This window comes from Lygodium microphyllum, chromosome 16, assembly GCF_053477565.2.
Source record: "Lygodium microphyllum isolate KBCC chromosome 16, Lygodium_microphyllum_v1.1.10, whole genome shotgun sequence".
Taxonomy (NCBI): Eukaryota; Viridiplantae; Streptophyta; class Polypodiopsida; order Schizaeales; family Lygodiaceae; genus Lygodium; species Lygodium microphyllum.
This window is the reverse complement of record NC_141150.1, coordinates 138647711-138714115: the sequence shown is the minus strand read 5'-3', so window position 1 is coordinate 138714115 and position 66405 is coordinate 138647711. Positions and strand designations below refer to the sequence as shown.

The 66405-nt window shown below is 40.4% G+C and overlaps 1 protein-coding gene across 1 annotated transcript; it reads right to left on the bottom strand.

The window, feature by feature from the left end:
- Nucleotides 1–7609: 7609 nt before the first annotated feature.
- Nucleotides 7610–64805, bottom strand: ALDH3H1 (aldehyde dehydrogenase 3H1). Its single transcript, XM_087696482.1, has 10 exons — nucleotides 64405–64805; nucleotides 49791–49859; nucleotides 49483–49579; nucleotides 9527–9733; nucleotides 9260–9375; nucleotides 9070–9174; nucleotides 8680–8852; nucleotides 8369–8459; nucleotides 8127–8276; nucleotides 7610–8028 (listed from the first exon to the last, which is right to left on the bottom strand). The coding sequence occupies exons 1-10, from the start codon at nucleotides 64600–64602 to the stop codon at nucleotides 7792–7794; spliced, it is 1443 nt and encodes a 480-aa protein (XP_087552608.1). The 5' UTR covers nucleotides 64603–64805; the 3' UTR covers nucleotides 7610–7791.
- Between the last annotated feature and the right edge of the window lie 1600 nt (nucleotides 64806–66405).

The following is a 66405-nucleotide window of genomic DNA, read 5'->3' as shown; positions in this document are numbered from 1 at the left end:
AAACAATTGACATTAGAAGAGGTACGAATGAATGGGAGGATTTCATCAGCATGTTATATTGAGTTGCTCGAAATAGAGGCATCCATGATGTTGGGGAGGTTTGTAGCACTACAAAGACATGGTGGAATTGATATCCATATATGATGCATCTATGGCAAACTAGAGTTAGTGCTAAAGGCACATGTAATGCATGATAAAGTATTGAATCCCATAGGCAAAGTGAGGGAAGAGTGTTATAGCTAAAAACCTATAAAAGAATGTAGTTGCCTCATCTCGAATCAATCAAGACTATTTTGTGTCATCATGTTTCTCCACTTGTTCTTCTTTTTTCCCTTGATCTTATGTTCTTTCTCAATCATGTTTTGTAACATGGTATCGCAGCCTCTTTTCGCAAGGCTATTAGGTAGAGAGGCATCCATATCTGCACAAGTTCGAAGAGTTCAAGATTTCGAAGGTTTATTGTTGAAGAGGCTCAAGCTTGGAGATTAAGGGCTTGCAAAGGACTGTGGAGCTTTAAAGAAATTGAAAGGGTTGCCACTCAAGAGAGGTATCAATATATATCTTCTTCATTTGTCGATGATCTAAATTGGTTTGAATTGGGTGGCTACCACTTGCCCAAAGCAAGGGGTCTGCTTTCTTTGTCTCGAAAACAGAGAAAGAGATAAATAATTCTTTCTTTGTTAAATTTGTGAAGTCTTAGACGAAGGCTATAATCAGTAGAGAAGATCATTAGCGCAACATATCTTGGCCTACTCAAAATTAGTTCATGCCATTCCAACAAGTCAGGACTTAGCACACTCCCAAGGAAGATGGTTACACTACTTATCTTGATGATAGATCCACGTCAACAGAAGTCGGGTCCCACATTATAGCAAGAATCAAGCAATTAGATGAAGCTCCATCAAAGATGAAGTGGGTCCGTCCTTAAAGAGACCATGGATGGAGTGATAGAGTCCCATATTATTGCAATACTTGCAATTCTTATGATGCGACAAAAAGGTATTGGCATAAATTGATAACCATTTTCATTATGTAGTCGTTTTTGAAGAGTTCTTGGTTGTGGGTATCCAAAACTTCCCTTATCATTGTTTGGTTTGTCATCACATAGCATATTGAATTGCTATATTAAAACTTTCCCATGATTCTCTTCTTTTTTGTAACTTTAAATGCTTCATTGGTTTATTAAATTTAGATTTTCTTAATGCTTACTTTCTTTTTGGCTCTATAAAAAAACTTTCTATCCTTCACCATGACTTACATGGTTAAAATAATTGACAAAACCTTGACAATGGGTTTTCTCCATTCTTTGAGTTAACGAGATTTGACAATTTGCCATATTTCTTTGCAAACCAAAGGGTATGATTATATATAATGTACTTTCAAAGCATTAAGAATGATTATTTTAAAAAGCACTTGTCACCTCACAATTGATGTTTTTCAAACTTTAGAAAGACAATGTACCACATGTAGTAGTTAATGTGTTGATTTGTCTAGGCACTAACCATTGACCTTTTTAGCTTGCGTGTTGTTGTTTCTATGGCTTGATATTCATGCATATTCCACACTTTTAAGTCACGGTGCTTAGAAATTGCAACCAAATACTTCCACACATTAGCCTTAACATGAGTGTGCTTCCCCATTGTCTATGGTCTATAATCACATTATGAATGCAATGCCATTTGTTGTATTTCATACTGGGAGTGGATTGTATCCTTCATTGATTTATTATATGATGTTAATGTAGATAAAAATCTTTGTGTTCTCACACCTTCAATGAAAGGTCCTATGAAAGTCTTGACTATCCTTGGACTCTATCTGATCTCTTTTAGCCTTGACATTTCCAACTATACAAACCAATGTTTCTCAAGGGCTATCCTTGGCCCATGCAAAACATTACAAGAACAATAGTTTCTCAATTATTTTTCACAAGTTGTGCGTATATAGATATGGTCACTCAACAATGAAGATCAAGAATGGGCCTAAAGTTTATCTTTTAAGTGCCTATTCAATGCCTTCTTTCAAATCTTCTGATCAAGAACCTTTCTACTACATGTGTAATATGTGCATGGGCTTTTAGAATTGGCACACTTTCAAACATTATACACATGTTTAGAGTTTTTAAATTCACTTTATACTATGCAAAGCCTTCCACATCTGCTATTCTTATGTTTCTTTGCCGCTACTAATGTTTTGGGGTATATGGATCTATAAGGTATCAAAATTCTCAAATGTACTATACAATGCACACGTATTAGCAGCATATAAAACTCCATGTTTGACATAACTAAACTATTTGCACAAGAAAATCTCTAATAAATAGATATGTAATGTCAAATATCCTAGAGAGAATATGTTGTTTCGAAATTTGATTCCAAACCATTTTGGAACGTCCTTTGTTATAGATGGATCAAATGCCTTATTCATTAAGGTGATGATAACTCATTCTAGCTTTATCTCCTAAATGTCATTCATCAATTTTCGTATAAATATAGGACATAAGCGCATTCTTTTGGAGTCACTTTACAAAATTCAGTATGATAGGAGTGTAAAGTATAGCATTATATATGTTGTTGATCACCTCTCCTATTGGTACATAAATTTGTCTTTGATATTAAAGGGGCCTCATAAGACCTCTAAAACATGTTCCTTCGCTTACTTTCACATTCGTTTAAGTCATATTGTATTTGGCCATATTGATCCATGCGTCTTAGATCTCTTCACCTTTGATTGTAGAGATCTATAGACAATCAAAGGATCTATAGATAGTTGCACACCCTCTACTTGATATAACATATAATTCATTAGTGGATTGAAATGGTTCTATTTCATGAAGGCCTCAATCTCCTCTTTTGTAAGCTTATGATATTTCTAATCCTTCATTACAAGTCTAATAACTTTTCTATTAAAAAGCATTTTGATATGCACAATTGAAGGACCTAGGCTTGAATCTATTTGTTCATTATAAATCTATTTTTGAAATCAAGATGTTTAATTATGATATAACAAACAAAATTATTATAGAAGTTTATTTTTCAAGATAGAGAAACAATGGCTATTAATAGATATTTAGAAAAGATTTTACTTTATTACCTATATCCTCTTTTTTATGCCACCACTTTGCAACTTCATATATTAAATATTCAAAATATTTTTACTACATTTGTCGAACCATGATGTTGTTTGTTTGAGATTTTATTGATCCCTTTGTTCATCAAGCTCCAAGAAAGCCTCCATATTTTGTAATAGCTTTTGTGTACATTGCCTCCATCCTTTGCCTTAAATTGATATTCTTATTCTCAAGTATATTTGTTTCTCACTTATACACATTAATATTTGCATTTAGTCATTTGTGAGTATATTAGGAGACCATTTTGCCCCTCTCCAATGAAGCTAATCAATGATATAACAAAGAGCTTACTTTACTACATATATAATCTTCTTTATGCTACCACTTTGCAACTTCATATCCATATTCCTAAATGGAGGTGGAGCTTTGTACAAGAGGATGTCTCTCATCAATTCATAAATATATACGTCACTTCCTTTGTAATCTACATATTTCTTTGGAAGGAGTATTGAAAAGTTTAAAATTTTTTAAACATAAGGATTCATACTAGTAATCAAGCTTGATGTTGAGGTGATATGCATCTTGTGTATACCTTTGTGATGTTGATCCTTCTTGGTTCTCTCCTCGAGATTTGCATTATTTCCACCCCTTGGTTTTTTTAAAAAGGGTTACTTTCAAAAAATAAGAATATGTCAAAATGTGGCTTGTAACTTTGCACTAGTTTCTTTTCAATGTTTGATAAAAAGGGAATGCATCATTAAGCAATATCAATCTAGATATGAACCACTTAAATATGAGCAATCCAATTTTAAGTATTGGCCATTCTACTCTGAACCATTGATAACTAAAAAGGTTTGTGCTACTTTGTACAATTCTTTAAAAATGAGACAAGCCAAAAAATTGATAGTATTTATTTTTAATCATATTTAAATTACCTCTATTTACGCTCGTGTAAAAATGTCGTGCAAGTTTTGTCTAATGATAGAGCACAACAAATTCATCTAGGAAGACATAGATTTCCTCACTAATATGGTAAAGAATTGATGGTGTTCAAGTCAAGCCCAATCTGCAACTCAATGATAAAGTATTTGATATTAGGGTTCTTGTTGAAATCATAGTCATATGCAAGATCCACATCCAATATCAATGACAACATGGAGCTTAACACGGTTTAGTATTTTAAAACTTTATCTTGAATAAAGCTTGAGTTGCAAGTTCCCTCAAACAATGAATGGTTTTCATTGCTTACATCTAGTACATTGATAAATCACTTAGGAATTTACTTGAATAGAAGAGGAAAGGAAAGTGGATCAAGTCGAGAGGGTGAGGGTCAAAAAAGCAAGAATAGTAAACAAGGAGTTATTCATGATTGAAACAACCTACAAGCATCATAAAAATACCAAGTTCGTAGCCAATAGTTACACTTGCAGTGCAGATATTAGCAAAACATGCACTTTGGTGAATGAAGGACACGCGGCCCATCTTCATAAAATTTGCACACTACACATTCGTAGAAAGGTAATTTATTTTTCCACTAATTTTGCCTATTGATTTACCTAGTCATGTTGTTTGTCAGTAGCAACACCACAACAATCAATAAATTTAGTGTAACAAGTACTAGCTAGTTATGATTAAGAGGATAGAACCGGTAAGAAGAAAGATTATGTTTCTGAGCTATCACATTACTTTTGTGTATGTGTGTAATAAGGCAAAAAAAGTGGGTAAAAGACATCAATACCAATAATTTCATCATGAGATATGACAGAAATTTAACCACAAATATATGGCAATAAAATAGTAATGGTTTTATTGTGAGACCTAGATACTTGGATGTCTACACACTACATAAGATGCAGCTAGCTATTGGCGAGCTTAGGGTTTTATCTCATTTGCTTGAGATTGAGCCACGAAGAGCAACTCGTATTCCCCAAGCCAAGTAGATTTGTGGACTATGTTGCGAGGAGCATTATATATCTGATACAAAGCCTACAATATGGTTAGGATTAGATGCCCCACACACTTCAAGGAGAACACCTCTCAAATCAATCATAAAGTCACCAAATTAATGTCACTTAAATAAGTTCTTAGTTGAGATTCGGGTTCAAGGAGAACACACCTCTTAGATTGGTCATGCAATTACTGAATTACTGTCTCTCAAATCAATTATTGAGGCACCAAATTAGTGCCACTTAGATCAATTCCTAGTTGAGATTCAGAGGCTTCGCACATTGTTAGTACAAGATGGTACTACACAAAGGATGGAATGTAGTTAACTCACTAATTTCTTCCAAAGGCTAACCACACACAATTGCTACACAAAACAGGGGTGAGAGTCTAAAGAGTTGAAGAGATTAGAGTAGGGCGCCGACCATGGAGACAAGGATACTTAACACAAATTACACCAAAGAGATGAGTGAGATTTGTCAACACCACCACTAGTATACGGATTAGAGCCAAGAAATTAGACTAGATATTATCTATATACTATTTCCTTATGGATGTATGACATACTTTACCCCCACCAATTTTGATTGCATGAAGCTATGAATAATTCTACCTTTGTACCTACCTACAAACATAGATATATACAACTTCACATATTTATCCACCCCCCACCCAAACTATATATTATCCCTATACTATATCTTCATGGATGCATGGCATAATTTACCCTCACCAATTTCAATTGCATGGAGCTATCAATCAATGTACCTTCATACTTAGCTAAAAAGCTAGATGTATACAACTCCATATATTTATGCCCCCCCTACACCCCTCTAAGGGTAATGGCTTTGTAGATATACCATGAGGTTGCTTACAAATGCACTTTTATAGGGAGAAGTAGTCACTCAAGCTCTGCTTGGGTTGTGCTTCTACGTGTGATTCCCTAGGCTCAGTGGTGAACCCTTGCATATGTGGTGGTAGTCTTGAGATGTTATGCAATATTCTGTCTTTCTATATCGTGAATACAAGGATTCCTTATTGATATATCTTGCGTACCTTTCCTCTTTTCCATTTATATACCTCGAGACAAGTTACCATTGGAAGTCTTGTGAAGGACCTGTCACACCCCCCCTCAAATCAACTTTAAAAACAAAAAAGCATCTATTACATTCCTAATATTCTCTATTGCATACCTCATGAATCACATGTTTTACCATTGATTGAGTTGAAGTTGTATAACCATAAAAGTAGCATATTTTCTCTTTCAAAAGGTTTCATAAACTTATGCTATAACGTTGTACAACACTTTCACCCAAAACCTATAAGTTGTGTTAGGAGGAGGAGATAATAGCTAGCAAATATACTAGTTTTTCAATTTCAAGCAATATATAAGGAAATATATTTGTGCCACCATTTCTTAAGTTGGTGGTAAAGGATGTGATACAAGCCCTCACTATTAAAAGTGACTAGGACAATGGGAGCCAAGTGTGGAAAGGGTATGGAATTGAGAACTAAATGTCATAGGATAAGTTGATAGTCTTTCCTTCAAATATATTGTTCTTCAATGTTGCCACTTGGAGTATTTTAGTGAAAAGTCATTGTGGATGCCATTATGACAAAGGCAAAGGCTTAAAGTTAGTCTTCAAGATCGAAGGTGTAGCTGTGGTAGGTGTGAGTCTTTGAAGCATCTTTTTGAGGTTGGATGCATTGCAACCAATGCATGGCAAGAAGTGCTTTCTCCACTCGGTATTCAAAGAAATGAGCAAAAAAATTTAGGTTTTGTATCTTTCAGGACTTTGAGAGTGCAAAGAGCTTTGACGCCAAAACTCTCAGAGCTATCACCCATCGAGCAATATGGAAAGCTAGGTTTAAATTAGTTTTTGAGACCGTCAAGCTGTAGTACCATAGAAAGCAAAGTGATTTCATGGAATAAAAGATTTGCAATCTGTTTAGCCCTTGTATCTGAAGATATCTATAATAAGCTCACATTAAACACCACACTAGGTATATGAAATCATCTCTATCAATTTTAAAATCTCCCCTATATCACTTGTCTCTATTGATTTCAAAAACTCCTCTCATAGATTTCAGGAAGGTTTTCACAACCAGATTTTGCAATTTGTTTTTACAAAATTTCAACAATTTCCCTGGCATTAAACCTTTTTCTATATTTAAAAAAACAGACGAGATACTAGAACTAGCGCTATTGGCCAACAGAGTGGCTTTTTTCCCAATATGTGGATGTCCAACCAAACCAGACTAGATTTTGACACACATCTGGAAAATCAAATGAGAGAGAGGGAGAGAGAGCGCTAATCATGCCGAGGCAACAAATAAGTCGAAACTTTCTGTTTAGAATTGGTCTCCATCTAATGGCGACGCAACTTTGAGATAATAACAACAGTGTCTGGGATTTCACGAGTAATCCTAGATTCATTTTTGTGCCCTTTATTCTCTGGTAGCTGCTCTATGGCTGATTGAGCACAGCAATGGCTGGTGTCAGTCAGGAAGCTGGTAAAAATGAATCGCGCTAACATCAAACAGCGGTGACATGTAGGATGACGGTAAAAGCAACCAGACAGTTGTCTGCAATATGGAAAGGGTAAATTACAATCGGTGCATTATCTGTCTAATGGCCATTGGTTATTTACTTACAATGATCCAAGCCTTCTGTTATTTCCTTACATTGATTGAAGCCATCAGATTTTGAGTGTTCAAAATCTTGCCCAAATCATTTCAGTCTTGAAACAAAAATTGATAAAGCCACCTTTGCAACTAATTCATCTCTTCAGACCTAACATAATAAGCAGTACTTTGAAATAATCAAATCGAACTATTGCTCTCAAGACCCTTTGCTTTGACTCGGTGTATGGAGGATATCGAACAGTGGCATCACCCCAAGTGTCCCTAAGGACAACAGGTTTCTTATGACTGAATGCCTCAAAGCTATGTCTTCCATGATAACACCCCATACCACTGGCTCCAACTCCTCCAAAGGGTATGGCGTCAACACCAAACTGAAAGATTTGAGGAATGGAAGAACTCAGAATTGCAGCCTCCCAATATACTACTGATCAGAAAACAGAGCTTAGATACACAGATGTGAAGGACTCACCTGCACCACGGCATCATTTACAACCATCGATCCAGCAGAAGTCTCCAAAGAGACTTTCTTCTTAACCTCTTCCTTGTTTGTAAACAAATACAAGGCTAATGATTTGTCCTTGGAGCTTACAAAGTCTATAGCTTCACTCATTGTTTCGACCTGTTTCAAATAAAAGATAATTCGAGCCAGATTAAGTCTAGCTTAGCAAGCAAAACCCAACAGTTACACTTTGTGGAAAGTCTAAGACATACCGTGATGATTGGGAGGATTGGCCCAAATATCTCTTCTGTCATTACTGGGCTATCCAATGGAGGATTAAGCATAAGGGTTGGCTGAATCAGGCTGAAATGTAGACATTATAAAAGCTTCTAAAAAATTGCACCACCTATAAACCGAGCCACACAAAAAGAAGTCCTAAATGCTCAATAGACAAAACTAAGGATTATGATGTCTAACTTGGACATTCAGCAACTTGCAACCTTCACAAGAACAATGTTTTTCAAAGGTTCTGCTAGCATGTGTAAAGAATTAGGATAACAATAAAGAGAGAAGAAATACATACAGCTTCCCCTCATTGCATTGCCCACCATAGATAATTGTTTTTGCTGTATTTGGTTCATCCAGCATTTCTTTAAGGCGCATGAAATGCCTCTTATTGACTATTCTTGTCAAGCTAGGGGATTCCCCTAATTCGGTGCCAAAACATGCCTCTACTGTTTTTTTCAATACTGTGATCTTCAACAGAACAGAAAGAAAAACTGACATAAACTTTAACATTCTAGAGAGATGCTGTAATACAGATGATAAAAGATAAGCAGTTGCAGTCTTGACATCTGCTATAAAAGTTTGTGTTAATTCACTAATCTGCTGCCTGAATTTGTGTGGTGGGCAAACTTTATGTGAAGGCATGCTCCAACAAGAACATGTTTACGGCTAAATATTACAAGCTTACCAGTGATTGTGCTGTCTTTTCTTCGACAAGGATGTAGTCTGGAGCAAGGCATGCCTGACCACAGTTTATACCCCATTTGCCACTGACAATTCGCCTTGCTGCAACCTACCAGTGTTTAAATTTTTCAGGGGCAGGGATTAATGATGAAAACCTCAAGTATGAGATAAGTTCCCTCAGACAGGCTATCCACCTCAAGATCAGCTGACGAATCTACAATTGTCGGTGATTTCCCACCAAGTTCTAATGTAACTGGAGTGAGATGCTTAGCAGCAGCTGTCATAATTATTCGACCGACATGAGTGCTACCTAGACAGACAGACATACAACTGTTATCTTGACCCAGCTGGTGAGAATTGCACGTGCTGCTCTTGTAACATTATAGAAATGTATGCCTCGTCACACTATGAGTTTGTTACATTCATAGGCCTTATGTAATAACTTTGCAGTTATTGAGTACCTGTATAGAATATTTTATCCCATTTCTGTACCAGCAAGGCTGTGCTCTCTGGTATACCACCTTCCACCACTTTTACTGCACTTGAATCAAGGTACATTGGTATAAGCCTGGCCAATAAAGATGAAACTGCAGGTGCAACTTCAGAAGGCTTCAAAACTGCTGCATTCCCCGCGGCTATTGCTCCAAGCAAAGGGTCCAAAGCCAGAACTACAATCAAACAAGCATATACATCAGTGATTACAAAGAGTTGTGAACAAAAGAAGGGTGTGTAAAGGCAAAGTGAAAGCCATGCCAAATCAGTGCTAAATGATTTGTTGGGTGGGGGGAGGGGGTGGGAAATCTCCCAATACTCTCTTTGCAAGAACACTTGTTTTTATGCCTATAATGCACCCTTTGCGTTCTCCTAAGAAAGACCAATTGACCTAATCATAAGCTTTCTCTAGTCTAGTTGGATCATGACAACTTCCTATCCAAATGCCTGCATGTCTTGTCTTTTTTGCCACAAGGCAAAAGGAAAGAAAATGTGTTGCAATCAACGTATCATTCTCTAGCGTTCTTGTTGCTGCTATTTTATGATTTTTCTGATGCATGATAGGTTCCCAACTGAGATCAAGTATATCACGTAAAATACTACAACCCTTAACAAAGCAATGCTATCATGGATAAATATGCAAGAGTCGTTTTTGCAAAAACCTTAGGAAAGATACTATACAATGACCTCATCACCGAAATTGACCTCCACTACTTTAACTCAATCAATGCCAGCCCTTCAGGCAGCAAATGAAGCCATGCCAACTTCTAATCAAAAGGCATCACGCCAATCCTCCATGAGAAGATATGTTAGGGTTTGCAAACATAGAACATATGAACACAAGTAAAACACAATAACTTAGATAGTAACGCAAAACACAAAAAGACCGACACAAACAGAGAAGAAAGAGCAATCTGAAGTGAATGAATCAACGCTGTAAATCATAGAAAGAGTGCATGAATGCTTAAATGCAGAGAGATGGTTATAGTCCAAGTGTGGCATCCACTAGAGATGGATCTCAAGTGCCGTAACCACTGGTCAGAGAGGGCAAGGTCAAAACACAGCATGTAGGAGTAAGAAGATGATGTCCAAGACCTCTATGAACAGTGCAGGAGCTGTACGACCAGGCTGCAGCAGAAACGCAGTAGTGGCGGCACTGGGCTTATCATGGTGACAGGGGCTGATTTGGGGCAGTAGACTGTTGTAAAGTCTGTCCGGCACGTGGGAAAGAGTGTGCAGCCTATTGTCAGGCTGGAAACACACATTATAACAAAAAGAAGGATTGATGAAATCTCACGATGTGCGATCGCAGTTTTTAGACAACAAACAGCACTCCGACTGGGAGGAGTGATCTGGGAGAATTCTAACTAGGCATCCTGGCACTTTACCTGGATGTCGTGCCGCTACACGGACACAACGTGAAAAAATCTAGAGTGCTTCGTCATTCGGCTTTCTTATTGATCTAAAGAGTCAATGCCATATTAGTCATTAGTGTCAGTGTTTGTACTGTGGATGGTTCAAAAATACTAGATTTTTGAACAAGTTTAACCTATTTTTGATATTATTTCTTGTAAATATCCAAAAGCTGTAGACAACTTCTAGAATAGGATGACATGTAAAAAAAGCAAGTGGCTTTCAGCCATTTTTGGGGGATTTTATACAAAAAGGATTGGCGAAATCACGTAACACGTAATCGTAGTTTACAGGCAGCAAACAGCACTCCGACTAGGAGAAGGAGGAGTAATCTGGGAGAATTCTAACCACGAGTCTTGGTATTTTAACCTCCTTTCGAAGCCAACGGAAGCATCAGATTGGAAGTCTGAGCAACAAAGAGGGAGGTACTGTTTTATGCACGTTTTTATGAGTATTCTTGTACATCTTCTATTTCTTTAAAACCCTTTTCTTTTGTCTATTCCTCTCCCTGAATCTCCCGAACCCTACAAGAGATTCATCTTCTCAAGATACAGAAATAAAAGAACAAGCTTCACCTCTATGAGTATTCTTGTACATCTTCTATTTCTTTAAACCCCTGTTCTTCTGTCTATTCCTCTCCCTGAATCTCCCGAACCCTACTGTCTCTTACCCCATGGTAGACTTTCGACCCTAAATGCTCCACCGTGCCATTAGTCAAGGGTATCATACATTGAAATCAACACCTGAAATTCAAGAAATTGTCATGGATTTCACATGTCAACTCATCCATTGTAAATTGGGGTAACATTTGGCTAGTTGGGGGTTCCATTAGGACAAGTCCTAGGAGAAATCAAGCGGCAATTAGCCCAAATTGCTTAATGATTGCGCGTACACCAAAGGGCTTTTGGATCAACAAAGGAGCTTGTACTCAATCCATTCACAAGTTAAAGAAATATTGTACGGTACACGCCAGTTTTGGGGCCAACAAGGTGTCCAATATCCAAGATTGTTAAGGTAAAGTGTGTGTTTCAGTTTATACTCTTTGATTAATTACTATAATTAAGTGTTTGATCAAGTTTTACCACTCTATCCAAGAAGAAATATCCAAGATTGTTAAGGTAAAGTGTGTGTTTCAGTTTATACTCTTTGATTAATTACTATAATTAAGTGTTTGATCAAGTTTTACCACTCTATCCAAGAAGAAAGGCTGGTTTCATGGTTCCATTGTCCAGATACCATTCAATCCTTTGATTTGGTGGGCCCAAGGCACCTAATTGCAAGCCAAAGCTTTGTGCTAGTGCTGATTTTGTGCTTAGCTTAGAAATTACAACAATATGTCTTCATACAATGAGATGGAATAGAAAGTGATGATGCATCTTAGTATGGATATTCATATGGAAAAGAAGGAAATGCAATGCCTAATCTTGGACAAGGCTCACATGATTGACAACAAGCTGAAAATATTGTTGTTGGGCAAGATACAAGGCCTTCAAGGCAAAATGAGACTAATGACTAGCAAGGGAAAGAGGAATTTGATGATGAGCTCAAGAATCAGATGAAGATAGCAACAAATCTTTTTGCTGAATAGGTAAAGGATCCTTGGTTTATTCAATTTTTGAATGCTCCTAAGAAGGACAGGAAGGGCAAGAAGAATAAGTCATCTTCTTCACCTTTGGGACAGCAAGGTACCCTCAAGGTAATGTCAAATCCTTCACGTGAATCACCCAAAGAAACCAATGAAGAGAAACAGTCGGTACCTACAAGGCAAGGTGTGTAAGTGCAAGGCCATCATAAAAGTGCAAGTCCAATGAATTTTGGACAGCCACACATGTATGTAACGATGGGGCAACCAAGATATTTTGGTGGTAGCACAATTTTTCATGCAATGGTTGGACAAGGACAGCATACAGAAATGTATGGCTCAACTCCCTATGAAAGCAACCAATGCATGGAGTGCAAGGCCCCATGTATTTCGGTATGACTAAAAATGTGCATAATCCTTTGTATGACAACATTGGTTTGATGTTTGGGGCACAAAGTGGCATGTTTGGTAATGCATCTGCATCCCTGAATGTTTATGGGACATAAGAAATGAGTGTCAGTCATGCAAATGCTTTGTTTGGGCTTGCTCATGATATAAATACAAAAAATACACCCTTTTTCCAGTAGCTAGTGTATGACAACTTGACTCCTAGAGGGGCAGGAAAAGACTGAAGAGGATGGAAAAGGAGTGAAGTTTGAGATCACAAGATAGGCTGAAAGCTTTGAATTTCATTCAATAGTTTTATGTAGCCTATTCAGGGGAAAATTTCACCAAATCCTCTAAGATTCGGAAGGCAGCTACTTTCTTAAAGGGAAATGCATTGCAATGGTAGTCCATCCTCTTAATGCAAGATAAAGCACCATCAACATGGATACAATTCAAGCAAATGTTTGCATCGAATTGGTTGACAAAAGTACCTTTGAGATGGACATCGTGACAACTTGGAACAAGCTTGATACAAAGAAATGTAAGAATCTAGAGCAATACAATAAGAAGTTTTGGGATGCACGCCCGTCGTTCTTATTCTCTAGTACCCCTTCATGAGCAAGTGGAAAAATATGTATATGGACTACACAAAGGAATCAGGGATGTTTGCATAAAATCCGCCATGTCCAACATGTCTGAGCTCATAGACACTGCTGCTACAGCAGACGCTTTGCTGCATGGGAAGGATTCGGGTTTCCAAGAGAGTGAAGAGAAGCCGAATAAAAAGTTGCCTAAGGTTTAGAAAAGGGGTAGATCTGAAAATGAGTCTAAAAAGGAACCAAAACAGCAAAGAAAGAGATGGAAATCATTGGCACAACGTACAGAATTAATGGATGCAAATGAATGCTTTATTTGTGAATAGGAGGGTCATATTGCAAAAGGATAGTCCCAATAGGCAACAAGCTAGAGATTCAAAAAATCAAGGAGATCCTAAGGGTAAAAAGCCCAAAGCATCATGGGATTGGTGCACGATGTTGTTAGTAATCAGATTGATGATGATGCCATTGAGTTATGCAGAGCATGGGGCAAAATCAAAGATCAACATGCACATATATTCTTTGATAATGGTGCACGAGCTAACTTCATCTCTACAAACGTAGGAGGGAGAATAGTCCTAGGTGGAAAAATGGTCCTAAGTGGGGGTGTACAAAGAGACCCCAAAATGGATGCAAAGAGTGCAATGGGAGAGGGATTAGTATACCAATTACCTAGTCCTTCACAAGTAATGAAAGATAAGGATTGTTATGGCTGTCCATGTGCCACATCCAATGGCAACTATTCTAGAAGGAGCGGATAGGACAACATTAAGGGATTAGCATACCAATCACCTAGTCCTTCACAAGTATTGAAAGATAAGGATTGTTGTGGCTGTCCATGTTGCACATCCAATGGCAACTATGCTAGAAGGAGCAGATAGGACAACATAAAGAGGCGTAGCCCCACTCGACTATTCACAGAAACCTCTGCAATCATAACCTACTATGATTTCTTAGCTAGGAGACCCTCCGTCTTAGTATGAGTCACGATACTCATCTACATGGCCCAATCTCTGGTAGTGTGTGCAAAACATATTCTTTTTAGGGAGTTACTGCCAGATGGGTTTCATTTTTTTGTTTTTGTCTAATGAAGGAGTATCACCCTTGTTTTACATTGCCTTTGCATCTTGAGAGTTCTTGTCACCTCCAATTTTCCCTTGCGAAGAAGAGGCAACCAAAACCCTCTCTAAATGAGAATGTGGGAAGAACTTCCTTGTGCCATAGTTGTCAGGTATGAAAGGTACAATACGGCACGGTACAATAAAATACGGTACGAAATGGTACCTTATGATTTTATGAGGTACGGTACGATATTAGTACCCAAAAAATTTACCTTTTAAAAAAAAAACATAAATCATTAAATGATAGAACACATGTTTATTTACTTAGTGAAAATAGCCATTTCATTACAAAATAAGATGAATATATGAGGGTGGCCCTCACGGTCATATGCGTTGCACGCAACATGCAATACAACTAGAGTCTAGTACATACATGGATGATGGATCAGAATGGCATGTAGATACAATGATAGTAGATACAAAAAAGCAAGACACCTATGAATCTATGATGAGGCATCATCATCATCATCATCATTAAAACCATTTGAGTGCTCATCAAGGGAATCTGAAGATGACTCCTTGACATCAAATAATGAGACATTCTTATACTCATCCTCACTTATGAGGTTACCATCATCATCAAATGATGGTTCCCTAGGCACCAGCTATGTAGGCAAGGAGGGGGTGTCATCACGAGGCACACGATGGAAGCTACTAGAGCCCCACCTTACATATGTCTCCAAGCCACTCGAACCACCCCTTTTCGATATCGAAGGGCACCGAATGACCATGCCCCTGCTACCACCTACTCAAACTTCTCACCCACCAGCACACTGATTGCGAGTGTCATGAGTATTTATTGCTATAAGCTCTCTATAGAGCTCCGCAAAGATCATCATCTCCTTCTCATCCACCTCTTGATATACACTCAAAAGAGTGTCACCTATCAACTTGAATGTATCAACATTCACCTACACAATGCACATAAGATTGTATATACTAAACTCTAAATTGTAAAGTATAAACTATACAATTTAAAACAACAAATTTTAAAATTTCCGGTTAAGTATTTACATGCTTTGTGCTCATCATAGCCCTCATAATGCGTAAGTTATGATCGCAATACATTACAAGCACCTTTACCTTTACTGAAGGGGATGCAATGGCAGTGGAGAAGGAGAAGAGGAAGATGTGGGAGAGAAGAGCACACACAATGTAGGTGCTGTCCAACTGAACTGACAGCCTTATTGCACTATCATATTATATATGATTAAAGAATGGGCGATCACAGTATACATGAGTAGGCCCAGAGGCCTTTTACCCCAACAACCTCCCACTAAAAGGCCAATGTGGCTAGGGAGTGAAAACAAAGAAAAGAAAAAAAAGACAAGGTGAGGAATCATAACATCTCATCCAACGCCCAATCGGAAAGCGAGTTGTGCAAGAAGTGTCAGGAACCTCTGCAGAAGAAGAGTCAAGCATCCCCGAGTCCATGGCATCCAGGAGATAAGCGATCCCGCAACTCCATACAACAGAGCAATCCAAGAATGCTTCTCATAAAGCAGGCACAACTCATCAATGCACGGCTGTAAAGTATCAGAGTCGCGCATAGTATCAGCGTGGCATATATAAGACAGCGGAGAGCAATCAAACTCTCCAGAGTCAATCACTGAAAGAGGGCCAACGTCTCGGACACTCGTCCAACAGGGTCTCAAGACTACATGTGGCCTCAGTGAAGCAGAAGACTGACATATGGCTGGCTGTCTAGCCTGCAAAACTACAAGAAAACGGCTCTCATGAGCCTGCAAGGGGTCTAGCAACTAACCACCAACATCCTGACCCTGACTGCTATGCATAGCTACGTCATCTGGGTCAATAATTGCCTCATTTTCAGCATAAACAGCTTGCTGTAATGGCACTGTAGCTACTGTAAAATCAGCCATTAAGCGTACCGAACGCTCATCAAGAGGGCTCAGAGGTGTCTGCGTCTCATAAAAGATAGCATGACGGCTACGTATGACCTGCTAGGCATCCAAATCCCATAATCTGTAGGCCTTAAAGTCACCATCTCCATAACCAAGGAGGATACATCTACGTGACATAGGCTCATGTGGCATACGTACAGATGCTTGGCAGCCAAACATCCTCAAGTAATCATAGAAGGGTTACATGCCACTCCATGCCTCATGGGGTGTAATACCATCCAAGGTCAAGCACGGCGTCCTGTTAACCAAATAGACTGTTGTCATAAGGGCCTCAGTCCAAAAGCCATAAGACAATCCAACTGTGGTAAGCATAGAAGCAACCTTTGCCTGTAAGGTCAGACACATGCCATGAGCAATCCCATAATACCGTGGGCACAAGAAATCAATGCCATACTGCTAACAAGAGGTCCGAAAGCTGGGAGAGAGAGCATGACTCTCATAATCCATCTGCAAGCACCTAGGCCTGCTACCAACAGAATCCATAAACCTGTCAAGCATAACTGTAGCATCCTCAATCTGCACCAAGGGAAAAGCCCAAACACAATGGGTAGCATGATCAACAAAGGTCACAAAGTACGAAGCTCCACCAAGTGACTCGGAAGGCATAGGTCCATATACTGCACAATCGACAAGATCTAGAGGAGCATGCCTCATACAATCGCCATAAGCCAAGGGGGCTCTGCAAGGACCAAGAGTACAATCAGAGCAAGCATCAAGATCTGTAAGTGACATAGGAGGCAGCAATAAGTCTGAAGGAGACAAAATCTCCATCTCTATATGGTGTACATGGCTTGACACGATTGTTGTCACGATTGCTGTGCATGAGGCGACTGCTGTGAGACGGACAGAAAAACGTCATGGAACGGACGGAAAAATGTCATACACGGCTGAAGTCAGGAAATTGAATTTCCAGCATGATTGCTTCACTGCTCTAGTCCAGGAAGATAAAATCTGTTCCTTACTTTTCGGGTTTCTTTCCAAACCAGCAACCATACCTGCCATTAAAATCAGGGAAGTACTTTACTTTGTATGCAAATTTCTTATCTTTGCTTTCCAATTCCAGTGTATTAATGGCAGAAAGAGGGAAAGAGAAAGTAATGGAAGGTTCTAGTTCTAGGGACCACCCTATGGTAGATCCCCAGGAACCACAAATGCAAGAAGAACAGTGGGAAGAAGTTTTTGCTACACGAGAGCAATTTGATGATCTTACTGCTCGTGTACAAGCTCAGGGAGTTCAAATGGAATTTTTAACACAAACACTCACTAAAATAAAATCTCAATTAACTTTATTGTTGGAAAGAGATAAAAATAAGATAGAAATCTCGGATGTCCCATCTTCATCGAAAGATTTAGATGTGACTATGCGAGATCCTAAGGAACCCCAACCTTACCATAAATTGAGGGATAATCCAGTTTTAAAGGATATGAAACCACCTCAATTTTACGGGGAGGAAAAAGATAGGAATAAAGACACAATCTTTAATTTCCTCCAAAAATGGGAAGATTTACATAAACTAAAAAATACCCCACCACATCTCCAAGCATTGGAGGCTAGTTTAACTTTGGGACCCAAAGCATATAAGTGGTGGAGAACTTTAAAGGAGGCAAATAAAATACCTGAAACCTGGGCTCAATTTGAATCCGTCTTTTTGAAAGAATTTCTTCCTGAAAATGAAATGGAAAGAAATTGGGAAGATTGGGATTATGTCAAACAAAAGGGACGACCCCTGCTGACATATCTGGAGGAATATCGTGAGATAATCCTCAAATTGGAAGGAATAGATGAATTCCAAAAAACAAGAGGATTCATTAGGGGACTAGATAAAGCCTGTAAAAAGGAAGTAAAACGGAGTTTACCTAAGACGCTGGAAGAGGCAATTAAATTTGCATTAATTCATGAAGATAGTATGCGTCCAGGTACACTCACTAGTCTCACTGATACGGAGCCCAAGTCTAAGGAATTGGAAACCTCAAAATTTGTGGGCAAATTTAAAAGGAAAATTCCATTTTTTAAGGGTAAAAAACAACCTTTTGAAAAGAAACCATATATGAGGACAAAGTTAAGTCCTGACGACTTTAATAAGGCCAAAAAAGAAAAGTTGTGTTTCAATTGCCTATCCCCTAACCATGCTGCTTGGAATTGCCCTCAAAAGAAAAAGGGGGAAGACAAAGGAAAGGATAAAGACAAGGGCAAGGGAAAAGAAAAACAAATCCATGTAGTGCAGACCTTAGAATTAAAGGGCCATGAAAAGTATAAATCTTTAGAGGTCTTGCACATGGATGTACAACGTAAGTGTTGTATGTCAACTTCTATGTGGCAGCCTACTTTTGGGCCACATGATTTACTTAAAGTACATGGATTGATAGCTGGAAAGAGGGTTAGAGTCATGATTGATGACTCTGCCACACATAATTTTATAAATTATACACTTGTCAAAAAATTGAAACTTCCCCAACAAAAGAGTGGGCATCAATATGTTGTTCGTATGATGCAAGGCCAAGACAATAAAATATGGGATACAATGGTATCCAATTTGGAAATTGAAATTCAAGGATATAAAGATAAACTTGATTTCCAAATAATGAACATGGAAAGAGCTGATATTGCTCTACGGAGGGAGTGGCTATGGGGATTGGAACCATCCTTAAAACGTAGTTACCATCATAATACACTGGAATTTGAAAGGGATGGTAAGACTTTTGTCATTCAAGGTGAACATGAAGTATCTGATAATCCTTTGTTGTGTTCTACTGAAGTTCAGAAGCTGATAAAGAAGGAAGTTTGTGAGGTATATATGTTATGGTCTCTTCCTGTACAGAACACTTTTACTTTCTGTAATATAAAGCAATAATTTTCTTATGTTTGTGAGTTGAATGTTAATAATGAATTAAGTAGTTTGTTAGATGATTTTAAAGATGTGTTTCCTTCTGATTTACCAAGTGGCCTTCCACCAGATAGGGGTGATATAAATCACCCAATCGATATAAATAAGGATATATACCCTATTTCAAAACCACCATATAGGTTAAGCGAAACACAGCATCAAGAAGTTGAAAGACAAATTAAGGATTACCTGGATAAAGGGTTTATTCAACCCAGTAATTCACCTTGGGCTTCACCAAATTTATTGGTAAAGAAAAAAGATGGTTCTATGCGACTTTGTGTTGACTATAGAGCACTTAATAAAATAACGGTGAAGAATAAATTTTCTATGCCCAGAATGGAAGATCTTTTTTATCAATTACAAGGGGCAAAATTCTTCACAAAGATAGATTTAAGATCAGGTTATCACCAAGTAAGAATTAAAGCACAAGATGTTCCCAAGACAGCATTTCGTACTAGATACGGGCATTATGATTTTTTGGTGATGCCTTTTGGCCTCACTAATGCACCAGCTACCTTTATGAAGCTGATGAATAGTGTTTTACGGCCCTATCTAGGACATTTTGTAGTAGTCTTCTTGGATGATATCTTGATCTTTAGTAAATCAAGAGAAGAACATTTGGAACACTTACAATTAGTATTCCAATTGTTAAGAACACATTCCCTTTATGCAAAGAAAACTAAATGTGAATTCTTTGCACAAGAGGTCAAATATTTGGGCCATATTATCTCGAAAGAGGGAATCAACATGGATCCAGAAAAAGTAAGGGCAATTATTGAATGGCTACCTCCAAGGAACCTGGAAGAGCTGCAGATCTTCCTAGGTTTATCTGGATTTTATCGTAGATTCATTCGAGATTATGCCAAAATAGCTGTTCCAATGACAGACCAACTTAAAGGGAAAGGAAAAAGTTTTAATTGGGGAACAGACCAAAATGAAAGTTTTCAAAAACTTAAGGTAGCTATTGCTACAGCTCCAGTATTATTAATAGTGGATCCCAATAAACCATTTGTGGTTGAAGCTGATGCCAGTGATAAGGCAATAGGCGCGGTCTTATTACAAGAAGGTCGACCAGTTGCTTTTGAAAGCAAGAAATTAGATCGTGCAAAACAGAATTATTCTGTTTATGAGAGGGAGTTGTATGCAATAGTACATGCAATGAAGAAATGGAGGCACTATTTGTATGGTGCCAAACTTTTGATTTTATCGGATCATGAAAGCATTAAGTGGCTTAATGATCAACCGGATTTACACGGGCGTAAAGCCAGATGGGCCGAACTCCTCCAAGAGTTCGACTATGAGATAAGATATAGAAAAGGAAAGTATAATATAGTAGCTGATGCACTCAGCAGAATGCCCATCATTAATGAATTGAGTTTTACTCAGTTCACTTCCAACTTGCTTGAATCTTTAAAAGGGAAATGCCAGGTTGATCCGGCATATTCCAACATATGGGAAGCAATAAAAAATGGGGATCCAAATGAAAGTGCTTCTACTGAGGAAGAAATATCTGAGGATGTTCAACAAGGAAATGGAGCATCAGGGGTTGCTCAAACTGGATTCAAGTGGAAGAATTTTACCATTGATAATGGTTATTTACTCTACAAGGGTAGGGTATGTGTCCCGAAAGATACAGAAATAAGGCGCCAGATACTCTTTGAGTGTCATGATACCCTTAGTGCGGGACATCCAGGAGTTAATAAGACTTATAGTCTTATTAAAAGCCAGTTCTATTAGCCTGGAATGAATAAGGACATCCTTGACTATGTGGTCAAATGTAATAAATGCCAGGTTAATAAAGCTGAAAGATTAAAAATGGGAGGACTTCTCCATCCATTAGAAATTCCTTAGAGAAAATGGGAGAGTATCTCCATGGACTTTATTGTTGCTTTACCTAGAACACAGAGGGGGCGCGACTCTGTGTGGGTGATTGTGGATAGGTTAACCAAAATGGCTAGGTTCATTCCAACTTCAACTGATGTTAAAACACCAGAATTGGCTAGATTGTTCGTAGAGAACATATACCGATTGTATGGCCTTCCGGCAAATATAGTTTCTGATCGGGATAGAAAATTTGATAGCCATTTTTGGCGTGCGGTATTTAGGAAATTGGATACTAAACTTAGCATGAGTACGGCGGATCATCCCCAAACAGATGGGCAAACTGAAAGGGTTAACCAAATTCTTGAAGATATGCTTAGGGCATATGTAAGTAAAAGGCAAACTAATTGGGAAGAGTATTTACCGATAGCAGAGTTTGCATATAACAGTGCCAAGCACTCTTCCACTGGATATAGTCCATTTATGTTAATGTATGGGTTTCAGCCCAGAGCTCCTTTTGCAATAGGACTGCATAAGGAAAAGATTCAGGCAGCTAAAGACTTTTTGGAGGATATGAATAGTATGTTAAAGTTTGCTCAAGAAAATATTAAAAAAGCTCAAAATCGAGCTAGAGCATATGCAGATCCTCACCGAAGAGACATCTCCTTTGAAGAAGAAGAATTGGTCTATCTTAAGGTGCCTGAACAAACTAAAACTATGAAAAAGGGACAATGTCCAAAGCTTTTACCAAGGTATTGTGGTCCTTTCATAATGCTTAAAAAGGTGGGAGAATTGGCTTACAAGCTCCAACTACCTGCTGGTAGTAAAATACATCCAGTTTCTCATGTAAGTAAATTAAGGAAGAAGCTGGGTGATTTGGATAATCTAATCTTAAATGATGATATTGAGCAGTTATTCAATGACCAATCTAATCCACATGAACCAGAAAAAATATTAAATGTTCGTAATAGACGAACAAGGAATACTATTTATCAAGAATGTTTGGTTAAGTGGAAAGATTGTTCAGAAGAAAGTTCAACATGGGAGCGAGTAAGTACTTTAAAGAAAAGGTTTCCCGATTTACAGTTAGACCTTCCAAGTATCGTTTTCGAGGACGAAACCGATTCTTAAGGGGAAGGAAATGTGACATTAATGTGACATTAAAAGTGACATTTAATGTAACGTTGAGGTCACAAATATTGAATGTGACATTAAAGTGACATTTAATGTGATATTAAGGTAAATCTAGGGGAACATGCACGAGAATGACCGTTCGGGCTCTTGGGCGCCCGAACGGGTTTAAGGGGAGCCTAGAGAGTAGGAGAGTCCAAGAATAGTAAGACTCACCAAAAGTGGACAGCTGGCAGAGGAAACGGAGAGAGGGGTACCAGCACTTATCTAGGCGTGGTTGGGAGGAGAAGAATGACTTGTGCTCACCGATTGGGACTGTAAAAATTTTTCTCTTCTGGCTTCATCGTTTTCTGTCTTTGCCGGAGTCATCTTTCACTGCATCATGCAACTGACTGACAGAAATCAGGCTCTTACTAAGCATGGAAACATGTAGAACATCCCTGAGCATAAGAGAAGTCCCATTAGGCAAAGCTAGGTGTATGTTCCCTGTACCAACAATAGCATAAGTCTGCTCAAGGCCCAGATCAATACATCCATCAACCTCCCTGTAAGAAGAGAACCATGCTCTATGAGGCGTAACATGACAAGATGCCATAGAGTCGAAAAGCCAATCAAAGGCATGGGCCTGATCATTGAGCAAGTAAGCTGTAGGGAAACTAGATGGCAGGAGGACATGCTCAACTGCATCATCATGGGTAACTGCATGTACCTCACCACTAGAAAGAGTGGTAATACCTGCTGCATCGCTGACTCTCTGCTCATGTTGAGTCTGTCTCTGTCTCTGCTGCTCTCTAATCTGTCTAAAGCATTTTCTTTGAACATGCCCAAGCTTCCCACAATGGAAGCAAATATCTGAAGTAGAAGAACCTGTAGAAGATGACAAGGAATCCAAGTTATCATGAATAGGGCTATCCATAGCATCCACGGAGCTCAAGCAGTCGAGGGCTGTCCCAACATAGGTAACTTGCTCATAAAGACAAGCATCTGCTAGTACATCAGTGGTAGAACCATACTGCAAATGCTCATGAAACCTCAATGGATGGGAGGACATAAAGGCATCAATCAAGGATGCAAAAGCTCCCACATGAAGAAGAGTCGTAGCCAACTGCATGACATAACCAACCACAGTACAGTAAAGCATAAGATATCTGTCATAAGAGCATATAATATTCAGCCATGAAATCAGCCCATAACCATATGCATACGCATAGCTCTGCAGTACATCATGCCACCAAGAAACATCCAAGTTAAGTAAAGACCGACAAGTGGCAAAGCATCCTGCAAGAGTCAAGCTCCAGGTAAAGCCCAAACATCTATACAACAACATCCAAATAAGTGGCTCTGTAAGGTATACAACAATAGACCATGTGCATAGACGGATAAGCATACATAGCATCTGCTCTCTAACATGGACGGGCAACAGGAGCCCAACTAGCATAGAAGCTAGACAACAGAGAAGCAAGAAAGCCATAATTGTAAATCCCAAGCACTATCCAAGTCCACTGATCAGTAAGTATCCCGCATATCAAATGCAAACGAGCAATCATAGCTCAATAGGCAACTGCCAAAACAAGGGAGCAGTTCACTACTCAATACATGTAAGTGCATCCAAGTAATAGCCAAGATCCATAATCGGAGCATCAAATCCCATATAGCATCCAAGGTCGTAACGGAAAAAGCCAAGTCGTAATGGACAAAGCCAATTCAATGTCCAACTGCTCAAGGGAATACTCAAATGAATGTCGAGACGAGCTCAAACCACTGTCATTCACAACCAAAGCATAAAGCATTCACCAGGACATCATAACCCATACTGGGTAGCCTAGGCATAAACCATGCCATAGATGAAATGCTAGCTCCAAAGAAGTGACAATCAAACCCAAATCGAGCTCTAATCTCAGCTCAAAAGCTCTCCGAAGCATAAACAAGACATGTGGCATAGTCCAAATACATCATGACATCATACCGAGTAGCCGGGAGCACCCCGTAACCAATAGGCATAACCCAACTGTAGCATAAATAGCTTCAGCCCTGAAGTTTTCAGTAGCATATAACCTCTGTAAACTAAGCAAATCAGTGCTCAATCCAAGCTCAAATCCATAGGTAAACCATAGGCATACATTCCCGTATGTATCAGCACCAACCGAGCATAATCGGGCATCAAATGTCAAGACCTGTAAGCATAAAATTGAAGTAACAGGTGGCTGCCCTGTTTTGGACAGATATGGGATTGTTCAAAACAGTCAATGGCTAAGCTAAATCAGCTCCAAATGCGTTTCACATAAGAGGCATAACATCCACAAGTGATCCGGTATCAATAGACATCAGTAGAAGCATCACATAAGCCATAGGCATACAAATACATACTGTCTCAGACCTGAAATCTGTTGCAGAATATTCTGTCATCAGAATTTGGCAAATCCGACATCACCATCGCGTCTGGAGCATGCCAAAACCCCAACTTAGACTCTTACCTTGCTTGAATCAAGTTCCAAATGTCTGAGATATGACAAAAAGAGTGATTTTTGGGCCAGATTTTGAAATAGGTGCAAAAAACACGTGAGCTAGCTGAGGGGGTCTGCTGTCCCACGGGTCAACAATGGAGCCCAAGGGGGGCACAAATGGGGGCTAAAGAAAGCCTACACCAAGCCTCAGCAAGCCTTGATAGGCTGGAAGCAAGATCCAGGTGAAGGAAGCTCCAAGAGGTGTGAGCTATGGCTGCCCACAACCTGTGAAAACCCTGTTGAGCTGAAAACTGAGTGAGAATAAAGATCTTGTATCTCGTGTGGAAGACCGGGATGAGCTCTTAAAGACCCGCTCTGATACCAGTTGAAAGGGATGCAATGGCAGTGGATAAGGAGAAGAGGAAGATGCGGGAGAGAAGAGCACACACAATGTAGGTGCTGTCCAATTGAACTGACAGCCTTATTGCACTATCATATCATATATGAATAAAGAATGGGCAGTCACAGTATACACGGATAGGCCCAAAGGCCTTTTACCCCAACATTTACCATGAAGAAGGTGACAACTAATGTGGCTTTGCCAACCACGCTCTTCACCCACTTGAACTTCCCAATGTTCTCTATGAGTAAGTCCAAATAATGACTTGAAGTTCACACAACCATGGAAAACTCGGCCTCAAGTAAACGGCCCATGCATTGACAATTCAATACATTGTCACTAACAACTTGCACCACATTTGAGGGGCCCACCTACAACCACAATTTACAATACTTAGAGAGAGAAAAAGAGAGTTGAGCCTCGAAAAATTTAACTTTCAAGAATCAAGAGAGATAGAGGCTTGGAAGGAAGAGAAAATCGAGATAGATATTAAAGAGAATACGAATATAGCTAGTTATGATTCTATAACGAAATAAACAAATTTAAAAGACAATGTATATCTCAATGATAGCTTGCCAAATATGGCAATAGATGAAGGCGCCCATCGTTTTCCTCCCCCTCTTGCCAGTGTCTACAACCCGCAAAAAGTGTTGAGTTGACATAAGACTAGTATATTAATGATACCCCTTTTTTTACGATAACTCCATCTATCTGTGAGAATGGACTAACCATATTTTGTCCATGTGGCTCAAATAGGATCAAGGGCTCTATCAATCCTCTCCTTCTCTTCATCAATCTTTTTTGTCTTCATGTCGTATGTGACATCAGTCTATCCTTCACATGGACCCACATTGGCAATGGTTTTCACCATCTTCTTCCATTGCTCTTACTATAGGACATTGCATACAAGATTACACTCAATCACTATGCATGCAATTTCAATATTTGCAAGTCATTGCCTTTCTCTAAAAAGGGCAACCAATCCACATACGACTAGGAGCTTGAGAGAGAGAGAATGACCTCACCAGTGCCAGCTTTCACTCTGTTGAAGCCAAATGCGGATGTGGAGCCCCTACCACCAATGATGGAGACCTCACCTACATTGATTGAAGATACACCCACATTCGATACTTCCTCATTATCAGGCGTAGGTGTTGGTGCTGATTCACTACTTTCTCCTCCTCATGTGGATCCCTCTCTCATCATGGTGAGAAACTCATCCGCGATGTTAGAGACAAAGGGGATCGAAATGAGGATAGGCCTGAATATTGATAGATAGATAACTTATTTGAAGAGAGAGAGGCTTGAGCAATGAGAATGCTTGTTAATTTGGTGTGGAGAGATAGAGTGTGGAAAAGAGCATCCAAGGCTAGAATATGGGATCCAATGGCAATTGGCATCCAATGAGCAATGGGCATTTGCCAGCTAGTGGCAATGGTCTGGCAAGTGTGCCACAAGGGTAGAAAATGGGACAAAAAGATGGGCAGAAAGCGCATAATTGACTTTGACCGAGACACAGAACGGGCCACATACGGTGGCCAAAAAGTGGTAATATTTTCATACAAAATCGTACCATACTATACCATATGGACCATACAAAACGAACATGTCTCTACTATATACGAGAGCAACTATGTCTTGCGGCCTTGATCATATCGCTTTGCGTAACACAATACTTGACAGTCAAAAAACTCATAGAAGGTTGGCAAGTGAAGCAACGAAATGATGTGTTTGATAAAGTGAAAGTATTTTTTAGGCAACTTGTTTCAAAGGAATGTAACATGATCGTCATCTGACTTGGTGAGCTAGTAGTGGAGAACTTAGCAAGTAAGTGCCTATATTCAACAAGCTTGACTTTCAAATCATTCCCTTCCTCAATAGAACACTCTTGAAGCTCAAAGTTGATATTGACATATCGATTCGACCTCTCGCCGCATAGCAAGCAAGGAAATGACTCCAATGCTTAGACGTAAGGGAAAAAAGCTATAACTAAGAATGGAACTCAAGAAGCAATCCCTACAATAACTCAACATTCACTATGGCATTTTAAGCTCTCCATTGACGGATGTGATCAGGGTGAGCCAGTCGAGGGTCTAGCTTAGGACCTTGACCAATGACTAGGTCCCTTATGTCAAAAGTGGAGCAATGATGGAAGCGTAAACATATGCTGTAATGAATTGCTGAAACACAAGACAAACAAAAAAGGGAAAGAAAGGACACTGAGAAACACAATACAAATAAAAACTCAAATGTATGCTCTAGAAATGGAATCCAACACGAGACAGTCGCATACAACAGTAAGTCACTAGCTGCGTGGGTACCAACACTGGCTCCTCTCCCCAACAGATCTATAAGTGATGATGAGTGACTAACTTACTGAGGGAAAAAGCCTGAATAAATAGGACAAAAATATGTCCTCAAAATGATTGCCCAATATGACCATAAAATGACACAAATAAAAATGCCTAAATATCCTAAATAATGTGCCCAGCCTCTGCATACACAAGCTCACACATGAGCTAATATATCCACTAACACCCTCTCTCCGATCATGGGTGGTACAATGATGATGAATCATAGACCATACAACATAGAACCACCAAGTAGAACCATGGATACCCAGGCAGTGGGTGATCAAGCCACCACCAAGGTGCCTCAAAGAGAACCTGATGTTGATGTGGATCGTAAAAGCTCCTGAAAATAGAGAAGATCATAGCATATCTATGTGTCCATCCCAATGTCACTTAGTAGCATACATGATCATCCTATCAAAAATGCCTCTAGAACATACATGACCATGGATTCCCTGCCTTTAGCCACACCGTCAAAGTGTCCTCTCATATGAGCTTAAGACTGGTAGCCAAGCACGCTCTCTGTCAAACAAACAGTCCCTCATGAACCTAGATGTCAATCCTAGCTCCAAGATTTGAAGCTGCCAAACTTCAATCAATGCATCAAGGAATTTCCTTGCTGGATCTTGTGCATCTATATAGATATATAGATGAGGCGTGCCCCATCTCACCACCCTCTCACGCTCCCTCTCTAGCACTGGAGAGTCGTGAGGGATACCGTCATCACCACCACTAGAAAGCAGCTGACGAAGGGGCCATCAATCCCTTCTTATGATCCGTAGAAGCTAATCCTTTCTGTGCCTTGGACTTTTCCTTGGCCAAAGGATCAAAGTCTGAGTCTAAGATAGATGAGGACTCGTCGAAGGAGTCCACATCTCGCATTGTCTTCTTCTCCTTTTTCTTCCCTGAAGCCGCTTACTCTTTGCAGTCCTTTTGTAAATGATATTTCTTCCCACAGTAGTAACATTGGGTCTTCAATGTCTTCTTCTTCAAACCCCTCTCTAAAGTTGCAAGAGCCTCACTAAAACTTGATGAAAGTCTCCCATGTAACCACAATGATACCTCATGCTCAAGCAGCATGGAGGTCATACGTGTAAAACTGACATGAGTCGATGATATATGTATCCTCAAAGCATTCGCCACTCCATCAAACACTGGAGGGAATTTGGAGAGTACAAGTCCAATAAGATGAGCCTCTAAAAGGACAGACTACATTTGTCGAAGCTAATCTTGGATTTAGGTCACATGAAGTAGAAAATATTGGATAGTATCTTTGGCCTTAAACGAAATTTGCTATAGCTGTCCATAAAGAGTAATTGTTCTCATGGTGGAAGGTGCCGCGTACGACAGCTGCAACTTCGTCCATACTCCAGAAGATGTCCTGCAAGAGGTAACCACCAATAGAGCTTCTTTGGAAATACACCGAAGCAAGGCCAACTAAGCACGTACATTCGAATCCCATGTAAGCATTGCTTCCTCTTGGTTGTCTCCATCAAATTCAATGGGAATAGGAGAATGCTGCTAAGGATGTTCAATAGCTCCGCAAACCACATATCATAACCGCCTCTATATAAACCAAGCCTTCATCACAACACTCCATGTAAGATAATCAAATCCATGTAACTTATCATCAGTGGATGTGCACGGAGGAGCCATTTGCAGAGGATTTAGAAGAGAAGTAGAGAAAAGAAGGTATTTGGAGAGGGAACACAGCCTAACCACAAGCACATACTCCAAAAGATGAGAGTTCACATGCAGTATTCACCAAAATCTAAACAAAACAAGAAGGAAACTGCTGCAAAAGTCAAAAAATCAGCTAGAAACTGCCTGAAACAATAAAAATGGCCTGATAACGTAGTCACCCAGCTAGGAGGAGATGCAAAAACACCAAAACACGGGTTGGAACTGCCACGCAAGCAGAAGAGCGGCTGATGCAAGCTGTACAGATGCAAATGTTAGCAAAAACGCAAGTAAAACAGGTCGCTCAGTTGGAGCAACAATCGCCTGATCAGCAATGGTTAAAACAATCTTGGAATTAGCAAAGAAAATACAACAAGAGCATAGAACCTGAAATCTGGTACCATATCAGAAGTGGAGCAGCAATGGAACCGTAAACATATGCTGTAATAAACTGCTGAAACACAAGACAAACGAAAAAGGGAAAGAAAGAACACTAAGGAACACAATACAGATGAAAACTCAAATGTATGCTTGAGAAATGGAATTCATATATCCAACACGAGACAGTCTCATACAATAGTAAGTCACTGGCTGCGAGTGCACCAGCACTGGCACTGGCTCCTCTCCCCAAGAGAAGATCCACAAGTGATGATGAGTGACTAACGAACTAAGGAGAAAGACCCTGAATAAATAAGACAAAAATATGTCCTCAAAATGATCAGGTTGACCAACAATAAATGCTCAATATGACCATAAAATGACACAAATAAAAATGCCTAAATATCCTAAATAATGTGCCCAACCTCTGCATGCACAAACTCACACATGAGCTGACATATCTGCTAACACCTAAGACCCTAAGATTCAAGCACTTGTTGCATAAAGTTAGACCAAGTGGTGAAATTTGACATGTTAAAACAAGTCTTATTTGTAAAGGCATTCTTGGCTGTAGCAACAGGACAAGCAGTGTTGTACGATGGGTAGGATGGATAGATTGGGTGGGGTCGGAAAGCGGAGTAAACTTGGAAAGTAATCCCAAAGTGCCCATCATGCATGCAAGATTTGTGCACAATGGATTCAAAAGTGGATATGTACTGATTGGACATAGGCATGGTAGCCACATGTAGAGCCCAAGGAGGCGGGATGGAGACACGATAGGCAAGGATGAAAGTCCCTACATAGGACTGACCCATGGAGTGAGTGACAGCACACCATACGCAAAGGATGAAAATCCCTATGTTTGAGAGACCAATGGATGGGAAGATGAATGTCCGGGGATAGTGAGGGGGTGTTCATCACAACCGTCCCAAGATAGACAGTCCTTATACATTTGCCCTCTTCATTTCAGCATTCATTAACTACAGATTTCTGTGTTATTTTGTCTCTCCCTCTTGTCTCTTGTTCATTGCTTGTCAGTCTTGTCTATATGCTTCCACATTCGTTGTACCTTGACATGGCATCAAAGTAACATAGAATGGCTCATTGATCATGGACAAACATGATCGAGGGATTCTTCGTGACCAAAGTTTGCATATACAGCCTAAGGTGAATAGGTACAGCATGGAGAATGAGCGAAGTTGCTATTTTTTGCAGGTCCTTGTTGGTGAGGGCAGAAAGGCTATGTTTTCAGCCTTTTAAAGAAGATTTTGAGTTTTCATCACCTCCAGCGGGTGAAACTCTTTGAGGCCAAGTGGAGGAAGCCCCTAAAGCTCCAACATCGTGCATGAAATCATTAGCCTCGATGGATATTCTAGAGACTTCGGCAAAAGGAAAGCAACGAGGGGAGTATCGGCCTTCTCCTCGTTGGGCTCATGACACACTCCGTGATTCAAGGATTTAGGGAGTCCCTAAGGAGAGGAGGAGAAGATTGCTTCCCCACTAGCTTCACCCATTAAGTTAGCCCTGATGGATATTCTAGAGACTTCAGCAAAAGGAAAGCAACGAGGGGAGTATTGGCATTCTCCTCGTTGGGCTCGAGACACACTTTGTGATTTAGGGATTAAGGGAGTCCCTAAGGAATGGTAGCCCACAAGATGGGTCTATAGCATTCTCAAGGGCACTAGGCACATATCACCAAGGATAGGGAACCCATCTCCAATAAGGAGGCTTTGCGGTCAACATTCCAAGGAGGCTATGGGATAGGAGTTGGATTCTATTAAGCACAATGGCACTTGGGATTTTGTCTCTCCCCTAGGAGATGGCCAGTTTATCGCCATGATGTGAACTTTGCCTTTCTAAATGATGATTTGAAAAAGGAGATCTATATTGAGCAACTTCCTCGCTTTTCCTCATCAGATGGATAGGTGTAGAGGTTGAAATAGACTCTTTATGGCGTCTAACAGGCTCCACGTGCTCGTTCCTCTGAGGGAAGTTGGGGTATCAGCATTCCTCTTCCAATCCCCAATTGTATGTCTACACCTCAACTAGAGGGCATGCGTTGTTCATGCTTTATGTGGATGATCCTATTTTGATAGGTGACCATGCCTAGAAGGTCAAGGAGACCAAGAAGGCACTACACAGTTTTCAAGATGACAGACACAAACCTTCTCCATTTCTTTTTAGGCCATGAGATTTACCAAACTCCGAGATTGATTTTCATCTCCCAATAATGGTATGTGCAAAAGCTTTTGGTCATGTTTGAGTTGGAGGGATGTAAGGCCATTTCTACTCCTATGGATCCGAACTGGACGGCCGGCTATGGCCCATGCAAATTCATTGGCAACGAATGCTTTCCATTATAGACAATTGATTGGGTCCTTGATATGGCTTCTTAATACTCAGGTTGATTTGTGCTTTCCTATCTGTTTGCTGGCTGGGTTCATAAGTATACCCAAGACGGTACATTGGAAAGCTGCTATGAGGATTTTGTTGTTCCTTGGAGAGACCCTTGATCTTGATATTTATTATCCAGTAGGTATCTGTTTGCTGGTTGGGTTCATAAGTATACCCAAGATGGTACATTGGAAAGCTGCTATGAGGATTTTGTGGTTCCTTGGAGGGACCCCTGATCTTGATATTTATTATCTAGTAGGTACTAGAGATTCACATTTGGTTATTACTAGCTAGACAGATTCAAATTGGGCCAGAGATGTTGACCAACAAAGGTCAACATCACAATAGGTTGATTGTGTGAGTCAATGTGGCTTCCAAGGTTATAAGGGGAGCTTGGCTACCCTCAAACAAGTCCAACAACCTTTCATTGCAACAATGAGAATTGCATTGCTTTGGCACGGAACCCAATGTTTCATGCTAGGTCGAAGGACATTGAGATACACTACCATTCCATTCGAAAGAGGATCTTGGATGAGACTCTTGATGTGGTTTACTATAAGACAAAGGGTAATATAGCAGCTTTGTTTACGAAGGTGCTTCCTCACATTGTTCTCTTATAGCATTCCAAATCCCTAAGCTTTATGCCATGTCCAAGATTTGGGATGGGGTATTAGAGATTCGTCATCCCCTGGATTAGCATTCTCAAGATACAATTGGTACAATTAGTTCTCTCAGAGGGACTTATACATTTTTCATGTCAATTATTTGGGCATTATCAACAATCACGATGTCTAAGCACCTTATCAAGCAGGTGATTATGCCACATGGCAGCCAGGCTAGTTTTCATTGATTATTTTATTCATTTATGGCCAAGCAACAGCATGTATATCAAGTCGGCTAGTTTTACAAGACACTTGCATTATTATATTGCTTTGTTTCATGCTACCCCCATCACTGGTCTTCCAGGTGTGGTGAGAGAGATCCGGCTCAAGGAGATACATCGACATCCCCTCTACATCTACCCTCTTCATTTTGGCATTCATTGACTACAGATTTTTGCCTTCTTCTATCTTTCTTTATATCCCTCTTCTCCTTCGAAGACATAAGTTCTATTGAACACTTACATCGATTGATAACCCAACCTTCTTCCCTTTAAGTACAAACTCCATCTGATCCACGGCTCCCTTCCACCCACCAATCCTCTCTCATGATCTTTGTTGTCAGTGTCGTCCCTTCCCTTTCCTCCCTCCTTGCTATCACTTCATCTTTCCCTCGCCACGTTCACTTCTTCCTCTTCGCCACCTATCGTCGACAACAAGTGGGGGGGAGGGAGGAAGATTTTTAAAAAAATTAACTAATTATATGTAAAATTGAGAGAGGGGGAGGAGGGATTCCTATATGTTGCGGGACATTACACCTGGAAAGTTTGTTGCAATTGTTGAATTGCAATCACGCTTGGAGTTATGGCACAAGCGTCTTGGACACATGAGCCAAAAGGGTTTACAAGCACTTTTTTCACTTGAAAGAGTTGATGTGAATGCTCAGAACTTGACTTTTGTGATGACTGTGTTTTGGGAAAACATGTAAAGAATTCATACTCTCATGGAGCCTCTAGGAAGGCATGTATCTTGGATTTAGTCCATTCTAATGCATGTACCATGCCAATAAAAACTCATAGTGGTATTTATTATTTTGTGTCTTTTATTGATGACCATTCTAGAAAGCTATGGGTTTACTTGCTTAAGCAAAAAAGCAAGGCATTAGACGACTTTAAAAAGTTTAATGCATTTATTAGTATCCAAAACGGCTTAAAATTAAAATGCACAAAAACAAACAACCGGGGAGAGTATGTATCTAAAGAACTCAATAAGTTTTGTGATGTCAATGGGATTAAACGAGAGCTTACAGCTCCTTGTAATCCGTCATCTAATGGTGGGACTGAGTGAATGAATCGCACTTTATGTGAGAAGATTCGGTGCATACTGTCCACAACTAATCTCCCGCAATCGTTTTGGGAAGAGACACTTAAAACTGCAGTGCATATTTGCAACCGATCTCCACATCGGCACTTGAGAGTGACATCCCTGACTAGGTTTGGTCTGGCAAACCTGCTTCATATAACCCACTTAAGAGTCTTTGGTTGCAAATGCTATGTGCATGTACCTATTGATAGCAAAACCAAACTTGACATGAAATCCCATAGAAGCATCTTCATGGGTTATGGAGATAGGGTGAAATGGGCTATAGATTTTGGGTTCCAAGCATGAATAAGGTGTTACACAACTGAGATGTGGTATTTAATGAGTCAAAGCTGCTGAAAAATGCCACATCTAATGACTTGGACAAAAAGTGAAATTTCAGCATGATCGGCATTGAAAGCCATCAGCCACCACTAAAAATTCAACTCCATTTGATGTTGGTTATGATAGTCAACCCATCATTATTGAGCTAGATGAAAATGGGCAACAAAGGGATGCTCAAAATCAGTTTGGGCAACACAATCAGCATGCTGAAAAAGAATTACAGCAAGCTGAAATTGTGTTACAACAACCTGAACATGCAGTTCAACAGCCAAATAATGAGGTCATTGGCATTCCTTTGCTTGTGGATCCATTGCTTAATAACACAGATCATTGGATAAGAAGGTCTACACGTGTCAAGAGACCTATACAGAGGTTTGATCCCTCTTTGGACTGCATTTTGCTCACAGATGAGGGTGAGCTTCTCACATATAAAGAGACATTATCATGTGAGTTAAAGAAAAAGTGAGAGCTAGCTATGCAGGAAGAAATGAAGTCATTGTATCAGAATGATACTTGGGATTTGGTTCCATTGCCCAAAGATAGGAAAGCTATTCCTAACAAGTGGATCTATAAAATCAAGTGTGTGGATTGCAAACCCAAATACAAAGCTAGGCTTGTGGCTAAGGGCTATACACAAAAAGAGGAAATTGACTTTCAAGAAGTCTTTTCAACTATTGTCAAAATGGCCACTCTTCAAGTATTGTTTACTATCGTAGCATCCATGGATCTTGAACTTGATTAGATGGATGTTAGAACTACATCCCTACATGGTGATTTAAAAGAAGAGTTGTACCTGAAACAACCACAAGACTTTGTTATGCCAAGAAAGGAGCACTTGTTGTGTAGGCTTAAGAGAAGCTTGTATGGTTTGAAACACGCTCCTAGACAATGGTATAAAAAGTTTGATGCCTTCATGCTCTCACATGGGTTTAAAAGAAGCAATGCAAATCACAGCTTATATATAACGAATGCTGATGATGGAAGCCTTATAATACTTGCGCTTTATGTGGATGATATGCTTATTGCTGGTAAGCATAAAAGCCAAGTTAATGCATTGAAAAGACAGCTGAATTTAGCCTTTTCCATGGACTTGGGTGCAATTGAACACATTCTGAGCATGCTGTGACAAGAGATAGAGAGCAGCGGCTCTTATTTCTCTCACAAAAAAGTGCATCAACAAAGTACTTGATTGTTTTTCTATGACAGATGCTGAGCCACTTGGTGTTCCTTTACCACCATACCTTAATCTTAGCAAAGCAAATTGCCCAAAAGATAATAAAGCAGCCAGCTCTATGAAGGGTGTTCCTTATGCTTCAGCTTGTGGTTCACTATGTATACTATGGTTGTCACTAGGCTTGACATTGCTCATGCAGTGCGAGTCGTGAGCAGGTTTATGTCCAATCGTGGCAAAGCACCCTGGGAAGCAGTGAAATGCATCTTCCTCTACCTTAAGGGCACAAAAGAAAATGTATTTGCTATGGAAAGGGTACATTAGATTTGCAAGAGTATTGTGATGCATACATGGCAAGTGACTTGGATACTCGCAAACCTACTAGCGGGTACATATTTACCTTGACTGGTGGGGCAATTTCTTGGTGCTCTAGATTGCAAAAGATAGTGACACTTTCTACCACTAAGGCTGAATATATTTCAGGCACTGAAGCTTTCAAAGAAGTTATTTGGCTTGATCGTTTAGTCAAGGATTTTGGGCTGCCCACCAAAACACTTGTACTTGGATGTGATAGCCATGTATGCTTGGCTAAGAATGCCATGTCTCATGCACATACCGAACATATTGATGTGTGCAGATATTCTCACTAAAAGTCTTGCAAAGGCTCAACATGAGCATTGCATTCGACTAGTGGGAGTTGGTTAAAGGTTCACTTAGGACCTTTAAGTGGGAGGTTGTTGGGTGTAAAGGCCCTTCCACTACTCCCATGTATATATTAATTTACATATGTGAACACACCCTTGCGGGTGTAAGTGTACCCTAAGTATAAATACATTCTTTTATTCTTTCTGTGTACCACACCGGTACATACTCATCCCTCGACTCTTCACTATGTCACTACACCGAACAGATGCACACACCTCAATTGACGCGCACATTTCCAGAGTACTTCCTCTCGCACTCATCCTCCAAAGGATGGACAAGTTCTTACAGACTCGTGGATACCATTCTACCCCCTATAATCCAAATCTCTATGTGTGCACTATATATGTGGGTCTCAACTATATCTTATTGTACGTCCTAGTGGAATAGTATTGCACAGATCAAACACAACATGTGGTGAAACCGATCTATGACTCACATAAAGCAGTAGTCCCTTCAATTAATACTTTGTCTTTTCACATACACACAAACAGAGACCTCACTCCCTTGCTCAACACCAGATTGGCCCCGAAGTCTAGCACTCCTTTCGGTTTTTCTTTATCAATTAAAAGTTGGAAAGTTACCCAAAAAAAAAAAGTTCCAAAGTCCAAAACCTGTGAACATTTGGCTTTCATCTTTTTTGAGTAAATTTCAGCTGCGTAAGGACAGTACGGCATATCCAGAACAACATCCCAAGTAGGAAAACACTTTTTGTGACCATAACTCAATAGTTCAAGTGAAGAATTGCAATCTGCAGAACTCTATATTTGTTGTTTTTCGTCTGTTTCTTGACCTGTTCTCAGCCTTATTCCATTCCAGATCTATTCCATGCCAGTTGAACTACAAACCCTTTGACCCTAGCATCATTCCAACAGTAAAAAAGTCCCACAAACAGCACTAAATCAAAGCTGAAAACCCTCTTCCTATATGGCGTGGTCATCACTTTCTTTAGTTTCTGCATTGGAGAAGCAATCAGCTACTCTTGAACCTCGACAGTGACACTCTTGCCTCAGCAGAAGAGCAAAGAAAACACAGAACTATACATTCGATTGAATCAACCCATCATACAGAACACTTCCTTTGAGAATAGAGAGAGAGACGAAGAAGTACTCTCTGTGGTGGCTGATGTACTTGCAAGAATCTGCCCTCGGCACCTGAAAACTTCACATTCAAATCTGCCCCTCCTGCATATTATGGTTTTTTTATGCTCTCTCTCTCTCTCTTTTGGAAATTTGTGCCCAAATTGTGACACATGGCATACATGTAACAATTTTCCTGTTTAAACCTTTTGATCTAAAATTCTTCATGATCAGTGCAAAATTTGACCTCGGCACAGACCAGAGAATTAATCCTTGTGCAAAAACAAAGATAATGACGCGAACAGATTCTCTAAGGTCCAAAAATAGTAACTCCCTAAATTTTAGGGATGGTGACCCCTGCATTCATCAAGTTGTTCTAAGCAACTTTTATCATTGCAACCACATCAAAAGTGTAATGTGTCACAGTTACGATGACTTTTATTCCATGGGCATTCTCACATGTGCATCTTCTATCTTGGCCAAGCTCATTGTCCTGCACCATCTTCAATGGCTAAGCACACGATCCTAAACCACTAGCATTCTATTCTTCAGTGCCCATTCAATCCGGTCCCAAGGCTCAGACAAACCATTAGTCCAATTTGTCCCAATGGCTGCCTCTTCTGGCCATGCAAAGATCCCAGCTTAATCCAAGAGAACTCTGAGGGTAAAAAGCAATAGCAACTAAAGAAAAGAAAAAAAATAAAATATTTATATAAGTAAATAAGAAAAGCAATTGCAAAAATTATCACCTCCTCGTGACATGTGGCCACACCTCTTGATCTCACTATCCATCTGTCAAAGGATACCCTAGGTCAGTCCTTCGATGCACACATCTATCGATCCATTGTAGAGAAGCTTCTTTGATTAATTCATACTAGGCTAGATAATAGATTTAGCATACTTAGTTTGCGTAGTTAGTATTTTTCAGCACCCAGGATGTCACATTGGATTGCTTGTCTTCATGTGATGAGATATTTACGGTGTACTTTTCATTATGAACTAACTATGAATATGGTTTATGCTTGCAAGGTTACACCGATTCTATTGGACAAGAGATCCTAGACTCTCGGCGTTCCCATGGCCGTTACCTCTTTTCCTTGGACAGGGCTCCCATTTATTGGTCATAAGCAAGAGATAATGGTAGCTTCAACGACGTAGGCCAAGTATAGGGCTCTCTTTGATGGTACCACTAAGACCATCTATCAGAGAAGCTTACTGGTTGCGCTTCAATCCCCTTGTGTTTCTCCTACTGTTGTCTACTGTGACAGCCAAAATGCCATTGCCCTTGTGGGCAACCCAATCATCACACCTCGAATGCGGCATGTGGGAGTCCACTTCCACTTCACTAGAGAGCAGGTTGAGGTAGGCACTATTCGCCTAGAGTTTGTGCCTTCAAGAGACAATTTTGTAGACATTTTGACCAAAGCAATCAATCGGCTGATCCTACAATACATCCTACCTTGGATTGTTGGCTTGGATCCACTCTCCTCTACTTCTTCAGATTGACGAAGAGAGGATGCTTCCCTCTTGCTTTTCCCCCAATTTGAGAGGGGGAGTTTCTTCTCTTGATCAATGATGATGTTCACAATTTCACTTTAGACATTTCAAACATTTATTCTTTGTATTGTACTTAAGGACATTTGTAACTTCATCTGCACTGTCAAGATGACATGATTGTAAAAGGACACTTGGACAAGTGAACAATTCCCTTGCAAGGACAATGTCCAATGGCACCATTGCATCGCATTCTGCATGAGCATAAAATCTTGCATACCCTTGTGCATTACCCCAAGCATTGGTATTCTGTTTATGTAAACATGTATCTGTGCGCATTTATCCCTTTTTGACCTTTCATGAGTAGTCAACTAGATCCACCATATCCATTGTTGATTCCATCCACCTTTGCAAGACTTGGTAAGACCCTAGGCAACCAACGCGCCACCTTTGCGGGACTTGGTAGGACCCTAGGCAACCAACGCGCACCCCTGATCTCTCTAAGGAAATCACTTGGGCTCTCTTGGTAAGATAGCCATGGCCTCTGTAGTCTTGGTAGGTCACTAGGCAAGTAACATGCAGTCTTTGCCCAATGCCCTAGCTGCTTTGGGGTGGAACACCTTGGGATAAAAAACTTATATGTTAAGGGCTTATTTCTCATGGCTCTATTTTGGGCCTAAGAGGAGATGTTAAGAGCTAAAAATGCATTAGCTTGACTTAAACAATACCATAACATGCGAGCCTTGTACTTATCTAGAGTCCCATTAACCTTTAGCTTGGTCCTAAAATCCCACTTCGTCCTGATGACCTTCTTGTGACTAGGACGATCCACCAAGGTCCAAGTCTCATTCCAATCAATACTATCCAATTCCTTCTCCATGGTCTCATGCATAGAGGGTCCTAGAGAGCTTCTTGCCAATTGTCCGGCTCAAAATATGCAATGTAATCAGCCGTAAAGACTAAAGCATATGAAGCCTGAGGGGCAAGCCAAACAGATCTTCTAGGGCCCTCCAAAGAGCAATCCCGTGGAAGAATCCCCGAATCCCGCATAGTCTGCTTATACCGGCAAGGTAACAGGTCTCACGAAGGGGACTTGGGAGTGGAAGAATCTACAAGAAGGTCAAGAGTCAACAATAGACCCAGCTCAAAAGGCACAATGTTAAATGATGTGGGCTGAGGTAAGGACTCAAAGTCCAGTGCATAAGACAACACTATATCCCTCTCATCAAAGATGACATCCCGCCTAACAATAACCTTGTCTGCTTGAGGATCAAACAAACGATAGGCTTTTGCTTCGGAATAATAACCCACAAAGATCAATAGATCATCTCGGGGAGTAATCTTTTCTATATTGTCATCAGACAGGTGTGTGCATGTATGCAGAAGTCCCTAAGAATCTAAAGTGGAAAATAACAGGCTTCTTGCCAAAGAATGCTTCATAGGGAGTCCGTTGAGGGACTATCGCGGCCGGCAAGCACTAATTGGGGATGCACATTACAGTGCTAACAACCTCAATCCATAGAGGATTGGAAAGCTCTACTGCGAGCAACATAGAGCACGCCATGTTCAAGATTATCTCGTTCTTATGCTTCTACGATTCCATTCTCGAAAGGGGAGTTGGTAAAGGTGAGCTGGCAAGAAAAGCCATGCTCCTGTAGAAACTTAGAAAACTCGTGGGAGATAAACTCGCCGCCACCACTATCACTTCTCATGGTATCTACACGATGGCCTGAACCAACAACACCCAAGCACTAAAATAGGTGAAAGCATCAGACTTGTGCTTGAGAAAGTACACCCACATGTATCAAGAGAAATCGTCCACTATCAAAAAGAAGTAAAGCGCACCATTTAAGGCAACAATGGGTATTGGGCCACAAAGATCAACACGAATCAATCTCAATGGAGCCTCAACTCGATGAGTGGGCTGCTATGGGAATGGGATATGGTGCGGCTTACCTAGCTAGCATGCTTTTCAAACCTCTTGAGATAGCTTTAAGCGAGGAATACCATCGACCATTTGGCAACGCGACAACTCATTGAGAGAGTCGTATCCAACATGTCCTAAGCAGTAATGCCAGAGACACTCAGTGCTCGAGGGCTCCCATGTAGTGGCTCTGGAAGTGATGGAACTCCGAGTTCTTGGCTGTTGGTTCGGTAAGAAAGTGCGTCAAGTGATAGAGGCCATTAGGCTACACCTTGTCGCGAGCAATGACTAAACCAGTCTTGTCATCAATGACTTCGATTGCAGTCGATGTAAAGAAGACTACTTGCCCCAACTGACAAAGTTGTTGAACAGAAAAACGTCAAGCGGTAGAGGCCATTAGGCTGTGCCTTGCTAGGAGCAATAACTAAACCAGTCTTGTTATCAATGACTTCAATTGCGGTCCATTTTAAGAAGACTGCTCGCCCCAATTGACAATGCTACTAAACATACAATAAGTTTAACCCAAGCTTAGAGATATAATAAACGTCGTCCAATGTAGCACGATCCTAACTCTCATCAGTTGCAAAACTCATGTGACTACAAGCTTGGATCTTGACCGAGGAGTTGTTCTCTACTCTAACTCTCCTAGTTGCAGGATGTTTGGTGAGAAAAATGTCATCTATAGGGGTCATGTGATGTATATCTTCACTGTCCACAATCCAAAGTAGGAGCAGAAGTGCTCAAGGTGACAAGTGGGCCTCTACAACCATATTCTTGAAAGACACCTCACATATATGGACAAGACTCGCATCTGATGCCTCTAAAGAGATGATGTGGACCTCTGCAAACCAATCGGACAAGCTCTCTAGCTTTGAGAACATTGTCAACTGTGATGGCTGACCGATGGCAGCGTGAGAATGAGCTTTCCACGGCCCTTGAGATAGATTGCTACCACTCTACTTCCCCTGTTCGGGTTTACCGTGCTAGGGTGCAAAGGTCTAAGACTTGGATTTTGGTTGTGTGTCTCTTGCCTTTGATCGACACTAGTAGTCAAAATGGCCAGTCTTCTAACAATGTTGACAATACCTATTCTTCTTAAGTACATTCTGCCACCTTGGTTTAAGAGAGGATTGACTATTCACATGGGTCTCATTAGATAAGGTCTAAAAGGAACTTTAAGCTTTATTACCCTTCCCTTGCTATCCCTTCTGAAAAGTGGCAACAAGGGCTGACACTCAAATTTATCGCAAGAGCTGACACTGATTGAACAACCTAGCATATTGCAAGAGCTGACACTCAAATCTATACAATGTGGGCATAATGGGCTGCAAGATGATCTCCTGCACAAAGTTGAAGTATTTCGTTGGCAGCTTGTTTAGGAACAATGTGACCTAGTCATCAGAGGACTTAGGAGCCCCCATTGTAGAGAACTTAGCAAGGAGTTGCCAATAATCAAATAACTTGAACTTAAGGTCATCCTTATCATTAAGTGTGAAAATCTGAAGCTCATGGTCAAGAATAATGAGATGGGTCATATCCCGAGGAGCATATAGTGGTCATTCAAGTGTGCCCAACGCTCTAACGCCAACTCGAAATGTTGAAGCTGAGAATGAAACTTAGTCATCAGAGGACTTAGGAGCCCCCGTTGTAGAGAACTTAGCAAGGAGTTGCCAATAATCAAATAACTTAAACTTAAGGTCATCCTTATCATTAATTGTGAAAATCTAAAGCTCATGGTCAAGAATAATGAGATGGGTCATATCCCGAGGAGCATATAGTGGTCATTCAAGTGTCCCCAATGCTCTAACACTAACTCGAAATGTTGAAGCTGAGAATGAAACTTAGTCATCAGAGGACTTAGGAGCCCCCGTTGTAGAGAACTTAGCAAGGAGTTGCCAATAATCAAATAATTTGAACTTAAGGTCATCCTTATCATTAATTGTGAAAATCTGAAGCTCATGGTCAAGAATAATGAGATGGGTCATATCCCGAGGAGCATATAGTGGTCATTCAAACCAACGCTCTAACGCTAACTCGAAATGTTGAAGCTGAGAATGAAACTTAGGTAGTAAGCTTGCATCATCTCAAAAAGAAGTCCTAAAGGTTGTTCCTAATGGAGGAGGACCCCCTAGTGTGGTATGCAGTGGAAACATAGGTGCACTTAATGGAGACTAAAAGGAATGTGTGGCGGAAAATGAGAGAGGAATGCTTGGAAATCAAAATGGATTTGTAATGGATAAAGATGTGGGAAACATCATTGGTTCCGTTTGTCCATTAAATGCAACAAAATGAGTTGTACCTACTCCAATATGACCATGAGAAACAAAATTATTTGAAGGAAAAGAAAGAGAAAGAATACTTACAAGTTCTTGTTTTTTTTATTACCTTGTCTCGACTTTTCAAATAAATATCTATCTTCCCTTTTACTTCCAAACCAAAAGATGTTATGTACTACCCCTTTTTCAAGAGGATCTCCCGAACCATGAGGAGTAGAAAAATCAAATAGCATAGAATCAAAAATGAGATTATGCATACCTATCACAGGAGAAAAAAAATAAGATGAAAGTGGTATGTAATCCGTGCCAGTTTCTACTTGAGGATAGCCAGTCCAAAGTGGAGATTTCATCATACCTCCATGGTCAATAGTTCTGTGTACCAAATCTAAAGGAGGAAACTCAGGCTTACCTTCAATCTACTGCTGAGCCCTATATATAAGGATGAGATCGTACTTAGCACCTGAAATCTCGTGCAATCGATGGACTTTATGGTAGTCAGAAATGTCTCCACCCATGCCAGATCTAGCAAGGGCAAGCTAGGAGGCCCAATCATGCTCGTTTCTTGACATGCTTCACTGTGGAGTCTAGAGCAGTGTGTCAATGTTCAAAGTCATCTAAAGCTTCTGTTGTGCTTGCTTCTGCACATGAGCTCTCTAATCAAGTCCAAGGTTTCTCAAAGAGAACTTCGCTCTGATACCATGTGACAAGATGCTCTAAACACAAAACCACAACACCAATTGTATGACAAAGCACAAATTAATAACATAGAGCACAGTCAGGGTTAGGGTAACTCAGAGACAATGAACACGAATAATAATGAAATGAACTATTGTTGAGTATACAATACTCATGTAGCAAACACACTGCAAAGAGTCAATATTGTACCACAAACTCTTGTATCTCGAGGATTAGGCAAGGATAATAAGCTAAAGAGTGTGTCGTACTCTGAATGGATCCCAAAACGCAGCAAGGAAACCTCCAAATGTTGAACACCAACAAATGTAGCCAAGGAAGGCTAGATCTGATGCAGACAGCATTGCAAGAGAGAGAAAGACTAAAAACGTAGACGAAGAGAGAGAGCCTAGAACACAAGTAAGAAGAGAGAAAACAGCAAAACGTAGCTTGTTTAGGTTGGGTGACAATTGCAAGGAGAGAAAATTGCCGAAGGCAGCCAGCAAAGGTTGGGCGATAGCCTGCAAGAGAAGGTGCCAATTGAGGAGAGAGAAAACTGTGTAGGCAACAACTCCAAGCAACAAACGTAGGCTGGTTGATGATGTGGCAAGCTGGCAACAGCAAGAAAAACCAGCAGCAACTGTCAGCAAGCTGAAATCAGCTCCGAACAATGTGTGGTAGGCTGAAAACAAGAGTCAGACTGTTGTAGACAGCAATGGCCAACTTGGACCGCGATGTCTTGCATGTTCCGAGTGTGGGCAATAAGTTGAAAGACCTGAAATCTACAAAAACGAAATTAGGGAGAATGGTGGGCTGCATGCCTATTTATAGAAAGTTTGGGATACCCAAATTAGGGTTTTGCATGTGGGACACAACAACTCTCTAGGATCACGTTTCTTTTTAAAATAAAAGGTTTTCTCCATTAATTAAGCATGTTTTGGGGCTGTTTAAGTCAAATTGATGCATTTTTAGCTCAACACTATGCAAATCTGATGTTACTCAATTTAACAATGAATTGGGTGTGCAAAGTTTAGGGCGAAGCACTAATGTTGATGCATAAACATGGTTGAAGACTCATATAACAAATTAGATTGGTTTGGAATTGAGATTTGTATATATTACACATTGTTCACAACATGAAGCGGTATGGGACTAATTTTGCACCATCAGTGTCACTTTTGTAGAAAAATTGGACTAAGGTTAGCATATATTTATTTGCATTATACTTGTTAAAGTGTGAATGGACAAATTTGGCATGCATTTGGTCAAAATTGGTGAGAGCAACTAACAACACTGCATTGGAGAAGTCTGGCTAATTCGAGAGCAAGGCATATGCAAATCACATGGATTAAGAGACTTCCAATTTGTGATAGCAGGTCACTTCTGATTCATGCAAGCTTTTATGCAATGATAAAGAAATACCATAAGGGGCAACAACCTTTGGGGCCCTATCTTGTATCATCTACTATGCAAGAGCATTCTAGCTCCTCTATTCAATGATTCCTTTGTTTTTCCTAATTTTTTCATGTGTACAAGTTAGTTTATGTTCACTACCCTTTAACGTTGTTTCTAAGGGCCAATTTCATGATTACATTGTTGGGACATCACCATCTTCTCTAAGGAGGTGAGCTTGTGGTTGTCTCAAGGTAAGCATACATTTTCTGAAGTGTTCTAGTTAGTAAACTGCGATAAAGTTTAGAAATTTCACCCAAGATGTTATAAAACAAACAAGATGCAAGTGATGAGGAATTGTTGTCCTCGGCAAAGAGGTTCACATTGCAAACTGCAAGGTCTTTGGAAAACCATGCTTACATTGAATAGTAGCACATAAGTGCAATTGCAACTGAAGAGGTAGAGTTTCTCATCCTATCTACTGCAGTTCAAAAACTTCTACAATCAAATACGAAGGGGATGGAAGAGAGTGACTTAACAAATTCACCTCAATTCTTCTGTCTTTACTTTAAGGATTTTCAATTGGAGCTGACTTGATTGCTCAATCAAGTCCAGTAGAGCACAAATCTAGAGCATTGCAAGTGTGCACTTTGAGGAGGATCACATAGATGATATGAGAGTGGGTAAATCTCTCATTTTGGTAATTTCATATGTTTGGACTTCTTACAAGTAAAAAATATGTTGTTTGACAACAAAATGGGATGGATTCTTTAAAATCCATAGTCATTGTTGGTATCAAATGAAGTTGTAGTCAATAGTTATAAGACATCAAGATGTTAATGCAACAAGAAAGTAGTTAAAAGACTTCTCTAGCCAGCTCTAAGATAAGAGATGAAAACTTTGTAAGAAATTTTCATTCTCGATTGAAGCTATTGAGTTTGATGCACCTTTTAGCCTCTTCTAAGCAAAGAGCTTTGAGACTTATGTGATTAGTATGTGTCTATTGTAGTCAATAGTTATAAGACATCAAGATGTTAATGCAACAAGAAAGTAGTTAAAAGACTTCTCTAGCCAGCTCTAAGATAAGAGATGAAAACTTTGTAAGAAATTTTCATTCTCGATTGAAGCTATTGAGTTTGATGCACCTTTTAGCCTCTTCTAAGCAAAGAGCTTTGAGACTTATGTGATTAGTATGGTAGACACTTATATTCCTTTAATTGTGTTTGGTTATTTGCTTGTGCAACAACTACCATATTTAAGAACTATGCATTGGAATAACATGTTTGTGATAGCAGTGTTGCTTGGTCACTTAGTCATGTACATGCTATTTGGAATGTCCTTCGATTATGCATGCATACAATTGGCATCAATTGACATTTTGAAAGAGGAGAAAGGTAACTATCATGAAAATGCACTCTCACAGTTTGAGTATGCTAGACCTTGAAACCAACCTTCCTCCTTGGATAGATTCACATAAACTGAAAATGCACATAAACTGAAGTTGCTCCCAAAATTGGAGCCCCTTGTAGTATTTATTATTGCAAATGAAAGGAGTATAACTGAGATCCTCTTATCTCCTCCGCTAATCCAAGTGCCTCTTGCAATCAAAATTGACCAACAAGCCTCCAAACCAATTTTCCCCTTAGTTTGCTTAGGGATTGGCTTTCACCTTGCTCCTTGAAATACAAATTCAACCCTAAATCTCATATTGGCTAGCTGGCCTTATGAATCTCCTTGAAATTCCTTGATTTCAATTGCTGAAATTCAAGTTCTAAGCCCTCAATTTTGAGCATGCATCCTGAGGCAACTGTCAAAACCCTAATTTTTGTCGTAATTAGGGTTTACATCAAAGATTGACTAAAATCTCTTTCTTTGATGGCTCAAACTACTGGAAAATGCTATGATAACTTGAGAGATGGTAGGGGGATGAGAAAGAATGTTGTAGAGAGAGAAATTTTAGAGTTTGATTGTGAGAAACACTGAAAAGCTACTATTGCCTTACTCAAACAGTCATGAAAGCTATCATCTACAACTTAGGACCACCAAAAAGATTGTTGCCTCCTCTTGTATACTATCATCTACACCAGAAGGACCTTAGACCACTTTCACCTACAGCTCAAGACCACCAGAAAGACTGTTGTCCCATCCTATATGCTATTATCTACACCAGAAGAACCTTGGGTTGTTGTCACTTGCTCCTGGAGGACTCCAAACTGCTGTCACATATTGTAGGACTGATCCCTAGTGGCTGCAAATCACATCACCAATATCTCTTTGCTCTCTAACAGACTCTTTCTCTCTCACAATGACTCGAACACACTTTCATCAACCCGTAAAAACGTTTTTTCCATTTGCATGGGCAAGTTTAGCCAAGTGGCAGCCTTCTAATCTCATTTTTCAACATTTTCAGCTTATTAAATTAATTTTTAAAATATTAATTTTGAAAATTAATTTAATAATTACTCTAGTGCTCAAAAAATTAATTTCACCAGCCAATAATTAAATTCGCTAGGCCAATTTGTCTTCCAAGTATCCTTGAGCAATAATTGACCCTTAGACCAACATTAGTGACCAATATCACCACTAACATTAGTGACCAATAAATTGGTCGAAGCCCAAATCTGACACCGAGTACCACCTAATACTTGTCAGGCATAACCTATTACAACTTTTGCTTTTGACACCCACTGCATCCTCACGGTCCTTTGCTTGTTACCATAAAATAACTACCATGTGCATCACATGTGCTAACAACCATGTGCATTTGATAAATAACTTAATCAAATATTATCGAGAAGATTAAAGCATCTTAAAATTTTACATTCCTATGACAAAACCTTGCATAGGTAGTGTTGAATTTGGCCAAGGCCCAAAGGACTAGTCCGAAGCTACGAGCTCAAGCACAAGTTAAAACATAAGTTAAACTTAGGAAATATGTAATCTCCAAAGGAACCTCAAAAGATGTATCTTTTCTCATTAATCATTTGAAAGTTTTGACTAGTCAACAACTCACTCAAGTCCTAAAAGTAGGCCCATTGCTTAAATTTATATAGCTTGACGATTTCGAGCAATCAATTGTTGCATTCTAACGCAAAAAATGGATAGGAAAGTTAGGAGAAGAGATGGCAATACATATCAAGATGATGCACTTATCAAGGATTAGAGTGACTAGCCTTTGGTTTTGACCCTCTCTAGGATCATGACTGACAAGTACAATGAAATACTCAATGATAAAAAACCCACCATAATACATACAACACTAACAATCAGAGAGAACCATGGATATCCAAGAAGTGGGTGATCAAGCCACCAAGGCCCCTCAAAAAGACACTAATGTCGATGTCATCATATCAAGCCTTGAAAACAAAGAGTAAAAATAGTTGAATCTTATTCCTTGTCGTTGGTCAAACCACCAAAGGGGTCCCATCATACAATAACAAACTAGAAGCAAACACTACTTGTCATCCAAATGTCCATTATGAGCCTAAAAGGCAAATTAGCTCCATTATTTGAACCACTAGACTACATCAATACATGTAGAAAGTCACACTCAAGGTCAAAATATGGATAAGGTTAGAATGCCCCACCACCACTCACATTCCCACTAGCACTTGAGAGTTGTGTGGGATGGTGCCACACTAGGGCTAGAAGATTGATTCCATGGTCACCACGGCCTTGGCAAAGTGATTGGAATTTGTACCAAAACTCAAGGGTTATGAGGAGTCACTAGAAGTCTTGCCCTTCCTCTTCTCTACTTCTGCAACACCACTAGTTTCTTGCAGTCCTTCCGAAGATTATGATTCTTACTATAGAAGTAGCACTATCCCTTCTTCTTCTTCTTCTTCTTCTTCTTCTTCTTCTTCTTTGTATCACCCCTCTGTGAAGCAACGAATGCTCAATCATGAATGCCCTTAGACCAAATGGCAACCTCCCCTGTAACCTAAGTGCAAACTCATGGTTCAATAACATGGATGCCATATGTTGGAAATTGATCTGAGTCAATTACATCTTGACCCATAAGGCATCCACCACACCATCATATGCAAAAGCTGGCTTGTAGAGGACACTCCCCACCAAATGAGCTTTGACTAGGGCAGACTAGATGTTGCGAAGCTGCACCTGGATCTGCATCACTCAAAGAATGCTAGTCAGTGTGGTTATCTACTACTATGTATGGATGCTCAACCAAGCACCAAGTATCTTACTTTATGATTTGCAAACTGAGATACACATAAGAACATGTTATGCTACATATTAATGATGTATTAAGCAGTATGTGCTACCTTGTGGAGAGCGCCATAAGCATTGCAACAAGAACAGCTTTTCAGCAATTGACAACCTTTTCTTTGCAAAGTTTTCACTTGCTAACATAAAGCAAAGCATGATCTTGTAATAAACACTTACGCAACGGAAAGTTCCATGCTGAAAATATCAGTGCAACACCCAAAGGCTCAGGAACAATTTCGCACCTTCCGGGTCTGAGTGGAAGGGGTAGCGAAACCTGCAAGTCATTCAGCCCAGATCTGTATCATCAGCTGCACAATGCAATATACATCCATCCTCATCCGAAAATTCTGAATCACAAAGCTTATTGTGATATTGGCACTATGAAGTAGGTTTGAATAAATGTAATATCCCAGCAAGCCCGCAGAATACCCTCCAATAATATATTCTATGCATTTAAAACCATTGAGATTAGGCATCATAATCACCTTCTCGGGCACCATCCACTTCTTTAGATTGGCCCTAAGCAGGTCACATGAATTGAAAATAATTGCAGTCTGCATAAAGAAAAGCAAGAGTTAGCTAGCACAACCTGGAAAATTAGGAAAAGGAAAGCCTTCTAGCACAAAAGCAGTTCATATGAATAACAATAGGGAAAAAGGTTTAAGAATTAATTCCATGTGAATATCTTAATGGCATATCCTTGGTTAAAATAACCCATGAGGGAGTAACCTAAGAGCCATCAAACTCATACAAAAGGGAAGAATACCCAAAGGATCAGATATTTCATGGTAAGAAACGTTTCCCAAAGCGTGGTAAGGATCTTAGTCATAAAGCTGATACCCTTAACAAGAACATCTGTCTGAACCATATTCCATCCATACTGGCTGCTAAGCATCTTCATACTCTCATTTTGCAAGAAATGTTCCCTTGTGAGGGAGAGGATTTGGCAGTTTGACAGCGACAATAGAGAAAGATTTTTGGAAGAGCATAAGGACTGAGTTCCAAGCTTGGAGAATAGTCATAACTATATGTGCCTTACTGAAAATTTTACTAGAACAAAGTAGCCTGCTGATCACCAAAAGCAGCATGCTATCAACTTGTGATCAGATGACAGATGATCGTAATTGAAGTTGTGATTAGTCAACCATCAGCAGAAAACTAGCCCCTACATGTGAAACACACTCATTGGTTGCATCCAATTGCTCCACACAATTGAGCCTGCAAAAGGGTCAATGATCCCTGGGGCTGGTAGATTCCCACTGTAATGTGCAGCATTGCAACTAAAATTCAATGTGCGCGAGCACTTGCCACATTATTTGCTTCAAAATTTTGCAGAGACAATTGTCTTCAAGCCATACATAGTTGATAAAAACATTACCTTCCTTTTTTAAGGGTAGGAAAACATGAGGGATAGCCCAAGTGGATTAGGAGGACCATGACTAAATCCTCAGTGTGCATTGATGCGCGATGTGTGAAAGCCGCTCTGGACCCTTCTACAGTCTGAATAAAGTGGCCTAAAAACTGTCAAAAGTAGCACTATTTGTCACAGTGCAGTGATGCAGAAGCAGATGCACGCACTGAATAGAACATGAAACACAGGCAAGGGGGGCCCACGGTGCTAGGGGAGAGTGGGGGGAGATGAAGGCATTCATTCATGGAAGTTTTAAACCATATAGGACAATTTCAACTAAGTTTCAACTTCTTGGACAACATGGTCCACAAGCAGCCGCCTGTTATGTGCAGAAGTTAAGTCGTGCTTCTTAGCTTCTATAATGACAACCTTGGTGCAGTCAATCCATGTAACAACAGGGTCCTGACTCAGTCTTTTAGTGTACTCCCAGGCATGCTTAATTCTCATGACGAATTGAGGGTCCACTAAAAAGAATGCCTGATACCTAAATGGCAGTGGTCCTTTGTATGATCCATTAAACGAGAGAAATCCAAAGGTTAGTTGGACAAGATGGTGGTTGGCAGTCAACTATCTCAAAAAGAACATCAAATCTATAATCTGGCTACAGCCACCACACTCATTATTCACAGATTCTGTCCAAGTCTACAGCCCTCAGAATATGCCTTTGATGATGATTGTGCCGTGTATAGATCAGTTGGCGATCTTCCCCTAAGATCTTTGTGAGATCTTGTAATTGATGCGTGCTCTGAAGTAAATGGTACTTCTCCCTCTCATTGCTGATAAGAACAACCATGCGATCATGTGATCTATGGCCTGCCTCCACAGCCATATTCAAATCCCACATAAACTATGCAAGCTTCTCATCCAGCTTGTCTCTTAGAAAGGCTCATTGAGCCACTCTCTTTACTGGAATATCAGAAGCATAAACAGAAATCATCATAATTGTTTTCCGTCTATTAAAGCCTCAGCCTCCCCCATAAAGCCTTCATCATCTGACCAGGAAAGGTTATTATTGACATCAGCCTTAGGTTCTCTCTAAGGCACCTTGGTGGTGGCTTGATCGCGCCTACTACTTGGGTAACCATGGTCCGTTGTGATGGCCATTGTTATCTTTACTATGAAGAGTCGTTATAATTGTATATTGTATTGTATCAAATCACCCATGATCTAAGAGTGTTTTAGTAGATTAGTCAAGTCATGAGTGAGTCTGAGCATTTAGTGGGCTGGTTGTTTTATTTATCAAATGTATTTATTGGCATCTGTTTTTATGTGGCCAACAAGCATTTTACTAGCCAACCTGCTTTGTTAGGGGCCTTTATTGTTGGCGAACTTTTTCTAATGTAGAGCCTATTTATAGGCTGACTTCTCCCTCCTCCAGTCATCTCAATATTCACCATACTTGCAAGATCTCTTGGAGAGAGGAAGCCAATTCCCACAAACAATGACCAATTGTGTACTGTATCTTGTCTTGGTATATGGATTCCATTTCCCAAGGATTCTTCTTTTGAGTTATTTTGCAATGTTAATCTTTTCTTTGCAGTCTCTCTCTTCTCTCGTGTTATGCAATCTATTACAATACTTTCTCACACTTTCACTACACCCACTTCTCACAATTCTTGGAAAGTGTACCTCTTGAATCCAAGGTAAGGCCCAACTCTTCTCAAGGTTTCAAGTCAAACCTCAGCTATACACCAAGTGCTGGAATTAATGTGAAAAGAATATTTCAAGGGGCACCAATATTTTGGGTCCAATCGAGTGTTGGCTCATCTCAATTTCTTGGGGCGAAATCTTGCCCAAAGCGGTCCACCTCTCAAATACATTTTGGGTTACCCATACTTAGACCTCATGCATACAGATTACACATCATGGACATGGTAAGCGTGAAATGTATTTCACTACTACTGAAATGTGAAATGCTTGAAACGGTTGAAATGTTTCACTGAAGCACAAAATGCCCCGAGCGAAACCGCTGATTAAAACATGATTGAGGCTTTTTGCACACTTTGTTTTGTAGGATACCATTCTTATTGATCTTGCGTACCCAAAAAAAGACATCATTTGTTGACATGAAAGGAGTTGCATGGTATAAATGTGTAACTTGCAACTCATTGTTTCAAGTCAAACCTCAGCTATACAGCAAGTGCTGGAATTAATGTGAAAAGAATATTGCAAGGGGCACCAATATTCATTTTGGGTTACCCATACTTAGACCTCATGCATACAGATTACACATCATGGACGTGGTAAGCATGAAATGTATTTCACTACTACTAAAACATGAAATGCTTGAAACGGTTGAAATGTTTCACTGAAGCACAAAATGCCCCAAGTAAAACCGCTGATTAAAACATAATTGAGGGTTTTTGCACACTTTGTTTTGTAGGATACCATTCTTATTGATCTTGCATACCCAAAAAAAGACATCATTTGTTGACATGAAAGGAGTTGCATGGTATAAATGTGTAACTTGCACCTCATTGTTTATAAAGAAAAGTATGTCACATGTAACCGTTTCAATTCGAACTTGCCCAAAGCTGAAACGCAACATTTCAAGGGTAAAACATTCCGTGGTTACCTTGAGATTCATGGACAACAACTCGAGCATAATTCCTACAATAAATGTCAATATCCATGTCAATGTATCAAATAAATCCATGATGAATTCTGATTACAAAAGTTCAAGTCAATTTTTTAGGGTAGGCTTTCAGCACAACCTAATTGAGAGCACCCTTTGCATTAGAAGATACTTCCCTTTATCAGCGAGCAATTGGATGGTAATCTATTTGTGCAATACCTAGCCAAACATCTAGTGCGTTGTATCCTTGTTGAGCAAATTTGTGTCTAGCCAGGCTCACGATATTGGCAAACAGTTAAGCATGTAAGCACATTGAGGTGCATTATCACTATGTCACAAAGAGACCATGCAAGGAGATTGATTTGGTCTATGTGCCTACACAAGACAACTTAGCAGACATATTCACCAAGGCTCTATCTAGAGAAAGCTTGAAGCTTTTCGCAAAACTTTAGCTTACTTCCATTTGGGGATTGATCAACGACATCCTTGTTTTGTTCACGTTATTCACTCCAGGGGGTTTGCTAAATAGACCTTGTATCTTCCTTTGGGTCATTCTAGTGTGAACACAGCCTAGCCACGAGCACTTTTTACACACTCAAGGGAGGGGTTTTCCCCCATATAAAAACACTTTAGTATGTAGGTCTATATGACCTTAGGGTTGTATCTTGTCCTTTTGTTGAGTTACACACTCGATCCAATAGCAATTACTAGAGACGACGATGATGACAACATGCTAGCCTTCGGGCAGTACAAACACAGGCTGCAAGCTGCAAAAATACAGCAACAAATGATGGTGATTAGGCACAGCTGAAGATGTCAAGCTATGTGGCACCAAGATGAGCTCACAGTAGCAAGAAGGCTATGCTTGATTGCAGCTGATGCAAGTGGATCCTTGAAAGCAATGTCCTCCCAAGGCAGGGTAGTGTTAGCAAATTAGTCAGTTCATGGTTGAGTCTGTACATGTGGTACAGCAGGCTGGGCACATATATTTTAGGCGTTTTATTTGCCAGCATTTATTGTGTTCTGGCATTATTTGCAACGAGTCGGCCAGCATTTAATGCTGGCCAACCAGTCATATTTTTTGCATTTATTTGGCCTATATATTCTCACGCTCGACCAGTCATATTTTTTGCATTTATCAGCATACGTTTGAGTTCTCATCTATATTGTGTTCTTTCTTTCCCTTTCACTTTTGTCTTGTGTTTCAGCAATTTATTATAGCTTTATTTATGCTTCCATTGCTGCACCACCTTTAACATGGTATCAGATTTCAGAATTTGTGTTCCTGCTATGTTTTCTTGCTGATTTCAGGACTGTTTTCATCCTTGCTGATCAAGTAGCTGCGGCTCCAACCAGGCGACCTGTTTTGCCTGCGTTTTTTGCTGACATCAGCATCCTACAGCATGTGCATCCGTTTCAGCTTGTGTTTTGGTGCCTCAACATCTCCTCCTGGCTGGGCGCTTGCATTATCATGCCGTTTTTTCTGTTTTTGGCAATTTTTGACTGATTTCTTGACTTTTTACAGCAGCTTTTGTCTTATTTTGGTCAGATTTTGGGTTGTATTGTATGTGAACTCTTGTTTTTTGCAATGTATGCTCATGTTTTGGCTGTGTTTCCTCTCCAAATACCTTATTTTCTCTACTTCTTTTCTAAATCCCCTACAGATGGCTCCTCCACGCACATCCACTGATGACACACTACATGGAGATTTCCGTGAGGCTTTTGCCACTTCAAAGAGGGGTTCAAAGATGAAAAAGTCGAAGGCCCAATGTTACCATTGTGGCAAGAAAGGTCATTTACAGAAGGACTGCAACGAATTAATGGCTTCCATGAAAAAAAAGGAGCACAAGACGAAGCAGGATGTGGACTCTGACGGCAAGTCATCATCTGCCTTAGATTCCGATTCAGATCCTCCGGCCAAGGCGAAGTCCAAGGCGCAGAAGGGATCCTCTTCTTCGAATGGTGATGAGGTTATCCCTCACGACTCTCCAATGCCAGCGAGGGAGTGTGAGCAGGTGGTGAGATGGGGCAGCCGTGCCTCATCTATATTTCTATACAGATGCACAGGATCCAGAGAGGGACATTCTTGACACATCGACCAAAGTTTGGCAGGTACAAATCCTGGAGCTGGGATTGACATCCAGGTTCATGATGGGCACGTTATTTGACAGAGAGCGGGTGGCTTTCGTCTAGAGCTCACATGAGGGGACACTTTGGCGGTCTGGCCAAAGAAGGGGAATCCATGGTCATTTATGCATTGCAGCGTTGGTAACAGGATGGTCACGTGTGCTACATCAAAGGCATTGTTGACAAGAATTGAGAGTTGCTATGATCTTCTTTATCTTCAGAAGCTGGTACAATCGACATCGACATCAGGTTCTCTTTGAGGCACCTTGGTGGTGGCTTGCGCACCCACTACTTAGGTATCCATGGTTCTACTGTGATGGACATTGTTGTATGTACTATGATGCAGCATTATCATTGTATATTGTATTGTATCAAATCACCCATCATCTAAGAGGGTGTTAGCAGATTAGTCAGTTCATGGTTGAGTCTGTACATGTGGTACAGTAGGCTGGGCACAAAGATATTTTAGGCATTTTATTGGGCCTATATATTCTCAGGCTCCCTCCTCCTCATTCATTCATCACCTTACAATTCTTGGAGAGAAGGAGCATGTGCCAGTGCCTCCATAGCCGGTGACTCACATTACTCCTATACAGTCTCATGTCTTGGTATATGGAATCCATTTCCCGAGTATACATCCGAGTTCTCATCTATATTGTGTTCTTTCTTTCCCTTTCACTTTTGTCTTATGTTTCAACACTTTATTATAGCTTATGTTTACGCTTCCATTGCTGCACCACCTCTGACAGGTAGCAACCTAAAAATGATGGCAACAAGCTAGACAAGAAGTAGTAGCTCATGTTTAAGGTATAGAGAGCACGCGGTGGCGCCAAGTGATGGAGAGGGTGAAGGCTAGCCATATGCCCTCATGATTGGAAAAGCAAGAGTATTTGGAATAGGATGGATACCCATCGACATGTCTTCTATAGGGGATTTTTGGGCATTTGTCCTACTGTCCAAAAGATAATATCTTTCTAATGGATAATGCTTTTTGGGGCTATTTTAAATGGAGAAAAATAGGCATTAATGCATGATGATTTTGGTAAATGCATGCCTTAATTTTGGTGACTCAATATAGTTTTTTCCCACTCACACTGTACTCGTAGACATGGCTGCTCCTAAAGATGATATTTGCAGGCTAGAAGCCTCAAGGATTGCAAAACGTTGCCTATCTATGTTAGTAAGAGGATAAATGGATGAATTGTATGAATAGACTCAAACCACAGTCTCCAACTCACCATAGAGGGTAACAGCCCTCATGGTCAATGGAGCCTCATGCATGAATTGGAGCTTTTCCCACACCTTGAGAGATGTCCCACACAAGGTGATCACTAGTAGGAATTTCTTCAAGATACATCAAATAAGTGTTGATTATGCTTGGCATCATCTATGTCCCAATCTAGGATTACTTCCTCAATTTTCATCCCAATTGAATGGAAGAGGAGAGGGTTGTCAGGGACGCAACGCTTGGCATCATCTATGTCCCAATCTAGGATTACTTCCTCAAAATTTTCATCCCAATTGAATGGAAGAGGAGAGGGTAACAGCCCTCATGGTCAATGGAGCCTCATGCATGAATTGGAGCTTTTCCCACACCTTGAGAGATGTCCCACACAAGGTGATCACTAGTAGGACTTTCTTCAAGATACATCAAATAAGTGTTAATTATGCTTGGCATCATCTATGTCCCAATCTAGGATTACTTCCTCAAAATTTTCATCCCAATTGAATGGAAGAGGAGAGGGTTGTCAAGGACGCAACCCAAAACCTAACTCAATATACCAAAGGCACTCTTGCATGCATCAAGATTTCATTGGTGCACTTCAAGTTAGATAGTCATGGCCTTTAAGCTTGTCATCATTGTTACATCATGGACGGAGCCATTGATAGATGACATGAAGAGAAAATAAGTAAGGGTTTTAGAGAGAATACCTAGGGCACTTATGGCTAATAAGCCCAATAGCACAAGTTTTGCAGTTCAAGCAAGAGAGAAAATGGCAAGCAGCTGTAATTAAGGGAAGACAAAGCGAGGGCAAATCAAACATAGGATATTTCCCTTAAAATGCAAGGTACAGCAGCAAAAAGGCAAGACTAAGCAGGCCGCCCAGCAGCTGTATGTTGTTGCCCTGCTGAAGGATGATGCACCCAGGCCAGCTATGGGGAGACAGCAACAAGACACAAGGTTTGATGACCTTGAAGCAGTCAAACAAGGTGTAGACAACCTAAAACAGCAGTCAACAACTAGAACCAAGACACTTGGGCTCTGATACCATGTCAAACAGATGTGGAACAACATGTAGGGACCGGTTAGGCACGGAGATCGAGACAGACTATCATTAGGAGCAGTGAGAAACATAGAGTGAGAGAGAGAGTAGAGTAGAGAGTGAGCACGTTTTTTGTGGTACAATGACAAGTGTGTATCTTTAGGTTTTTAGATAGACATATATGTGTAAGTACAAGTGTGTACCTTTAGGTTTTTAGATAGACATATATGTGTAAGTACAAGTGCTAAGGGTGTGTTCACACCCGAGCACATTTAAAAGGCACGAGGCCTTTATTCCCAACAACCTCCCACCTAAAGGCAATGTGCCTTAAGAGGAGAAAAGTATCAGCTAAGTCTAGGTATGTACAAAGCTGAAATACATATATCTATCCAACTCCCATCATCTATCGGCAATGAGCAAATCGCTCTGCTGGAAGACCCTTCGTGAGAAGGTCTACAGGGTTATCATCTATATGCACTTTGACAAGCTCAATGCTTTTGCTGTCAAGTACATCTCTAATGAAGTGGTACTTCACCTGTATGTGCTTTGTCTTTGCATGAAAGACAAGATTCCGTGCTAGCATGATAGCAGTCTGACTATCACAATGGAGAACAGGTAACTCTGTGATGCCAAGCTCTCCCACCAAACGTGAAAGCCATAAAGCCTCCTTGCATGCCTCAGTGGCAGCCACATACTCTACCTCTATAGTAGACAATGCAACACACTTTTGTAGCCTAGAGATCTAAGAGATTGCTCCTCCTGTGAAAGAAGTGGACTTCCTGCAATCCGCGTAACCGACATAGTCTGCATCCATAAAGTCAACAACAAATATCTTCTGCTTTCCAAAGCAGATGCACAACTCCTTTGTGCCTTTGAGGTATATCATAATACCTTTCACTGCATCCCAATGCTTCTTGCCAAGGGTTGCCATGTATCTGCTAACCACTCCCACTACAAAGGCAATGTCAGGACGTGTAGCAACCATAGCATACATCAAATTGCCAACAGCTGAAGCATAGGATATCTTGGCCATTTCAACCTTCTCATCATCATATGTAGGGTTGTCCTCTGCATTAAGTTTCACATATGGAGGCAATAGAACCTCAATTGTTTTCCCCCCCTCCATATTGAAACGTTGCAAAACTTTAGAGATATACTCCTGCTAAGATAGATAAAGTAAGCCTTTTGATCTATCTCTGAGTATTCGCATGCCAAGAATGTGATTTGCATCACCAAGATCCTTCATATCAAAGCTGCCATGAAGACTTTGCTTCAATGAATCCAAGGCATGAGTATCCCTACCAGCAATCAGCATGTCATCAACATACAAAACCCAGATAATTAATCTGTCATCTGCTACCTTCTTGGTGTACAGCCACTGATCCATTTAACTTCTATAAAAGCCTTGAGACTGCATGAATGTATCAAACTTATGATGCCATTCTCTTGGTGCTTATTTCAGCCCATACAAACTCCTTTTGAGTTTACATACCATTTTTTATTTCCCTTGTTCAAAAAACCCTTCAAGTTGTTGCATATATATATCTTCATGCAGATCACCATGAAAAAATGCAACCTTTACATCCATCTGTATGAGCTCCATATCCTCAACTGCAACCAAGCCCAAAATGGTTCTCAATGTAGTCATCTTGACTATAGGAGAGAAAATCTCATCAAAGTCAATTCCATGCTCCTGCTTGTACCCCTTTGCAACCAATCTTGCTTTGTACTTTGGTAAGGAACCAAAAATGACCATCTTGTAAACCCATTTGCATGGAAGGGTTTTTTGCCTTTTAGGCAGCTGCACCAAGTCCCAAGTGCCATTTTTTTCAAGAGATTCCATCTCTGACAGCATGGCTTTATACCATTTTTTATTGTCTTGTCTGTCCATTGCTTCCTTGAAGCAAGAGGTTCACCACAGTTAGTCAACATGACGTAATCAGTCACATTAATTGCACCAGGAACAAACCTGTCAAGTTGTCTAGTAGCCCTAGACGATCTCCTAACCCAATGGTCATTGTTTGTTGGTTGTTCTTGCAAATTTCCATTTTCAGCCTGCAAATCAGTATTAACAGCTTGCTGTCCTGGCTGTTCCTACACATGTAATGGCTCATTTTCATGGGCAATAGCTAGCTGATCATTTCTTGCATTTACAAGTTCATTTACAGTAGGTATTTGCTGCTGTATAGCGGGCACATTTTGCTGTCCAAAAGGTATTTCTTCCCGGAATACAACCCTACACACCTCCTCAGTCTTTTCGGGCTCTTTATGCATGCGATCTTCCCGAAAGATAACGTCATTGCTGCGTACTACTTTCCTTTTCTCGAGATCCCACAATCTATATCCCATTTCACCCTCGTCACCCTATCCTTGGAAAATTCATTTACAGGACTTTGGCTTAAGTTTGATGCGTTTTTCTTTACGAATGTGCACAAAAGCCTCACAGCCAAACACTTTCAGATGAGCATATGAAGGTGGCTTGCCCCCCCCCCCCAAAGACCTGTTTGGTAACCGATTAATTAAATGAACAGCTGTCATAATAGCCTCTGCCCAAAAACCATGGGGTAATGTAGCATGAGACAGCATCGTACAGACCTTATCATGTATGGTTCAATTCATACGCTCTGCAACTCCATTTGGGGGCGGATTATGAAGGGCAGTGAGCTCCCTCTTTATCCCTTTGCTGTCACAAAATGCCTGAAAGGTCTTGGACACATATTTCCCACCATTGTCAGAGCGAAGACACTTAAGTGTCTTATCTGTCTAATTTTCAGCCAACGCCAATAATTTTTTAAACTTGTCAAGCACTTCATCCTTACTACGAATAGGATAAACCCATACTTTCCGTGTAGCATCATCGACAAAGGTGACAAAATATTTCTCTCTCCCTAAAGATAATCCTGGAATTTGACATACATCCAAATGTACTAACTCTAGAGGAGAAGATTTCAAAGAAAGAGACTTTTTGTGAGACGTCTGTGCATGTTTGCCATAAATACAAGAGAATCACTCATGATGAGGGGTGACATGAAAGGAAGCACCTGAATCGAGAATCCAGGTATGCATGTCATCATCTATATCTGCAAGTAAAGCATGTGCACCAAAGTGTGAAGAGACAAAGAGTACATCACTCCCACTGTCACTGTCATGAGTGACTACATTCACCTCTTCAATTTTTACACTACTCTTCTAAGGCTAACTATCATTCTTCTCTTCCTTGCTATCATCTATCTTCTTGCCTTTTCCTTTCTCTTTCTTCCATTTATAGCAATCACGTTTAAAGTGACCCTTCTTGCCACAATGATAGCATTCAACATCTTTGCCACGTGATTTACTACGTCCCTTGCCATCTCATATTTGCCCTTTTGCTATGATCTGCCCCTAGTATGCAAAGCACTGAAAGACTTACTGGATGCATTGTTCTGCCGATTCATCTCTTCCATAAGTAGAGCGCTCTCTACATCAGCATACAAAAGAATCACATTAGAATTGCTCATAGCAATCCTGAATGTATCCCAACTCTCTAGTAGAGTGCAAAGCAAGAAAGTAGCCTTAAATTCCTCATCAATCATGAACTTCAAGGCAACCAACTGGCTGAAAATGGAGTTAAACTCGCTCAGGTAAGTAGGCATTGTTGTACCCTCTTTCATACGCAAATCCATAAGCTTTTTCAGCCAGTACACTTAGCTTGCAGCACTCTTCCGTACATACAGTTCTTCCAATCTAGTCCATATAGCATATACAAAATCCAAACCTTCAATATTGAACAACAAGGCATCAGAAATCGATAGCTCTATGGTTGAGCATGCAAGCTCATTTAACTCATCCCAATCGTTCTAATCCATGTCTGCAGGCTTTGCCCCTTTGGTTTTGATCGCCTTTGCCTGCTCCTTTTGTAACAGGATATTGTAGCACTGCTTTTGCCAAACCGCAAAATTATGAGCTTCTTCAAGCTTCTTTATGTGCATCAAATTACTGTTGTCATTACTGCCAGCCATGATTTTCAGCCCAAATGTGACCAAAAAACCAACAAATGCAGGCCCAAACTGTCACTCAAGTGACCAAGGTACAAACAAGTACCAATCAGCAATAAATGACCATGCAAAAGTAGAGATTTCAGATCTGTAATTAAATTTTCAAGCACCAAACCATGTGCTACAACATTGTCCAACTGATTACAACTATTCCAAGGGCATATGCATCACATTACATGAGGAATCCCAAAATATCAGCTGCAATTTCTGTTGTACATGTACCCACGGGCATAAAATTTGACACAAACGGTCAAAAGCCCCAAAATTTTGTGCTCAAAGCATCAAACACACATCTACATGTCCTCTGTCATGCATAGGACAGTCCAATTTTGCCAAAATAAAGCAATTTAAGAAAAACCCCCAAATTTAACCAAGTGTTGATGTCCAAATTGCGTGGAATTCAACCTGCATGTACATAAAATGACCAAATGCTGCACAAATTTTGCCCAAACTGCAAACCGCAAATTTTACGGGGTCTAATGTGCATCAATGTCAAGAAATTAGGTAAATTTCAGCCCAATTTGCACATGTACATTAAAAGCCCCAAATGTCGGGAACAAAATGTCACAAATAACTCCAATTTCTGAGACAAATTGTCTTGTTCTACATCACAATCCTCAAATCTGGGAAAAGCCCCAGATTTTCGGGCCAAAATATGCACAAATCTGAATTTTGTGCTTATGCGCGCGAACCTTGGTTAGAAGGGAGAGGACTTTTCCCCCAAAAAAAAATATTTTGAAAAAAGAAATAGATGACAGGTCCGTTGACCCGTTAGTCGAGCATCGTGAGCCCTGCTGCCGGTTCCGTCCGTGCTGGTGGTGCTCGTCAGCACCCGCTGGTCATTAGCGCTATAGTCGTCGCGTCGTCAACAACTGACCCGTCGCGCACCTGGTTCACGTCAACTGCAGTCGCCTGCTATAGTTGACTGCTACTCCCACTACCCACTGCCTGCACGTCACGTCACAGCCCGTCTCGCTGGAGTCGCCTATCAGCTATGACTAACAACATGATGCTTGCAGCTCACGCCTAGCCCTGTCGCCTGTGACTGGCAACACAATGCCTGCAGCTCACGCCTGTGACTCTCCTACTCGCCTTTGAGCTATCTCGTCACCACGCTGATCTTCTACCTCAGCCTGACGATCGTCTGCAGCACCTTACGCTCTAATACCAGTTCGTAGGGACTGGTTAGGCACAGAGATCAAGACCGAATGTCATTAGGCGCAATGAGAGACAAAGAGAGTGAGAGAGAGCAGAGTAGAGAGTGAGCACATTTTTTGTGGTACAATGACAAGTGTGTACCTTTAGGTTTTTAGATAGATATATATGTGTAAGTACAAGTGCTAAGGGTGTGTTCACACCCGAGCACATTTAAAAGGCACGAGGCCTTTATTCCCAACACAACATAAGCAAAGCAATGAAGTTGATGTTTACAAAAGAATAAAAACAAATGAACTCAGAAATTATGAGCTCAAGAGATGGAATCAATATACCAAAGCACAAGAGTGCGTACAATCACATTGGCTTGGGCATCCAAGTATGTGCTTCCAAACTCCCTCTCTCCAGCAGGATGCTACATTCAAGAATGATATTGAGTATATGGAGGAGATGAAGCCTATGAACAGGCTGAAATGGAGCCACAAAATAATCAGGTCGGCCAGCAACTAAAAGGCCAGATATACAAGTTGGCCAGCAGGCTGATAATGACCCACCCATACAGTAATAAATCTATCCGATGCTGGATCAATAAATGCCTGCACAACCCACATTATGTACCATGCTAACCTGCTCCTTGTAATGGAAGCACTTTCGACAAGCTTTGAATGGCTTGTCTGAGGCGCCAGCTAGACAAAACTAAATCTGGGTTTTGTGGATATGATGATGTGTGTACAATTGTTGAGTTGAGTTAAGCATATGTTACACTTGCCATCTGGCAGTTTGTCATGCTTTAATCAAAAACCACTGATTTGAACACCAGATTAGTCATTTTCATGTTTGCTCATTCTATCATCAACCAGAATGGAGTTGAGTTGACACTACAACATCCTAGAATCCTATCGGTTCGATGACCTTAAAAACACATTTACATTTGCAAATCAAATGCTTCCATTGGCCCATTGAGTATGATGCGTCTAAGCTCTAATGCTCCTAGATCTCACAACACTCAAGTTTTCAACGGCTTCAATGTTCCACCTTCTCCTTGAATCTTCAAACGGCGATTCCCAATTAACTCTGACTGTCAGATCCAGCAGGTCTATAACATGTAATCACCAAACTTTAAAAAATAGATTCGTTTGTTCCATCGTGTTGGTCTTCAAAAGAATTTGGATTTCTCAATCTGAAGCTCCTGTACTAGATATGCAAAAAGGTGCCCACGCAAAGGCTTCCCAGCCGAGTATGCACGAAGAGCAGCTCAATGAATATAGGATGATAAGAGAGGTCTCAAAAATGATGACTCATAAGATCTATTGGCATGACCCAAGACATCTGAACCAGACTGGAGCTTTAGGAAGATTGTGAATGAACTATAGGGAGCCAGGGAAATTCATTGTTGTTCGTCAATATAGAGAAGTAGACCTGTTGTTCGTTAATATAGAGAAGTAGACCGGTACTGGAAATTGGAAACAGTGGAGAATGTGAGGTACTCGAGCGATTGATTCCCATATTCTGATCGGGCGCAAAGAATGTTACCTCGGTACAGAACGCTTCGAAGGGGGATTTGCCAAGATCACTGTAAAGAGCGTCATTGATCTCGGTCTCGTGGTCGAGAAGGAGCTTGGCGAGGGCGTCCACCTGCTGGAGGCGCCAGGAGAGGGGCCGAGTTCTGCCACTTTTGAATGTGGCACGCAAGCTGCTTACCACGGAGGCAGCGTCGAGCTCTTCTCCCATGCTCCTCCTCCGTCCTGGCGCTTCTATCAATGATTGCTCCAACTTCTCTCCTGGCTCTTATAAGAGCTTTTAGATCTTCTTCTTCTTCTTCTTCTCTCCTGTTTTTCTTCTTTGCAGCCGCAGGAAAGCGGTAAGAAGTCTCCCTCTCTCTCTCTCTCTCTCTCTCTCTCTCTCTCCAAGCGCTGCAAAGACTTTCTCAAGAGAGAGACACTCACAGTGACACACACACACACACTCACTCTCTCTCTCTCTCTCTCTCTCTCTCTCTTTGAGTTTGTCAGCACCTGTCCGTCCCTTTTCACGTGTACGGTGTCGCCATCGGTGAAAGCGGAAAGGCGCCTGCTATCCAGAGTCCAGGCTCTCCTCGAGTCCTCCGTCTATTCATCACCAGACGCCAGGGCGTCCTTCCTCTTTAGTCGACCGACAGCTGTCGGCGGGACAGAGCCCTCAAATTTGAAGGTTGCAACACCTTTCAAAGGGGTTTTGACCCTTCTCGAAACGGCTAATAACTGACATTTAAAAAAACGTTTTTCATAAGAATGACCTTCAAGACTTCAACCATTGAAGTGTGAAACTTTTATGAACTTTCAAAAGAAAGCTAAAAATAGAATCAAGTTTCAACCTTAAGATAGAAATGTAAAAAATTTGCACTTTTCAAAAGAAGGGTGCATTCCGATGAAACCTTTCAATAAAATTTTAAAATCTAACAATGATTTTAATTTTAATTTTGAAGACTGAAAATCTTCATTGATAATAGATATTCTTTTAATATACAAAAAATTAATGGTAGTTAATGAGTCATGAATCGTGACAATGATTGTATATACAACAATAACTCACCTCTTAAAATTCTGAGTCCTAACTCCTGACACCCACCTTCCAAAAATATTTCCCAAATCCTCTTTTCCATTTTTCAAATTATTTTCTTCTCTTTCTCTCTCTCTTGTGAGACTTGAGGCTTGAGCCGCAAGTAAATTGTGATTCGCAAACCTCAAGGCAGCAAGTGTCAAGGCCTAACTCAATGAACCTTGAACTTTTGAAGGCTTGAGCGGTGAGCAAGGAGCCTCCATGAGGCCTGAGGATTGAGTCCATCGACTCAATCATCCCTCCCGAGTCCCGATGAGTGGCCAAACTGCATAGTGCAAGTCCTCTCTCTCTCTCTCTCTCTCTCTCTCTCTCTCTCTCTCTCTCTCTCTCTCTCTCTCTCTCTCTCTCTCTCTCTCTCTCTCTCTCTCTCTCTCTCTCTCTCTCTCTCTCTCTCTCTCTCTCTCTCTCTCTCTCTCTCTCTAAACTTAGAGCTCACCATATCGCCATTGGTCGATTCATTAGCATGTGGGCTTGGAGGCATAGGAGAGGCGAGCGAGGTCTTCATTTGTGTTGCATGGCTGCACTACTGTGTAGTGTCCACCATCGAGCACCCATCCTTGGAGGCTCACACTCACTGCGGCTCACCCAAGGACCAATCTAAGACCTTGATCAGCCACGTTGCAAGAGGCTGCAATGTTCACCATTGAGCACCTCTCTCCTTCCTTCTCGAAACCCTCAAGCGGCTAACATTGAGTGCCTTGAGTCTCACAGGTGACACTTGCCATACCTAATCAACTTCAATCTTTGTGTATAGCCCTGCCGCCCGCCTCTCTTGTGTGTATGCACTGTGCAAACTGCCATCGCGTGTCTTGTGTGTCTGCAGACTGCTACCATAGCATGTCTGTTCGAAGAAACCACAAGGTCGATCCTGTCTGCCCCAATCATACATATCTGCATCAAAGCACGAGAGGACTTGTATCTAATTGCCAAGCTATC

Bases quoted from the DNA above. Each gene is read 5' to 3' on its own strand.
- ALDH3H1 (XM_087696482.1), bottom strand. From the start codon at position 64,602: ATGGGAGAAGAGCTCGACGCTGCCTCCGTGGTAAGCAGCTTGCGTGCC. The intron at 49,580-49,790 runs GTGATTATGATG...AATGACTTGCAG, and splicing joins AGTGGATGGTGCCCGAGAAG to GTTTCGCTACCCCTTCCACT. The intron at 8,029-8,126 runs GTGAGTCCTTCA...CAAATCTTTCAG, and splicing joins TAAATGATGCCGTGGTGCAG to TTTGGTGTTGACGCCATACC.